General features: G+C 39.6%; 3 protein-coding genes across 7 annotated transcripts; 1 reads left to right on the forward strand and 2 right to left on the reverse strand.

The window, feature by feature from the left end:
- Positions 1-25,276: 25,276 nt before the first annotated feature.
- On the forward strand, positions 25,277-37,101 carry LOC117504966 (butyrophilin subfamily 1 member A1-like). Of its 3 annotated transcripts, XM_034164462.1 has the most exons (14): positions 25,277-25,415; positions 27,176-27,452; positions 27,827-27,891; positions 28,469-28,672; positions 29,009-29,089; positions 31,040-31,195; positions 31,288-31,329; positions 31,818-31,862; positions 31,955-31,972; positions 32,113-32,190; positions 33,739-33,823; positions 34,320-34,437; positions 34,564-34,702; positions 34,794-37,101. In XM_034164462.1, the coding sequence occupies exons 1-14, from the start codon at positions 25,346-25,348 to the stop codon at positions 34,940-34,942; spliced, it is 1,527 nt and encodes a 508-aa protein (XP_034020353.1). In that variant the 5' UTR covers positions 25,277-25,345; the 3' UTR covers positions 34,943-37,101. The 3 variants fall into 3 exon arrangements, with proteins under 3 accessions (XP_034020353.1, XP_034020354.1, XP_034020355.1); XM_034164463.1 differs by lacking the exon at positions 31,818-31,862; XM_034164464.1 differs by lacking the exons at positions 31,818-31,862; positions 31,955-31,972.
- Positions 36,183-41,729, reverse strand: LOC117504965 (zinc finger protein 397-like). 3 transcript variants are annotated; one of them, XM_034164460.1, is made up of 7 exons: positions 41,443-41,729; positions 40,524-40,590; positions 39,951-40,075; positions 39,606-39,832; positions 38,779-38,882; positions 38,240-38,678; positions 36,183-38,149 (listed from the first exon to the last, which is right to left on the reverse strand). In XM_034164460.1, exons 1-7 carry the CDS (start codon positions 41,663-41,665, stop codon positions 37,439-37,441), a joined length of 1,896 nt encoding a protein of 631 aa, XP_034020351.1. In that variant the 5' UTR covers positions 41,666-41,729; the 3' UTR covers positions 36,183-37,438. The 3 variants fall into 3 exon arrangements, with proteins under 3 accessions (XP_034020351.1, XP_034020349.1, XP_034020352.1); XM_034164458.1 differs by having other exon boundaries at positions 36,183-38,678; XM_034164461.1 differs by having other exon boundaries at positions 36,183-38,678; positions 40,534-40,590; positions 41,443-41,460.
- Positions 41,730-47,768: 6,039 nt separating this feature from the next.
- LOC117505419 (zinc finger protein basonuclin-1) lies at positions 47,769-54,972 on the reverse strand. The gene is made up of 8 exons (XM_034165064.1): positions 54,872-54,972; positions 54,290-54,392; positions 51,496-51,665; positions 51,331-51,396; positions 49,985-50,404; positions 49,346-49,877; positions 48,366-48,555; positions 47,769-48,293 (listed from the first exon to the last, which is right to left on the reverse strand). The coding sequence occupies exons 1-8, from the start codon at positions 54,896-54,898 to the stop codon at positions 47,804-47,806; spliced, it is 1,998 nt and encodes a 665-aa protein (XP_034020955.1). The 5' UTR covers positions 54,899-54,972; the 3' UTR covers positions 47,769-47,803.
- Between the last annotated feature and the right edge of the window lie 5,976 nt (positions 54,973-60,948).

Below are 60,948 nucleotides of genomic sequence, written 5' to 3' on the forward strand. Positions count from 1 at the left end.
ATTAAACGTGTGAGTGTGGTGAGGGATTTTATTTAGTAATTTCAAAGTAAGTACATAATATAATTGTAAATACATGGATGATGCAAGAAAGTGAAAACATGTATTTTCATTGTGGTCTATTTAAAAATCAAATGACAAAATAGAAGTAAAAATTAGTGTGTATATGATAACAAGAACCTAAACAATTTCTAAATGCATTATGACAGTAAATTAGATATGTTGTCAGATAAGTTGATGACACATGGGTTAAAATCAAGCAACAGGAAGTTGAGGACTTTACAGAACACATCAACTCGGTGGACGCCAATATCAAGTTCACACGTGAGGATGCCAGAAACAACCATTTAGCCTTCTTGGACTGTGATGTTACGATTGGAGAGAACAGGCAGCTCCAGACAGGGGTTTACAGAAAACCAACTCACACTGACCAATATCTGCTCTTTGGCTCAAACCACCCCCTTGAACACAAGCTCGGAGTGATCAGGACGCTTCAACACAGAGCCCTACAGGTGCCCACAACTGCAGAGGGAAGGGCTAAAGAACAACAACTTGTCCGGAAAGCCCTCACAGTATGTGGGTACCCACGATGGTCCCTGGACAAAGTGAAGAAGTCCCAGAGAACAAAGAGACCAGATAGACAGGAGACGGAGACAAGAAGAAGAGGAGTGTCTCTCCCTTATTTAGCAGGAGTAGGGGAAAAACTACAGAGGATCTTCAGACAGCACAAAATCCCAGTTTACTTTAAACTGGTTAACACCTTGAGACAGAAATTAGTTCACCCTAAGGACAGGATCCCTAGTTACAAACAGAGCAATGTAGTGTATTCTATCAGATGTCAGGAAAACTGTAACGAACACTACATAGGTGAGACTAAGCAACCTTTACACAAAAGGCTATACCAGCACTGCAGAGAGGTCGCCAGTGGACCTCAGTCTGCAGTTCATCTCCACCTTAAAGACACTAACCACACGTTTGAGGACAAGGAAGTTAAAATATTAGCCAGAGAGAAGAAATGGTTTGAGAGAGGGGTCAAGAAGGCATTCTTTGTGAAACGTTTGAAACCCAGCCTTAACCGGGGAGGGGGTCTGAGACACGCTTTATCCCCTGTTTACAATGGGGTACTCAGGTCAAAGCAGTTTCAGTCTTTTGTTCATGGTAATGAGTCATTCACTTCATCAGCAGAGTCGTCAAGGGAGCCATCAGGAGAGGGACAGCTGCCCTGTCATTACGAGGGTGCTAACTAGAGCACAATAGGTGCTAATTAGAGCTATTGTTTAGTCACTAGTCTATAGCAGTCTGCCTCTCGGTAGGAGGGGTCTGCTTAGGTTTAAAACTCCAGCTTTTGTGACTTCTTGATTATTCTTCTCTACAAGAGTCAAGACAGAAGTCAGACCACCAGAGCAAGAATTTTAGCTGAGGAAGCTTCTGCGATTTGAAGCAAAATGTCCTCGCGTCAAGCAACCCAGTGCAGTTGAAGATTCAAGCTTCTCTACTATAATTAACAGGAGGTCTAAGGTTATAAAAACATTCTGGAATCACACGCCATTCCAAGTGATTATAAAGCTTTGCTCAATTTATTACCATGATTGAAAAATGGCAGCTACCTATTTTATAAACACTACCAGAGCCTGTGGATCCCCGTGGGCAACGCGCGAGTTACATTTATTTTCATTTGCATAGATACTTTTTCTTATACAATATCCAGACTTTTGTATTTTTGCAGGGCAAATATGAGTAAAATATCACTACAAGTCATGGTAAAAACCACCTAATTTTGCACAGACATGGTTTGATCTATATATACTCAACAAAAATATAAACGCAACACTTTTGGTTTTGCTCCCATTTTGTATGAGATGAACTCAAAGATCTAAAACTTTTTCCACATCCACAATATCACCATTTCCCTCAAATATTGTTCACAAACCAGTCTAAATCTGTGATAGTGAGCACTTCTCCTTTGCTGAGATAATCCATCCCACCTCACAGGTGTGCCATATCAAGATGCTGATTAGACACCATGATTAGTGCACAGGTGTGCCTTAGACTGCCCACAATAAAAGGCCACTCTGAAAGGTGCAGTTTTATCACACAGCACAATGCCACAGATGTCGCAAGATTTGAGGGAGTGTGCAGTTGGCATGCTGACAGCAGGAATGTCAACCAGAGCTGTTGCTCATGTATTGAATGTTCATTTCTCTACCATAAGCCGTCTCCAAAGGCATTTCAGAGAATTTGGCAGTACATCCAACCAGCCTCACAACCGCAGACCACGTGTAACCACACCAGCCCAGGACCTCCACATCCAGCATGTTCACCTCCAAGATCGTCTGAGACCAGCCACTCGGACAGCTGCTGAAACAATCGGTTTGCATAACCAAAGAATTTCTGCACAAACTGTCAGAAACCGTCTCAGGGAAGCTCATCTGCATGCTCGTCGTCCTCATCGGGGTCTCGACCTGACTCCAGTTCGTCGTCGCAACTTCGCACAGCCATTGAAGAGGAGTGGACCAACATTCCACAGGCCACAACTGACAACCTGATCAACTCTATGCAAATGAGATGTGTTGCACTGCATGAGGCAAATGGTGGTCACACCAGATACTGACTGGTATCCCCCCCCAATAAAACAAAACTGCACCTTTCAGAGTGGCCTTTTATTGTGGGCAGTCTAAGGCACACCTGTGCACTAATCATGGTGTCTAATCAGCATCTTGGTATGGCACACCTGTGAGGTGGGATGGATTATCTCAGCAAAGGAGAAGTGCTCACTATCACAGATTTAGACTGGTTTGTGAACAATATTTGAGGGAAATGGTGATATTGTGTATGTGGAAAAAGTTTTAGATCTTTGAGTTCATCTCATACAAAATGGGAGCAAAACCAAAAGTGTTGCGTTTATATTTTTGTTGAGTATATATCTATAGATAGATAGATAGATACTCCAGCTCCCTGTGACCCTTAATTTGACTTATACAGTATTGAAATTGAATGAATGACATCTAATTTTGAATATCTATTTTCTTTATTATTATTAATATTACATCAAACAATGTCTGGGAGCGTTTGGTGTTTTTAATCATAAAATAGACTGTTTCTCGCTATTTTAAACCATTCTGCAGGTGATGTTGGATTAAAGTTACATTTAAAAAGAGTTTGGTTTGGTTGTCCACCATATTGTTTTAGCGATGTTGCACATAATCAGCCACACTGATGACAAAACAGACTGGTTCCCTAAAACGCACCCTTTTTACCCCCACCACCACCCCACCCCCACCACCCCAATTGTTTCTTCACTGAACTAAATGCCTGTTGTCCATAGAAAATCAACTCACCAAACCTGGAGACAGTCATTACTTTTCTCCACTTCATGCATCCAAGTCAAAAATGACACAATTTTGATTTCCGGGGTCCCTCAAATACAGCACAGCTGCACGTTTGAATGCTAAATAAACCTTTTAAGAACTACAACATTCCAAGAAGCATCAAACACACCCACCTTTTCACCAGAGTTTGATTCCAGTCGTCTGTCTCATTGGTCTGCTTTTCTTCTCTATTTGCTTCAAATAAATGAGAATATTGCTGTGAGGTCATTGGTTGATGGGTTGGGCTTTTTTGCATGATGCAAAACCACCAAAGGTTAATTAATCATATTGTGATGTTTCTATGTTTGTACAGCACCACAGGGTGACTGTTGTTGGGTTCACTCAAGGACAAGAGCGTTAAAGGCTCCCCCTTGGTTGGGACACCAGTCCATTGCAGGTTACTTTCTCAACCAAGTACACATTTGCAGCTACATGAACTAAGACGCTGCAGATGAAGGGTCTTGTGTGACCAGAAATCGAACCTAGACCAACATATTTGTCATCCAAACTCTTATCTTGCTGAGCTACCTGCTTATACACACAACAACAACAATAAAAGGTGTTCTCTGCTTTCACCCATCTTGATTACACTTAGACACAATTGAACCACTATGGTGTACTCCAGAGTCGAGGGTTCAACTCCAGGTTTAGAGACAATGCCTTGGCCAGTGGTAGTTAAAGGACTATTTTAACAAATCTTTGGGTTTTGGAGGTGGAAATGAAGCAGTGTCCAAGAAAACATGTCCAAGAGAACATGATCCTATTTGCTGGATCATGTCCAGAGAAAGAGGTCACACAGCCAAAATATCATATTGGTGTCCCCTCACAATACACATGATATGCTTCACTTGAGTAAATGGTACATGGACTGCATTTATATACCGCTTTTCAGTCTACATCAGACACTCAAAGCGCTTTACACATCAATGCCTCACATTCGCACCAATGTCAGGCTGCTGCCATGCATGGCGCCCACTGGACACTGGAAGCAACTAGGGGATTAAAGACCTTTCCCAAGGCCCCTTAGTGATTTTCCAGTCAAGCTGGGATTTGAACTGAGGATCGTCTGGTCTCAAGCCCAACGCTTAACCACTAGACCAGGGGTGGGCAACGAGAGCTGAGACACTGCAGGTTTTCCTTGCAACCAGTCACCTCAGCAGGTGGGTTGCTGATGAACTTCTCCTTTGAAAATAAACACCTGGTCGTCAATGAAATTACCTGCTGAAACACCTGAGCATTAATGAAATCACCTGCTGAGGTGATTGGTAGCAAGGAAAACCTGCAGTGCTTCAGCCCTTCATGGCACATGATTGCCCACCCCTGCACTAGACCATCACCACCCTTAACTTGAGTCTCCCTAAGTAGCTGTTTTGTGGCAAAAGGTAATTCCTGTGGTAACCAAATATCCTCCCAAGAGACCTTCAATCAAATACATCAAGATGTCACCTTAGTTTTCAGTTTGGAGTCCATGTCTCACAACCATACCTTCAGACAGGAAGCACCAATACCTGAAAGACTTGGACATTCAAGTCAACATCACCAAACAAGTCTTCCAAGCATCTTTGAGGGAACTGAAGCCTACAAAATCCAAACATATGGAATTTGTAAAACAACTTTATTGATCCCTAAAAGGGCAATTCAGCTTCACACCCAATTACCTCAAACAAAAATACAGCAAAATGGCACACATCAGAATTAAAACAACTGCACATATACAATTGATTTGTTTATGTAAGCTAAGCTTTGAAACAGTCAGTCATCCGAATTGAAGCAATAAGTGTGTTGGGGCTGCAGCAGCATTTCCGCCATGTGGCTGATCTGAGCTTTTGGGGGGCTGCAGCTTGTGCCGCGTGGCCTCCCAGGAATGGTAGAGCGGAGGCATGTGTCATGTGTGCAAATGAGTTCGTATCAGTCGCTGCCTGTGTGTGCATAAAATCTGGAGTGGCCTTGACAACAGCAGGCTATAAGGGAGGGCAGATAAGAGGGGAGCCGAATGCTTCACCAAGGCTGTTGAAATCCTTCTGGAGGAAAACAAGTTTTGACCTTTGGTAGCTGATAAGGCTGCTCTGTTTTGGGTTAGGGAGGGAGACAGAGAAATTCCATTTGGAGCTCCTCTGGTCGTCAGAATCCAATTTATGAATATTCCCTGCTCTCCAAAATCTTCCTTTGCAAAGCACATATTTGCTCTGAGATGTTTTCCAACTTGCATTTGAGTTCAAAAGTTAATGCATTCTGAGATTGCACCACCTTGCCCACTTCATTAATCACGATGGACAGATGTGGAGTTGTGGTTCTGGTAGCAGTCGTCTTGCCAATTTTCCGGTAGGTCAGGGCAGTGCATAACCCAATCAGCTTCAGCCCTCAGTGGCGGTCCTAGAGTGATTTACTTCCCGGGCGAAACCCCCTGCGTGCGCCCCCCCGCGCACACTAACGTCGCCACCACCTCTGCCCCACCACTCATGAAAACACTAACTTCGTCCAGAACACCCACAATCCCACAAATTAACTCACAACACCTATTTTCAAGAACAAATTTCCAGTTTTAATGACTACTGCAATAACAAACACAAAGACATTGGCACAGTCTAATGTGTCATCATCCATTGGACTTATCTGCAATGATCATCTCAAAAGTTTGCAGGAGGCATCATAATTGTTTGCCCAGTGCTCACTATCCGTGATGTGAAATTCCATCGAGTAGGAGCATTTCTGGGCAACCTTGAGCAGCCTGCAGACTCAAGAAAAGACATCCTCTTTGTGGATTTTGAGGAAAATGTGGCAAACCCAGAGAGTGATGCAAAAAATATTCTCAGATGAGCATTTAGCCCCCTGAGACAGAACCAGATTCAGTCTGTGTGCATAGCAACGCACAAACATTGCACTGGGGGCTATTGCTTTAACTTTGGCCCGCAAACCATTGAGAGCTGAAGCCATGACAGCAGCCATGGCTTCTACGTAAGGAAGACTATCAAATGGCTTCGCCAAAATCCGGTCCACAACATTCAAATTGTCTGCCATTATGTGCAGCTACCTAGCTGGGACTGGCGCGAGGCTAGTGTGAAGTGTGTCCGCCTGTGAGTGCTTTGTGACGGTGGAGGAGCTCAGCAGCACCCGCTGCTCGGTAGAGACAGAAACTGCGATAGAAGTCAGAAAGAGTGATAGAAGTCAGTCTCCAAACACTAGCAGCTACAACAACAAAAAAAACACCAGAAATAGAAGCTTGATTTGTCACTAGTCGTTTTTAACAAAGAAAATGCCGCTAAGAGAATTAGGAAAGTCTTCGGTTTAAAAAATGCTCCCACAGATGTTTACACCAAAAGATCGCTGATTCGCTCATTTCGCTGTCAATCAAAAAGGGATTCAGCCTCAGACAGATCATCCAATCATCATGCAGAAGCTGAGCATCCGGGCCAGCCGAGGCCAGCCCACTGCCCCATAGACCCCCAGATACGCTGAGCGCCCGATGGGCGGGACAAAGCCCAGCATTTATCCAATGACTTGTTTCGTTTCGCTGCAGTCTTTGCTTCGCTATTGAACTCACTGTTTAAAGCACTGTGAAGCTTCGGGAATGAGTGAGAGGAAAGCCACCATGGGGGGGGGGGGGGGGGGGGCGCTCTGCCGTAATGTAACCCCCCCCCCACCCCGTTTTTTTTTTTTTCTTTTTTTTGGACCGTTTTTTTTTTTCCGCACGGTCGTGCTGCCCCCCCCCCCACGATGCCGCCCCAGGCGGCTGCCCGGTCGGCCCGCCTCCAGGACCGCCCCTGTCAGCCCTCCTACCATAAACGCAAATAAGAATAAATCTTCAACATTTTCCACAGAGAGTGGTGCCAAGCATGCAACGCGCCACTTTGTGAACATAGCCCGCAGGATAGGTTCCATCTGGCATGCAAGGTCCCCCAGCCCTGATTTCCTTGTTGTAAAAATGACGTCAATAGCAGTGAGAGACCAGCTGATCAATTCCATGGTTATTCCAAATATAGCATGAAGAATTCACAGTCTGGTGATGTTGGGACTTTTGAAGGTTGGATCAGAGATAGAAAAACAGAGGAGAGGAGAGGAGAGAGGAGGAGATACGACTGCCCTCAAGTCCCAAGCCCAAAAAAGATAGACTTTTAATCAGTGATGCGGTTGTGTGGCCGACCCAGCACTCTGACCTCGCTGTGGAGGATAATGCGACAGGAATAATTTCCATATTGCAAAAATCACAACACATCATGTGACGTTAAATAAACAGTTTTAACATCCACACTGGCATTACTGGGGACAAAGAAGACAGAAGATACAGGACAACGTCCACTGAGAAGGTTTGTGCTTTTTAAAATCATAGCTTACATTTTAAAGAGCAATTTAACATTTATTAATACATACTGAGAAATGACGATCCTTATATATGTGATACATATATATACGTATATAGTTTGGGGGGTTAAAATGAGAATTTCTTGAATCTTAAATCCAGTATTTCACAATACCTAAAACTAGTAACATGCACAAAGGCTTCATGTTAAACCAAATAGATGTGTGTGCTTGTACGTTTTTAACATATTTGTTAATTAAAAGAACGTAATGAAGCTTACATATGTGTCCAAATATTCAGCTTCATGAAGGAAAAAACTTGCTTCGTAGCAGTTATTAATTATGTCCTACACACTCATAATTTTATATAAAAATTTTACAATTATACAAAGTTACAAATGAATAAATTCTACATGAAAAATAAAATGATATGGCTTGTCAATCTTTTTTAAACATAATGTTCTGTTCTATTCATCGATACAACGTCAGCATAGTTTTATTAATAATTATGGGGCTAACAAAAAGTTACGCTCACTATACTCAGAAAATGACTCCGTGGATGGACTCAATTCAATTATGAGCAGGATTTTATGAAATAAATATATGTAGCCCCAACTCAAATAAAGCACATCCATGCAAGATAACTCAGTTTAATTTAGTTGGGACTACACATAGTTATTAGATGGAAAATGTAATCCAGTGAGTATTACTTCAAGTTGCCACGTTTAAATTTTAATAGCACCACTGACATCTGGTACCAATTTTACCTTTTCCAAGCCCAGGCTAATACACACACTCACAGAAATATGTAATCCTAACTTTTAAGATTTATGTAATTTTATTACATGACAAACTCCCATTTCCTTTTTTTTTTTTAGATAATTTTAATACAAACCTACCAAATAAACCTTACATCCTATTTATTTATATGACTATAATATATGAATTACATAAATTTAAAAAAGGGCTTGATTTAAATAAATTATTGCTCCATTTTGGTAAAACTAAGTGTATGATATTTGGGAATAACTCCAGGAATTTAAGCAAAAAACTATTACTACATGATATTGAAATTGTAACAGATACAAACTTTCTTGGTGTTCATATTGATGATAGATTAAGCTGGAAAACACATATTAGCCCAGGACTTCCTCACCCAACATGCATTGACCACTTTATATCACGCATTACTTGTTCCATATATGACATATTGTGTCGAGGTTTGGGGAAATACATACAGAACTAATACTAAACCAGTTTTTCTGTTGCAAAAGAAAGCTATAAGAATTATCAGTAATAAACCATATCGAGAGCCAACAAATTCGTTATTTGCTTGTCTGCAAATTTTAAAATTCTGGGACTTGGTTGATTATATTACAATACAGATTATGTATAAAGTTAAAAATAAGCTTTTGCCTCTACATGTCCAGAATCTGTTTAAAATGAGAGACTCCAGCTACTGTTTGAGAGGAATATTATTATTTGAGAAATTGAAGATCCCTACTACTGTTAAAAGTCATTGTGTTTCCGTCAGGGGTGTTAATATTTGGAATAATTGTCCTGATAATATTAAAATACTTGGTACACTGGTTGGTTTTAAAAAGGCTTTACAAAAAGAATATATTTACCCGTTAAAGGTTGAAGGATTAGGTTTACATTTTGTCACTGTTCACTCTTACTTGTTTGGTTGTGTTTTGAAATTTTGTGATTAAGTTAAATTATTTATGCACTTTTTTCCTTTTCTTTTCTCTCTTTTCTTGCACAGCTATTATGACCATATGTGTAGGTGTGTATGTATGTGTATATATGTATATGTATATATACATTCTTTATTTTTAATGGTATAAGGGGAGGGTGCTTATAAGCTTTGCTTCTGCCTTCACCGTTTCGGCCACATGGGTTTTCATACGTTGTTTCTTTTATGTTTTGTTATTGCCTTTGTTGTTGCTCAGTCTGTGTGCTGGATAAATAAATAAATTCAATTCAATTCAATTTGAAATGCATAATCCTCAGCTTAATAAAATATAATTACTCTAAATCAATAATAATGACAGTATTTATTTAAAATGTGGGCTGGGGACATGCTCTACCGGCATCGCAGGCCGATGGGGTCAGAGTGGAAAGTTGTCAGCTCCCGGTGGAAAGTGCACCCGAGGAGGAGAGCGCTAACACTGTGCCGGCTTTTACAACAACAACAGCTTGGAGCACAGTGGCTAAGCGTGGAGGGCCGCGGCTACTAGCTGCTATGGCGTCTGAGAGATCCAAGACCTGGGTCAATCGACCAAACCAGCGGGATATAAGAAGTGGTGTTGTTGGGACGTGCTCGGGTAATAGTATCCAGACTGTACGGACTAAATCGGTGAGTGTGTTTGCCACAAAGTTTACACCTGACCTAGATGCTGACACTCTGTCTCGCTACTTGGAGGAGAAATTTGGCCGAAAAGCTACTTGCGTAAAGACTGGCTCTGTGCAAAGTTGATATAGTTCATTTAAAGTGACTGCAGAGTGCAATGAAGTTAATGAAATGTATGACCCTGCTTTGTGGCAAGAAGGGGCATTTGTGCGACGCTTTTACGAAATGCGTAAAACTAAGGCTAGTATGAGGGTCGTGTCATATAACACTCGAGGTCTGCGTCTAGGACAAACTGCAGCGGATAAAGCGCGATGTCTCGTTGTTGACCAACTGTTTGAGATCATGGATATTTTGTGTATACAAGAGACTTTTTTGCCCACACAGGAGCTAAACAGACTTAACTCTGTACATGTGGACTTTCATGGGGCAGGAGAGTCCACGACAGACTTGAGCCAGGGAATTGTGCACGGCAGAATACCTGGTGGTGTGGCTATACTGTGGCGCAAGAAATATGACCCTGTTACCACAGTGACTAGGCTGGGTGTTGATTGGTGTATTGGAATCAAAGCTGCCATTAATAATAGTGTGTTCATAGTCCTAAATGTTTACCTGCCATATGAATGTTATGAGAATGAAGCAGAATATTTCCAAAAAGCTGGCTTATAGTATTAAAGAGGTCCATACCCTCAGTGGGAAACTTGAGTGGGCAAAACTCACAGAGTATGATCTACAGAACTACAACCCCTAACAAAAATTATGGAATCACCGGCCTCGGACGATGTTCATTCAGTTGTTTAATTTTGTAGAAAAAAAGCAGATCACAGACATGACACAAAACAAAAGTCATTTCAAATGGCAACTTTCTGGCTTTAAGAAACACTATAAGAAATCAAGAAAAAAAGATTGTGGCAGTCAGTAATGGTTACTTTTTTAGACCAAGCAGAGGAAAAAAATATGGAATCACTCAATTCTGAGGAAAAAATTATGGAATCACCCTGTAAATTTTCATCCCCAAAACTAACACCTGCATCATATCAGATCTGCTCGTTAGTCTGCATCTAAAAAGGAGTGATCACACCTTGGAGAGCTGTTGCACCAAGTGGACTGACATGAATCATGGCTCCAACACGAGAGATGTCAATTGAAACAATTGACAATTATCAAACTCTTAAAAGAGAGTAAATCATCACGCAGTGTTGCAAAAGATGTTGGTTGTTCACAGTCAGCTGTGTCTAAACTCTGGACCAAATACAAACAACATGGGAAGGTTGTTAAAGGCAAACATACTGGTAGACCAAGGAAGACATCAAAGCGTCAAGACAGAAAACTTAAAGCAGTATGTCTCAAAAATCGAAAAATGTACAACAAAACAAATGAGGAACGAATGGGAGGAAACTGGAGTCAACGTCTGTGACCAAACTGTAAGAAACCGCCTAAAGGAAATGGGATTTACATACAGAAAAGCTAAATGAAAGGCATCATTAACACCTAAACAGAAAAAAACAAGGTTACAATGGGCTAAGGAAAAGCAATTGTGGACTGTGGATGACTGGATGAAAGTGATATTCAGTGATGAATCTCGAATCTGCATTGGGCAAGGTGATGATGCTGGAACTTTTGTTTGGTGCCTTTCCAATGAGATTTATAAAGATGACTGCCTGAAGAGAACATGTAAATTTCCACAGTCATTGATGATATGGGGCTGCATGTGATTCCATAATTTTTGCCAGGGGTTGTATTATCATTCTACAGAGAGTAACCTTCAAAAAGTTAAAATTCCAATTGACGTTTTAAACTGTGGTAATATTAATTGTGCAAACCTGAATCATAAAGAAGCTCTTTGTTGCATGTATGATGAAATTGTATGTGAGCTACATAATGCAAGTAAACCATATTGTAACAGAAGGGCCAAGCATCAGTTTGGTAGATCTGGATGGAACGAGCATGTGAGGAAGGCCCATCAGGAAGCCAGAGAGGCCTTTCGTCTCTGGGTCTCTGCTGGTAGGCCAAGGAGGGGCCCTTTATGTGAAATGAAGCAGCAAGCTGGTAGAAAATTTAAATATGCTGTGCGATTCATAAAGAGGAATGAGGAAACCCTGAGTGCTAATTCTCTATCCCAAAAGCTAATGCATAATGATGTGAGAGAGTTTTGGAAGGAAGTGCACAACATGAATGTGTGTAAAATCCCTCTGCCCTCGACAATTGAAGGGGTTGCTGGACTGGATAATATTGGTGAACTCTGGAAAGGACATTATAGTGAATTATTCAGTTGTGTTAAGAGTACAGACTTTGATATTGATTTTGTACCTTGTGAAAATGTGTCTGTCACTGTTGAACAGGTTGCTGTTGCAATTAAGAAACTCACTTTGGGTAAATCATGTGGACTTGATAAGATCACTGCAGAACATCTGAAATATGCAAGCAACAGACTTCACGTTTTGCTCTCACTATGTTTTACCGCAATGCTAATACATGGTACATTGCCCTGTTCTATGTTGTCTGTCCTCCTTGTGCCTGTAATTAAAGATAAAACAGGCAAAATTTCCAGCATTGACAATTATAGGCCAATAGCATTAGCCAGTGTGCTCTCAAAGGTCCTTGAAATAGTACTTTTTGAGCGTTTCCAGAAATATATTGGCAGCACTGATGAGCAATTTGGATTTAAAAATAATCATGGGACTGATCTGTGTATTTTTTCTTTAAAAGAGGCTGTAAGTAAGTACAGGAGGAAGAGCTCCACCATGTTTCTGTGCTTTCTAGATGCCTCTAAAGCCTTTGATCGTGTCAACCATGGCAAACTGTATGAAAAACTAAAACAAAAGGGGGTTCCTCTCTATTTAATCAGGGCTTTGCATTTCTGGTATAGGCATCAGACTATGCGAGTCAGATGGGGAACTGGGATTTCAGATCCTTTTCCTGTGTCAAATGGAGTGAGACAAGGTGGGATTCTGCCCCCAATTCTCTTTAATTTGTATATGGACAATCTTTCTGAAAGACTAAGCCAATGTAAGACAGGTTGCATGGTGGGCGAGAGGCTTCTGAACCACCTACTCTATGCAGATGACCTGGTAATTATGTCACCTTACTCTGCAGGTCTGCAGCAGTTATTAGGGGTCTGCTGTGTTTATGGAGCACAATATGACAACAAGTTTAACTCCAAAAAGAGTGTGGTGATGGTGATGAGGGCCAAAGAGCATGTGAAGACTGTGTTCCCTGCGTTTCATCTTGCAGGAAGGGAGCTTCAGGTTGTTGAGAGGGTCAAATACCTCGGTCACATCATCAGGAGTGACCTCAGAGATGATGATGACATACAAAGGCAGTATTGCAAACTGTACGCACAGGCTAACACTTTAGCACGAAAATTTCGTCGGTGCGCGAACATTGTTAAGATTGCCCTCTTTAAGGCATACTGCACACCGCTCTACACTGCCCACTTGTGGTGCAGGTATAGTAAGAGGAAATTTAAGACTGCAGTGAAGACCTACTGAAGGAGCCTTGATGGACAAGTGCCAGCTTGTTGTTTGTGCAAAATAATGTTACCCTGAATGCTGCAATTAGAAACTTTGCATATTCATTCATAAAGCGCCTTGAGGTCTCAAAGAATGAAATTATAAAGGTTTTGACAATGCCTGGATATAGCAGTGTAGGGTTTACCTCTGAGCTCTGGAGGCACTGGAGGAACTGCTTGTATGGACTATAGACTCATATCATTGTGCTGTCTGTATTGTTTGTGTGTTGTATGTATTTTTAATGTATTTTTAAATGGACCCCTTGGTGTCTGAAATAAAGGGTGATTGATTGATTGATTGATTGATTGATTGATATATTGTTTGAATTGCATAATAATTATTTTACCTATACAAGATAAATGGCATAGGTAACATAATTATTATGCAATTCAAACAATATACTTTATGTATTCGAAAATAAATACTGTCATTATTATTGATTTAGAGTAATTATATTTTATTAATACCAAATACATAAAGCTGAGGATTCAAATGAATAGGATTTATTACAGTAATGAATATGCCTCATGTAAGGTTTATTTGGTAGGTTTGTATTAAAATTATCGAAATTTGTCATGTAATAAAATTACATAAATCTTAAAAGTTAGGGTTAAATATTTCTGTGAGTGCACCTAGGGTTTTCCAAAACACCCTGTAAAATAAATTGTGTCTACCTCCTGCAGTTTTGTTCACATTGTACCTCAAAAGCAATGTCTTCAAATTAGGGGAAATAATGAGGATGTTATTAAAATTCAGTTTTGAGCTCATTAATCCAAAAAAGCAACAGACCTTCCTGCAACCTGCTGCATATGGAAATTAGGACCAGGTGTGATCGAACTTGCATGTATTTTGTCTACCACCTGCTGGACATGTGTGAGATTGCTTGTGATGGAAATTAGGTGCAGGTGTGGTTAAATTTATATGTATTCTAAAATGAGCTTGTCGTTAATTTTCTTTCATTTTCCCAAGCCGAGATTTTGTGGCTACTAAAGCTGCTAGTGATGGTACAATAATGGCATCATCAAAAAGCAAATCTTCAATTTTGTGATTAATTATTAGGCAAAATCTCAAATCAGTCTGTTTCAATCGTTCACACTTGTTGAATTAAACCTCTTATTTCTGTCATTTCTTCTCCTTTCTTCTCCATGTTGCCCTTCCATCTCTTCTCTAGGTCAAAATGTTGACCTCAGCTCATCAGTCTCTTCCTGTGAATGCCTCCTCGGTAAACTCCTCCCATTTCTCTTTGGTTAAGTTTTGCTACAGTTCCCCCATCAATAGCTCCATCTGGTTAGCTTTCTCAGTAACCAACACAATCATCATCCTCCCTCTCTCAATCTTCATCCTCTGCCTGGGATACAAACAATGGAGGCGCCAACGCTCGGCCACCGTGAGTCACTGTGACTTCATCACCTACAACATGGCCGTCCTTGAGATGATCAGAATCCTCAGTTGGGTCCTTAGCTACGCTGTCACCTTAGCTGATTTTGACCTGATGCTGTCTTTGTCCAACTTCATAGCATATTTCGTCTTTCTTGGACAGTGTGTCTTCCCAGTCCTCATCTGCATGGAGAGCTACCTGGCTGCGGTCCACCCTGTCATGTACCTAGGTCTGAAAAAAGGGGGCGGGGTCAGAATCCGAAACATCAGCACTGGTTGTGTTTGGATTACGTGCCTTCTTGGAGCAAATGGATTTTTCATCGAGCCGACAGAGCTCAGCATTATACTAAGTAGCTGCTTGATGTGGGTTCTCTTAGCAGTCACGATCTTCTGCTGCATCTCCGTTGTCCGTGTTCTGATTCGCCCACAGCCAGGCGACAGAAGAGCCAACAGCAAGCATCTACACCAGTCCAAGAAGAAAGCATTCTGTACCATTGTTTCAGTGTTGGGAGTATTTCTTCTGAAGTTTGGTGGCATTTTGACCATAGACATCTTGGTGCAATTCCCATGGCTGAGCACTGGTTTTCGGTGTGCGATACTGTTTTCCACCAGCTGGTTCTTATTACCCAGCAGTCTGTTTTTCCCTCTATCATTTCTATTCCGAGCAGGAAAACTGCCAGGGTGCAAACGTTGAACTTGGATGAAGATCAGGTCAAAATCCAAAATCATAAGGGAAAAGATTGTGGGTTCATGGTCCCAACCTCCAACAAGAGGGATCAGATTAAAGAGAAAATACTGAGTTCTGGGATTAAATATAGAAGAGAGTTTACTGCCCCCCAACTCGATCTCATTGTGATTGCTCAACCAGCCACAGCTCCATCATGGATGAAGCCAGTGTTGGATTTGAATAAATGTTTAGTCTATCGTTCATTACCCTGCGCAGCAGCACTAACAGGAATTTGTTTTCACTGGCGTCTGACGAGGACAAGATAATTCAAAAATGGCTGTAAGGATTTCCTTCAACTTTGGTGGGACTCTTACTTTGAAAGATATCAAGAAGTGACTAGCTTTTGGATTAGTTTGGTCAAGAACAAGGAAAACATGTTCAAAAATCTCACCTGTTGTGTATCTCAACAACCAAGAAGCCTAGATGGCTGATTTAAAGCACATATTATGCAAAAATATTAATATTTTTCATCAATATGTTAATAATTGTGATTGATTGGTGTGAATGGCTTTATAATGATGTCATACATAGCCAAAAACACAATTACAGACATATGTATGAGGGTCTGAGTAGTTAATAGAACATCATATCATCAGCATACAAAGTCTATAAAAATCTACAGTAGAACTTTAATTATTGTACACTTCCTGAATTTACAGCATCGTTACCAAGTTTGTACAATTTTTCAGATCTGTTTGTGTTGAACTATAGCCTGGGAGCTTTTTTTTTTTTTAAACCTTATTTAGTACTGTACTTTTAACCACAGAGTGCATGACATTGTAAGGTTACACACTCTGCTGAAGTTGTTCCTCATGATTTATGTATCTGGCATTTACATACAATTTTTTTAAAGCTAAGTGATATTTCTTTTGGTGTCATGATGTGTTATTTGTTGTATGAATGCACAAATCTGAAATAAAAGTTTATCAAATGTATAGGTTTGAACAGCGGTGGGCACACTTCCGATAACAGATAATTATTGAAGATAATGTTTTCTTTATCGGAATATCTTTTTAGATAACTTTAAAAACCATTATCGGACCAATTATCTTCCGATTAATCTTTGTCCAATAACTTTTAAACCGATAAACAAAGCTGAACAGCGATAAGCATTTTTAAAATTAATTTAGCACTCGCCTGTTAAAAGATTTGTAACAGAAAAGAGCTGTGCTGTTTTGTTTGTTTGTTTGTTTGTTTGTTTGTTTGTTTGTTTTTTCCCTTTAACACCATACCAATAGGCTGCCGATATCACCTAAGTCATCCAGAGGCATACGTTTTTAACTTATGGTTCAAATTTTAACCAAACAAATTTTGGACAAGTTATTTAAAATTACTGTCATGTCTGAAGTTTTATTAAGTGAAAATATCAGATATATGTTTTAGTTTTAAAGTAATGTGCTCATTTTTAAGGTTTTGTGAGCACATCCTGTGACCCGCAATGCATTTTGGGTAGGATGATGTAATCTCAGTACATCACGACAGGAAAAATGCATTTCAGACACTCTGTTCAGGCTCCACGGACAACAGCATTGAAACTCTAGTGCCTAAAACTCTCTTGAATATATTCTCTGCGTTTATAGATGTTGGTTTTATTGGCGTTTGTTAAATTCCACGCATTTTAAATGTAGCAGACAGGGATTACTGTATCTGGAATTTTGTTTTCAAGGCCTCTACTGTCATCTACTGGTCAGTAGTGTTCACTAAGCGTGTGGGAACGAGTAGATAGCAGTGTTCTATTTATTTTGACCCCGGTTATGTCAGATGATTGTCAAATCAACTTTTTGGCTTTGCAAATAGCTTTTTTTGTGTGCAATGAATGTTACAAAACCTCAGAATTAGTGCATTATTCAACATTAAAAGATATATGTTATATTTTAACTTTGTACAAATGACATAATTGACATTAATGGAGTTATTCTATCGGTATTAATGTTATTTATAATCAAAACCATAAGTCAGCATGACTTTATTTTTCAAGACCTGTGCCTGACCGGAGTGTCGTAATTGATAGAATTAGCTTTATGGCTGTTCTCGGTGTGCCTCTGTGTTGAGAGCGCTGTAGTAAACAAGAGCTTCCAGCAGGGGCGGAGTGTAGAAAGAAAAGTGTGGTCTTATTGTTGGGGTCTGTTTTTATTTTTAATATTATAAGCTATTAAATTTGTTCTACTACTAGTTGTAGATGTGTCAGAGGTCATATTGGAATTTATCGGTTATTTGTAACTTCCGATACATTTCTACGTGGTTTATTGTTTTATCTTTATTGAAGATAACTTTTCAGTTATCTGTTATCGAAGTTCATTTTTTGGTTGTCTGTGCCCACCACTGGGTTTGATTCTTTCAAATCTCACATAATCACACAATATTGATCTTAAATTGGCAGAAAGTTCTGAAAGGAACTGTTTCCTGGTTGGCTAAGTGTCGTCAGAACAGCATCTTGTATTTCATGTTGTTGCATGCAAAAATGTTATATTTTAATGACTTTATGTAATCTCTATGGTGCTTTGTCCATGGGACTCAAAAAAGATCGTATGGGTAAGAATTTGAATCTGCTGAAGTTGAAGCCAGGCAGTGGCCTGACCCTCCACTTTGACCTCCCTGTGGACGGAAGAGAGGTGAAAGAAATTTGCCTTCTTGTACTTGAGTGATGAAAGTGTGCTGCAACATGCAAAAAGGTCACACACACGGGTTAATACGTTTGAAGCCGATAGCAGTGAATGCCAGTGAGTCTGGAGACACAAGAGGATCACAAACCAATGCTGCTCAGGTGGGTGATCCACACATTTTATTATTTATCTCAAATCACTACCCTTAATTGGAGTAGCGGGTATAGGAAATGGATGGATGTCAAAATCAAATAAACATGCTAAAACACTTGTTTATTGAAGTTTATTTTAGGTTTTACATGGCTGATACGTTTATTTACGGGGGAAAAACCCACCCACCAATTTTTATTTTTTTAAATTAACAGAGTTTTATGCTTGTGTCCATTAGTTGGAACCAATTCATTGTGGCTCTTTAAAGTGAGTGTAGTAATAAATAACAATGGACAATCAGTATGAACAAATTTGATAATACACATATTATACGAAAATATGACTATTTTTCATCAATATATTAATAGTTGTGATTGATTGGTGTGATAATTTTATTATGATTTCATACATAGCCAAAAAGATAACTACAGACATATGTATGAGGGTCTGAGTAGTTAATAGAACATCATATCATCAGCATACAAACAAAGTCTATAAAAATCTACAGCAGAACTTTAATTATTGTACACTTCCTGAATTTACAGCATTGTTACCAAGTTTGTACAGATTTCAGATCTGGATCAGAAATGGATGGATGTCAAAATCAAATCAACATGCTAAAACGCATGTTTATTGAAATTTATTTTAGGTTTTACATGGCTGATACGTTTATTTACAGGGGGGAAAAATCCACCCACCAAAATGTTTTTTTTTTTAATTAACAGACTTTCGTTTTTATGCTCGTGTCCATTAGTTTGAACCCATTCATTGTGGCTCTTTAAAGTAGGTGTAGTAATAAATAACAATGGACAATCAGTATGACCAAATTTGACAATACAGTTTATGACAATTAGAAGTTACTGAACATCTACTTACTAAAGTAAAAATTTAAGAAGTTTGTCATTTTATCCAGAATAACCATGAACCTGTGGTTGTCTGCTTAGACTATATGGATGTTTTATGTTATGTCAATGGTAATGTGGCTTACAGCGCCCCCTGTCACAACTTCAAAATTCTTTGGATTGGTTTTTGGAAGATCAGTAAAGCAATTCAGTCTTTTTGAGAATTACTGAGCAGCATATGAACACACACTTGATGAATTTTCACTTTGCTTTCGTATTTTTTTTTTCCTATTCCTCTTTAGGTCTTCATTTAAATGAAGATGTCTGTCAACTCCTCAAACTTCTCCTCCGATCTCTTGAACTTTTGCATCAACTTCAAACTGAACACCATCCTCGTCACTTCCTTCTCCTTCACTTACCTCCTCTTCCTCCTCCCGCTGTCTGCCCTCGTCTTCTACGTAGGATACCAGCGATTGAAGCAGCGATGCTCCGCGACAAGTCACTCAGACGTCTTCACCTACAACATGGTTGCCATGGAACTGATTGGCATCTCAGGGTGCGTTTTGTTACTAGGTGGAAATTACGCCAACTGCCTGACTGTGATGGGTGTGGGACTCTCCATTTTGTCTTGCACCACATCAGGACAAATGTGTTTTCACTGTCTCACCTGCGTTGACCGCTACCTGGCGGTCGTTCACCCCATCACCTACCTGAGCCTGAGGCAGGGGTCCGGGCGCCGATTCAGAAACATCAGCGTTGGCTGTGCTTGGTTGTTTAGCATTTTATGGCCAATCGTAGAGTTTGTAAGCAGCAATGAATTTGATACAGTCTTGTATTTCTGTCTCCTTGCTGTCAGCTTCGCTGTCACCTTTTTCTGCAGCGTTTCTGTTCTCTACGTGCTTTGCCGCTCAGGACCCGGCAAAATGGGCAGCAACAAGGTGCGGGTGGACCCATCAAAGCAGAGGGCGTTTTATACAGTCATTGCCATATCAGGATTACTTCTGAGCAGGTTTGTGAGTTGTCTAGTTTGCAACCTGATTGTCACCTATGACTGCATTTTAACAGTGTTTATCATACTCTGGTTCAATCTGCCCAGCAGTCTGGTTTTACCGCTGTTATTTCTACACAGAGCAGGAAAACTATCAGTTTGCAAACAAATCTGAATCAGTTTGGGGACTGGATTCACCACTAACCTGATGCATGCAGAAAACAAATAGCTGAAAAACTACTTGGGGCCCAGCTTACATCTGGTGCAAAGTACAATGCAAATGCCATCACCAGCTACAAATACAGACGCCAATTGCAAACTCAGAACCCACACTGCTTAAAGGGCAACTCTAACTTGTGTGGGCCTTGGTATAGTTTACAAAAGTAAAATAAACCAGAGTGCGTCTGAAAAATGCACGGCAGATTCACAGCCATTTTTAATCCATAATCATTACGTAACGTCAATAACCGACTTGTAGCTCCTGAAAGTCACTCCGCCTCTTTCCAGGTACAGTCCACTTGATGCATACGCCAGTACACAGTCAACCCACGTTGCTTTTTGTCAATAAATTAAATTTGGCTTTCAAGTCAGATTACTGTATTTTATGATCAACACATGCCCTCTACTCTCTTTGTAACCTGTGGTGTATGCAGAAAAATAAATGATGATAATAAATAAGTCAATAACATACAAATAATGAATGTTTGAGTCCAATGTTAAGAATATATCATGAGGTGAAAGATCTTTCACCTCAAGAAATATTCTTGCCATTGCATGAATGAAAAAAAAATTATTTGTTTTCTATAACACCTAACAATCCTGACAATGTAGTGTTTTCCTCAGTCCTGCAAAAAAAAATTATTTCAGCTAGAGACATCCCTGCAAATACTGCAAATGCCTCAAGACAGCTTACGGCGTACTCTGTTTTTTGTGTTAGAAGAATGAGCACCGTCAATAAAACAAACCCCAGTCATGTTTGTTTTTAAGCTAAGCACCGTCGTCGCTAGTGTGATTGCACGGTGGTCGTGGCGTGCAATGGTACAAAACATATAGAACAAAATTGCATGGTGAGTGGAACAACATGATAAATTGGAGGAATGATCCATATCACATGACATACAAACCACCAATTGAATGTCAAAGATGTATGTAGGCATTATATAAATAATAACAAACCCTGAAAGCCGCATCGCTGATTTTACTCCTGCTGTGTTTGCATACAGAGGCGTGTAGAATTATTGTTCAGCTGTGTGGCATTCATTTGTCCACAGCAAACGACAGTTCTCCTTCAGACGCACCGGCTCTTGATTTTAGCATGGCAGTCCACGGTAAATAAATCGATCGACTTGCCGTGATCACGGATAGGCTTCTTCAGCCAGATTCTCCGCTGTCCCTCATGTAGCAGCCTAGCTTAGTATGCCACGATGTGCCGGCATAAACCAAACACGGCCGGTTCCACGCTTTCGGGAGAGGCAACACACTTTGTTAGAGTTCTCCTGGTCCCACCAATGGAAAGGATAGAATCCAAGGTTAGATCTGTTTTTTTGTTTTGTTTTTGAAGACCTCTCACTTTCTCCCTTAAAATCTTATGTTTGGGAAAACTATCCACCTATAATAAGCATCACAAGTGGTGTTGCTGCATCCTCCCAAAAAACACCTGTTCACCATTTGGACATATTCACCATCAAGGTCCACAAAAAAACACTAACAAAACAAAAACACAGATTTCGAGCCGCCAAAAATGACCAATTTTCCCCATTTGTTTCATGGTGCCTCATGATGTCACTGAAGTCCATCTTTCTCACAGAGTCACATTTATGGGTATTTATCAGTGACAGATGAAGATCAGGCGAATTTCCTCATCGGTGCCAAAAATAAAAACACAACACAGCAATATTTTCATAACCATTTAGAATAATCCGCCTATCTGACATTTCATTTACCAGAAATATGCATTTTTAGTACTTTAGATTAGATAGAACTTTATTAATCCCTTGGGAAGACTCCCTCGGGGAAATAAAGGTTCCAGCAGCATTGTACAGCAGCACACAGGGAAAGAAGCACACAAAGCATCAATAGTGAAAGTTAAAAAACAGTTTGCACATACAAACATACAAACCAGACATATTGATTGCTACTGGTTTACTGGTTACTACTGTTCTCCTTCCCATCCTCTGTCTTCCTGTTACTCCTCCCTCCTGATTCAGGAGTTGTACAGTCTGATGGCCTGAGTGGACAAAGGAGTTTTTCAGTCTGTTGGTCCTGCACTTGGGAAGGAGCAGTCTGTGGCTGAAGAGTCTTGCACTGAGTTGTGCACCCAAAGGCATGTTGGTTGTAAAATAAGGTGTCGTCATGCACAGTGTGCACCAAAAGCCTGTTCTCAAGGTGTAAGTTACAAAGTGCAGCTGGACACATCCTGAATGCACTTGCATGATGCGTTTGCAACTGCAAGCTATAAACAAGATAGGGCCCTTCATAAATGATGGGCAGTTTGGCTATTTTTTTTTTTTTTTTTTGCACTATAAGGGTCAAATTTCTTAATAGATGACTTGCACAGTAAATGTAAGACAATATCATGCCATTAGTCGGAATAAACAGTTATAATAGTGATTGTGCCGGTAGTAATATTTACTCATCAACTTGCCTGCAAATGCAGCACAAAATCAGGAGCAGTCGATTACAATGTACCTGGACGTTAAACTCTGAACCTGCTTTGCATATTACGTAAATCTTTTTTACATTTGTCAATGTTGTGTGTGACACATTAATACTGTAGACATGTTACTGATTACACAACCTCTGAATTAACAAGTGTGAATCTATGACTCCAAGACAGTTTAGTTTTATGTTTGGTAACATTTTGTTGATCTGAGATTACCTTGTGTGACGTAGATGTTAAAAAGGTAACTTTAAATATGCAATATAAAAGATGGCTTTGATTTAACTGTTATGCAGTGTAGTCAGTTTTATAGTCGGGTGATTCTTAGACTACGGGCACTTATTATGTCCTTTCATCATATTGTATGAAAAACAGAAACAAGTGGAAATTTCACACTTTTATAGTTATCTTTACAATGAAATTGTGTTAAGAAATTTGTTCTAGTAGTCTATGATGACTTTTTCACCTTTTTTCAGCATCATTATATGCAAATATTGCCGTTTTGTGCTTGTCCCACACCCAGACTTTTGATCTTCAATGATAAAAATGAATGGTAAAGAAACGTTTTTCTAATGTTTTAAAATATCTCTGAATAAAATATCAGTAAAATAATCAAAACATAATTGGGGTATTCAATGTCATACAACTGTTGTGATTTTTTTAAACAAAATGTAGTTGTCCCACACTATTGCCGTAATTTCCACCACAACACTAATGTCCCTTTAAACAGTTTCTATGAAAGATTGTTTGGGTAGTTTCTATGGAGATAAACAGTGACATCAGAGCACATGTATATAGCGCCAAATCACAACAAACAGTTGCCCCAAGGCGCTTTATATTGTAAGGCAATGGTGTGGTGGAAATTACATTTACAAGGCCAATAGTGCCCGTAGTTAAAGAATCACCCAGTCATGTGAACATTTGGTAACCTTTATCAATTAATCACCTTGTTTGTGATGCAGTTGTAGTAACATTTGTAAAACTTAGATTTTTGATATGGTGGGACTGCATCATAAAGTATGTTGCCTAATTGTTGATGTTTTTATTAAACGGTCATGATTGACTGCACAAACGAGCGTAATTTTATTGACAAATAAGATACTAGCCATTGATTAATTCAAAAAATGATTTGTAAAATGTTCAGTTGTGTTGTCTATACTAAATACTTCAAAAATAAAGTAAAAACAAACAAAGTGATTCGGGTTTGTGTGTGACACGCCAAAGTAATCTGGCAACTCCGCACTCGCCGGCGTGGTCATGTGATGTACAAAGACTCCTGTGCACCGTGCACTTCAAACAGGATGCAAAGTCTCTTTTTCTCTTTCAGCGTGTAGTAAAGATGCTAGCCAAATAATGAAGACAAGGCAGAACCTTTGGCAAAAACATTTGAGTTCATAGTTCTGATAACCTGACTCTGAATGCAAAAGCTTGTGGAGACAAAAATTTGCAATATATTAGATTTCTTAGAGGTTTTTTATTTTATTTTATTTTTTTTTCAAAATTGCAATAATAATAATAATGAAAAAACTTTTCATGTTGTCATTATGGGGTGTTGTGAGTAGAATTTTGAGGGAAAAATAAATTTACTCCATTTTGGAATGCTGTAACATAACAAAATGTGGGACAAGGGAAGCGCTGTGAATACTTTCCGGATGCACGGTACATAGATGAAATTAGAGGGTTATTCAGTCCTAATCTGAGTGGCTTTCTCAAAGAGAGGATGACCACAGATCCTGTGCTGTGCTTGAAGGAATTTATTAAGAAAGCTCAAGCAAATAAGGAACTGGTAGGAGCAGTCTATTTTGATACTGAAAAGGCGTATGATATGTTGTGGTGGGATGGACTTCTTATCAGGTTGGAAGCCAAGGGAATAGGTGAGAGAATGTTTAACTGGATTCTGGATTTTTTGAAGAAGAAGAAGAACAGAACCATTGAAGTAAGAGTTGAAGTAGCTCACTCCAAGATTTATCCAATCGACAACGGAGTTCCACAAGGGAGTGTGTGCAGCCCGTTACTGCTTAACATCATGATTAATGATGCTTTCTGAGGTAGATGCTAGTCTTGGAAGTCTGGCCTGCAAATCTGTTTGCAGGCCAGACCTGATCAATGATTCTTCAAAGCTTATTGAAACTACAACAGCAGAATATTTCAGTATGTTTCATGTAGGTTCCATCTCATTCTGAAAATGAGGGCAACAAAGCAGATCAGCTGGCAAATCAGAAATACAGATCAACGTTCTACTAAGTTAATCTGAAGTCAAAACAATCATCAAGGCAGAAATTAGCAAAGCATGGGACAAAAGCTTTTCCTTTTCCTCATGTAGCCTACGTCAGACTCCATTAATGCTTCACACCCAAACAGTTGGTGGCGGTATTACACCCTGTCGGCTTACAAACCGCCAATAACGCGACAGAAGAAGATGTGACGCTGGTGGTTTGAGTTTTTTCCCCTCCGAACTCACGGATTAACTTTAAGAATGAAGTTACGTGCGTTCGTCTTCGTCTGGTGTTATTTACTGTGGAGGGTTCCGAGCACAGAGGCGTCAGGTATGTCTAAAAAGTTATGTTCTCCAGCTGCCGTGTTCGCCAAACTCCATTCAAAAATACGGCAATTTAAAGTTGTGACGTTTGGCGCAGGCGTCCGCATCAATTTAGCACCAAATCTATTATTTCTTGAGCCATCAGTGTCTGTTTTTAAGCTCGGGATATATTACATACATTTGCAGTTAGCCGATTGCCAGTTTGAAGTCTTCAGCTTTCAGTGGTTTTATTTAGTTGAGGTTTTACCAAAATATGCTTGAATGCGTGGATCGTTCACCACCCGAATTAGTCAGGAGATTATATTTAATATGACCAAGCTTAAAGTTTTTTTTTGTTTGTTTCGTAACAGACAGGTTAAAGAGAAAGGTGTTTAAAATGCCAGTTTTGTTAAGGGAAGTTGGCACGCACGTTTCAAAGCGAAAGTATAAAGTGAGTTTCAGATTAAATTTTTAAATTTAGAAAAAAAATCTATTCGGCGCCGTTTCAGGTGACATTTCAAAGTTTTAAAAAAATCCTTCGAGATGTTGTTATCTCATACTTAATTACAGTATAACTTGTCCATTTACGACTTTGTATACTATGGCAATTGCGTCTTATTTTGAAAATTCTAAATCTTTGAATTAGATTTCCGTCATTAAACTAATACCACTTCAACTCAGTCGAAACTTCATATTTCCTTTTGGAGGTCACAAACGTCTCAAGTTTCTGAAGGATAAGAGAAGTGGTTTAGTCAGACAGAAAGTTGATTGTTTGTGTCTAACAGTATAAGTGTGGAAAAAAACATACTGTTGCAACTGTCTAAAACCCTCCCGTTTACGACACAAATGCAAGAATCTGTGTTTTAGTCGCGTCCACAGCATCCTGGTTAGAGTCCCAGGATTATACGAAGTCCGTCGTACTTGCGTCCCCATAGACTTCTGCACAATTTCAAGCCACAGCTAAGTGAGTCAAAGGCAGCCCTATATAGTCGTTTGTGTACTTTCATGACACAGTATGTTGGGAATGAATATAATAATGCTTGGGTAGTGGCAAGGCTGTTTTGGAAGGTTTTTATACATTAGTAATTGTTGACCTAGTGTAGCATGTGTGCATATAGTATTGTGGTGACGAAAAACTATGCATTCAAACATTGTGTGCATAGACCATCATATGCATGACGTTACCGTTACTTTGTTTAGTGGGAAGTAAACAGTGCGAAAAATAGATAAAAATGAGCGGCCGAACAATGCTGAGGTCAAGACGGTCATTACGTATCAAGACCAAGGCATTTCCCCCCACCTAGCCCCCCCCCAAAAGGCACGGAAATTGGCAGAGACCTCCAACACCATCAAGAGTCAACTTGCATTAAGGTTTGGGTTTGTCCCCTATTATTTTATTTCTCATGTATTTCCTTAAACTGGCCTAGTTGTACCAACCCTTGAAGGAACTACAACAAACGTTATGAGTCATACTACTAAAATTTAGCATTACTTCTTATGTCTGTCAGTCTGTAGACCAGCCAACCCATCAGGTTCTTTTACAGAGTTCGACCAAACATGGTTTATCAATGAAGGTTGACCCTGAAAGTGTAGTCCAAAATAAATAATATTGACAAATTTCAAAGAATTTGATTTTTAACCCTATTTGGACAAAATGTGCCATAATTGCCCTTGTGAGGTAAGTCATTTGGGTGAAGATCAAGGTCATTGGGGTCAAATGTCAGATTGCAATAGCAGTTGCTGTCTTCAGGCGCAACGGTTTTATTATGTAGCATCTTTGATTTCTAGATAAGACCACACAGACATCACTTGAGCCCATCATTTCAGTCCCTGGAAAGGATGTCACCCTCCCGTGTCGGCTTGACGTTCCCCTCAACATTTCACAAGTTTTGGTTATGGAGTGGCAGAAGATTGACGTGGATCCTCCATCAACTGTGTATGTTTACCGCCGTGGTGAAGAGCTGCTGAAGGAGAAAGCAAAGACTTATCATGGGAGGACCAAGTTATTGACAGATGGTTCTTTGATGCTGTCCAGTGTCCAGTTGCCGGACAATGGCACCTACAGGTACGGGACTGTGCTTAAAGGCTATTCCCCCAACATTTTGCTCAAAAGCTTTTATGTTTTTGACAAATGCTATGATTTGAAATATCATTAAAATGGAATATTGTCCTGGGTATTTATGGTGTATTATTTATGGGTATTATTTATGACACACTGATGAAGACCTAGTCGAAACGCGTCTGTGCTCCTGATCCTGTCGTCTTGCCGTGAGTCATTAAAACTTTTATTAAGAAGGACACTTGGGTGTTGCTGGCTATATTTTTATATTGACTTAGTTTTTGAGCCCTGCACCTCCACTCCTGGTCCCTGTGACTGCTTGTTTTTTTCTCTGCTCTGGGTATTTATGGTCTCATTTTTGTGTTCTTTGTGATGTTTAGGTGTGACGTTCTTAGAGGGCATAGACGGGAAGAAATGAAGAACTCATTTGTCGCTCTCTTTGTTGGTAAGTGGAAAATTTAACTAATCCTTATCCTAAACATGCCACACTCAGCCTCAGACCTACTCAGTGCACATCAGAGATCACCTCCTATGATGCCACTGTCGTCAGTTGTGCTCTGTTTTCACTCCCTCTCATGTTTAGTTAGGCTAGCCAATGCCCCAGTCGACCACCCAATTTTTTTGGGACCTAATGTGGATTTGGACTCTTTAATCTGACTGCTCATGACACCAATTTGCCTTGAAATATCACACCAGCAGCTAATGCTCCAGGAGCGCATCTACCAATATAAGCAACAGGTTGGTCTTGGTTGGTGTCCCATGCTAGGCTATATTCAAGGTTCTTAAAATGGAACATTGTCTCCACCTAGTGGAGATTTACCATTCATGTAGATACAGTGTTTTTTTTTTTTACTAATAGCTCTAGTCTTCAAGAGTGGAGGTGTGGTGGAGTATAGGACACCAACCACCACAAGGTGGCATTGATTGGAGGGTGTGTCATTACATATTTTTCCAATAATGATGCATGTTCATCGTTCATCAATATATAATTAAAAAATATATATATATAATGCTCATTCCAGCAGAGTCATCCGACGTGGTTATCACGGTTTCCCTAACGTCAGATTCTAAGACATTCCTCTGCGAGTCCAGAGGTTGGAACCCAAAACCAACAGTCACTGTACTGAACGGCCGACGAGGCGTCCTTCCCGCTGAGAGGAACGTGTATGTTGAACGTGACAACCGCTATGCTGTCCAAGCACGCCTGGATGTGGCAGCTGCTAGAGGTACATTTACTAAAATGAAAACGTTTGAGTGAGGAGGAAGAAGTCCAACAGCAAAAGAAGAATGTAGCACCACCATGTGGTCATTCACTGTACTGGCCTTGGGGGGGGTGAATTATTTTTACCCAATAGCACTTTCAGTGAAAAACAATATTAATGCTAGCTTGGTTTTTAACTTTCAAACCCCCAGTAAGCATGTTTAACGCCACACGTCCCTCTATAGATACTATCTGTGGTGTATATTCACGTCTCTTATTAAAAAGAAAATAAAGTCCATAGTGCAGATGTAATTTCAGTTGAAGAGTATTTTTTTCCCTCCAATTTTTATGTTCTACACAGGAACCCTAAACGAAAATATAACCGTGATCTGTAGGGTGGCAGTACCGGGTCTAGCCAAAGAAAACATCATCCGTTTCCATGGTAAGACACTTAAAACTGTTTTATTCCTCAGGAAGTTTTTTTTTTTTTAATCATTCTGCAGAGTCATTAACAAAAAGAAGTCATTTTTATATCATCTTTTCATGTAAAAGCCGTATTTCATAGAGTGAACTTTTAAAAATCAGATGCGTCTTACGCAGTACATGTATCTTTGAAGTTATGCAGAAAGTCGGGACAGTTTAACTTCTGTGGGCTTATTTAATGCATTTTTGACATAAAATTAAACCAGAGTAGATCTATAATGGAATCATTGATGACTGAAGGTGAAGCTTTGAAATTACTACATTTGTCTAGCCTCATGATTTTGCAAAGTTAAAAACACGGTGGAAAGTCACATTTGATCACAACACACACATTAAAAGCATTTAGCATTGTATCATTTGGCAAATACCAATATTAATTGGAAAAGATGTAGTTTTCTGAATTACAAGTGTGGTTATGAGCAAAACAGGGTTGAGGCTACAATGTCAAGGAAGTGGAGGAATGTTTTTGGTTCTCTAAGGTTTATTAAAAATCTGTCAATCTATAACTTTTTTTTTTACATCAAGTATTAAAGTATGAAATGAAATTTAGACTCTTGGGTATTGGATTGGAGAACATATGACTTAAATGTGTAATACACATCAGCCATGATGGAATTAGCAAAATTGTTCATAAGTCGTCTAGAATTAACTAAAAGAAAAATAAAGCAAAACACTCCTAATACCAAAAGATTAAAAAAACAAATCACTACCTTTCAAAATAAATTCAGTCCAAACAGATGTACATGAAAATAACACAAAACACCCAAAGTTGCGCCTAAATGAGGCAGACTTTTATTCAAGGTTGGTGTTAAAATGTTGCTTGCTGCCTGCACTGTAATATGTAATATGGTGTTACGTTTCAGACATATCCCTGGGTGTGGCGAACCAAAGACAACCGATTTAGATCAGAGCCCTGTGCATCCCTGTGAACCCTCTCCTTATGCCTGACGCCTTTCTCTCCCATCATGTTTCAAAAGTTTTTGCAGTGCGCACCCCATTTATGTTTTGATCATGGATCAAACAGAAGAACATTTGGCAGAATGGTCCGTAAATGTCCGGGCACGTCCCATTGGGAGGAGGCCCCGGGGAAGACCCAGGACACGCTGGAGGGATTACATCTCTCGGCTGGCTTGGGAACGCCTTGGGGTTCCCCCGGAGGGGCTGGAGGAGGTGTGTGCGGATCAGGAGGTCTGGGCAGCTTTGCTTGAGCTGCTGCCCCCCGCGACCCGACTCCGGATAAAGCGGAAGAAAATGGATGGATGGATGGATGGATGGTCCGTAAATATGACCAACTTTACAACACTGAGTCGGAACAAGACCCACAATTCATGGAGGGAAATCTCACGTACTGTTGGTTTGGAGGTTGATGATTGTATCAAGAAGTGAAGCTCGTTGAGGGACAAATTAATCCAGAAAAAGCAGCTGTTGCTGTTGTAAATTGTATAAAGACATGACAGAGAACTTTCAAAGGTTCACGCGCACATTGACATTGTATGGCCACAGAGTTATGGAGTTGTAGAAGTGTAAATCAGGGTTTAAGATTTTAAGGTACCACTCTGCAGCGGACTTATAAAAAGTGTGACTCGACCAAATGTAATCTTTTTAATGCACATAATGCCAGGTGCTTATTTAAGGTAGGCGTTTTATTTTTTTAGACAAAGTTTTGACGCAGCCATTAAATGAGGCAGGCATTTAATCAAGGAAATAATTTTTTTTTGAAAATGTCAGAGCCTTTTTTTTTTAATTAAATATCCATTGCATTCCATTTGTAATTTTCAATGCAAAATCCTCATTAAGATATTTTACAAATGCAACTGTTTATAAGCGCTTCCTAAATGTATTAATTGTTCACCAAAATTTAAAAAAAAATTCCATTTTCTTTTTTGTTTTTGTTGTCTTTCTTTTGCAGATGAATCAAAGCCGGAGGACGTGGGGTTTGTTATTTGGCCACCGTGGAGCATCGTCACAGTCATATTTTTTGTTCTTATCATTATCATCAACATCATCCTTCTTGCGGCTTTTGTGTTTAATGCCAGGCTTCGCTCATCACTATGGCGTTGGAAAGGTTTGTCCTGTGTTTCATGAAGTATCACATGATTACATTTGAAGACATTCAGAATTTAATCTTGATCTTCTGTGTTTTGGCTCCTGGTGCAGATTTGGCCATCGCATGGATCAGAAATAAGAGCTGCATTCGTGGTAATCTTGAAAATTGTCTTTTTAAATTTCAAAGCAAAGTGTTTTCATATAAATTTTCATTTATTTTGAGGTTCAGATACTGTTTCACAGCACAATTATGTGACCTAAGAAAATATCGCTTTCTAACAGTTTCCTTTTCAGGATTTCAAAGCAGCTCCTGCAGGCAAAAAGTGAAATGTGTAAAGCTGCTGCTGACAACATTTTCCTGAATGTGCATCATTATTATAAAAGCATTTGACCTTCAAAGCAGCACAATAAAGCCCTTTATTGTGAAAGTCATACAGACATTGTGAGTGCCACGTTCCTGACCACCTGGCCGATCACAAAACAGTTAGAGAAACGTTTGGTTACACGAGTGTGAGCAGTAAAATATTCTGTTATTTTCACCCAAAACAGACCATTAAAGAAAAGTGAACGCCCCACATTTTAATGGTGTGCAGAAACAGCAACAAAATTTCAAACTAAAACAATATTATCCTCCTAATCAGATACGGAATTAAACACCATTGTGTCCTCAGAGAGAATACTTCAAAGTAAGTCCTCAAGTCCGAGAAAACTCAAATGAAATGGGCACAAATTTTAAACTGTGAATATGATTTGTTTGTTGGTTTTGTTTGTTTTTCAGATAGTGACTCATACACAGGTGAGAGCCTTCACCACACTTTTCTGGATCTGCTTTTAGTGGATCCACTTAAAGCACACTGGTGGAAATGTGGGCTGGTTCCTTTGTTGCTTTAAAGAAAAGATTTGATCATGTGACAGTACGTCCTGTATGTTTTTCAGAACATGGAGACATCAACCAGATGAGGACCTCAGGAGCTTCTGAAGACACGGCAAAAGCACACTCCATGAGTGGTCAAGGTCAGTTCAGTCAACTCGTCAGTTCCTTAAAATGTTTTCAAATTCTCCATCATATCCAGAAACTGTTTAAAGTAGAATTTATTACCTGGTTTTCACATTTCCAACAGACCTTGAACTTATGCACCAGATGTGAGGGGGGAAAAAACAAAAACAAAACCAATCTTAAAATAGTGATATTTCTTCAAATTTAGTTTATTCTATGTCACTTTTAAAATTCCACCAACTATAAAATGTTTCATGTCAAGTCCACGGATTTTCCAACATGGTCATTCCAAAAAATGTTTTATATATATAAATCTGTGTGTGTGTGTGTGTGTGTGTGTGTATGTATGTACACCATATTTGTTCATTTGAGCAACCACCCACCCCCTTTTTTGGAAGAAAGCTGGTGAAATACTCACCTGAAATTAAATTTTATATTTAAAGTTTATTAAACACTCACCTAAAATAAATTCCGTGACCCCCAGCATATTGTAAAAAGAAAAAAATGAGCTTTCAGTGTTTCTCTCCACTTCTGTGTCAGACTTGTGATGACGTCATCCGTTTGTCCTGTGTGAAAGACTCTTGTGCAAGAAACAGGAAGTGTCTTGTGACAATGTGGTTACCTTTGTATAAGTATACAGTCACACAGTGAAGGAACTACTATCAGTTTGTGTTTGATTTTGCCTGACAAATGTCATTTTTCAAACCAGCAAAATGAGTTCCTCATCAGCTGATGTCAGCAAAGTTTGTCAGAAAGTTTTGTGCATGTTCAAAACTTTAAGGGGAGTTCAGATGGAGATCTTTCCTGCTGCCTTTGTGAGTGTGAAAAAGTGGGACACAGTGAGCAACATGCAGCATTTCTGGACCAAATACGGAGAAAACTGACTTCACATGTTGTCAGCGACTGTCTCGATGTGCAAAATATTTCAGTGAATTAAATTGTCCGTGTGGCTAATATTGAAAACTGATGGGCACATTACATTCCCCATCTCTTTTTTGTTTTTGTTGTTTTTGTTGCACCAGACATCAGCTGAAGGAACACATTTATTAAATGACTAAAGGTTTAAACAAACAGGTGATTTATTCTTTGTGAGAAAATCAAACATTTTATTGAAAAGGGCAACTGGACACAATATTTGGCAACGTGTGTGTGTGTGTGTCTATATATATATATATATATATATATATATATATATATATATATATATATATATACACACGATGCCTTTTCCAATATTTTGGAAAATAAATTATCAAACAAATTCAGTGTTTTGTTTTTTTCTTTTTTGATTTATAATATGAAGATGAAGTTCTGCTTTCTTTGAGCCATGATTGTGTTTTTTCCATAAAAGGAGCAGAACTTGCAGGTGCAGTGACAACAGTCCACGGTGGATAAAAATGTGACCAGGAAACAAAAAAAAAAAAAAATCTAGCTAGTAACATTGTCATCATTAACCAATTGTCATGGCAAAAATCCAAATATGAAGACGGAACTGAAGACCGATGCAACAACGAGGCACTTCCACAGTGAGCCATCTTTACTTTTCTATTCTTTCTTTTAAACAGGAGTTGCCGTCTCCAACAGGCTTGCACAGAAACACTGTCAGAACATGGAGAAGTACAAAAGTGACATCATCGACGTAGGAAAGCAGTACGTACTACAAAACCTACATAAAAACATACTCATCCTTGGGATTTTATAGGTTTTCTAATTTTCTTCTGACTCTATATCTCCTTCCCACATTCTTTTGGGTCCAGCATTCCTCAGAGTGCTATTTTTCTCTTGGTGCAAGGTTGCGTACCATGCGGCACAATGATTAAGTCTAGTTGCCATCCGAGGCTGTGGTCATTTTCATGTCCAGTTCCCATGTTAAGTCGAAAACATACATGAGCTATGTCCACCCGTGGGCGTGTTAGTATTGCATAAGGTGTGGGCAGGCACAGTGTTGGTGCATTGCTATGATGAAACAGCAAAAAGTGACAGACCACCAAAACGCTGCCATCAGGCACCATGCTTAGCGTGAAAAAGTCTGTCACCTCGGTTGAACTTGGGGATGAGTTTTTTGTCAGAACATTTAATGGCCAGCTAAGGTAGCGTTTAGCTTTAACTACTGAAGTCATGAACTCACCACATTTGTCTTCTCCAGGTTGAACGTTCACCCCGCTTTGGTCGCCGCCATCATCTCCAGACAGTCCGAGGCTGGAGGCAAACTGAGAGCCGATGGATACGGACAGCAAGATCCTAACTGTTTTGGTCTCATGCAGGTTTGTGCCAGGCTAATGAATAATCTCTACAGCATGACATAAATTAAATAAAAATATCAAAACCAGAAATTTAAAGGTTGGCTTTGGCTTGAGTTTGTTGGCTAATGACGCGTTTGTGGCTTGCAGATCAATAAGCTTTATCACCCGGTGAAAGGTGGACCATTCGGCAGGGATCACATCGACCAAGGAGTCACCTTCCTCATCCAGTTCATGAAGAAGATGAAGGTGAAGAGACCGCAGTGGAATGCAGAGGAGCAGCTGAAAGGTACAGAGTCATGACGGATTGATGTCCAGCTTCATTTTACAAATATTCTTGTAAATTCTGCTTGGAGTGTCTTCACTTGTTGTGTTTCCAGGAGCATTGGCGTGCTACGTTGCAGGGGACGAAACAGTTCTTAGTTTGCCGGAAGACAACAAAGATGCAGACCACATGACCCCTTACGGGGACTTTTCCAACGACGTGCTCGCCAGAGCGCAGTGGTTCAGCCGCAACGGTTATCAATAAGTGCCTCATTTCAAGTTTGTTTTCTGCTGCCTTGCTGCAGAGGTTATCGGCAGCAGTTGTTTACACGTGTGTTATTTACTCTTGACAATGTAGATTTCAGTGTTACGTCCAAGTTTCAAGTCATCACGAACCCTAAATTTCAAAGTTAATGTTAAACAAAGTTGCAGCTGTCACACCTTGGTGCTTTAGCCAGAGTATGGAGACGTATTAAAAATATGCCAGATACATCTAACAAGTTATGGGTAAGTTTTGTATGAGCACGCTGGTATACGTTGTAGTACGGCGAGTTCAACAAAAAAAATTGGGCATGCACAACATTTTCAATGCATGCCAGAATACGTGTCATATGTCCTGCACAAGTTGTAGGTTAGTTAAGCGATTTTTGACAAGTTATTCATAAGTCGAAATACGTCCATTGATTAGCTGAACAGCTGAGAGCTGCAGTCCTCATGTGAACAGTTCAGACTGTTACAAATATTAAAACCATTCGCACACGGAATAACTCTAAAGCCTTAATCTTTCCTGTTACACCATTTCAGTCAGATTCATCATCACAGCCTGACGAAAACATATTCACATGAAGTGTCCTGATTTTGGAAAACGATGTCTGAAAATACTTTAGTTCCTTGTCGAAGAAATGTAGCATTTCAAAAGAAGTCCCTCTGTTTTGTCTGCTCCCGGTGCGTTTCTCAGCCTGAACCAGAGAACGTCGGCGCTTTTTAAAAGTTGCGCCTCATTCATTCACGTCAGTGTTTACCACAGGCATCAGTCAACTCTTCAGCAGTCTGCACACGATGAAAAGTAAATTCAATGATCCACCAAGACAAAAATAAAATGCACTTTAAAAAAATGTTGTTTGGCCTCCGTGTGGAGGGGCAAGGCCGTGCATGTCATGCTCCGCCTACCAGACTAAAGGATTCTGTTGACCTACTTTTTATTTCAGTCACATGAATATAAAAAAAAAAAAAAAAAAAGCTTACATTTTTTCTTCACATTTTGAAATAAGTTATGAAAATGCTGAAGAAAAGCAGTGCAATAAATCTGAAAACAGATCATGTTCCGTGAGTCACACTAATTTAATCCCCCTATTCAGTTTTTACAGGGAAACTTGAAGTTATGAAATGTGTAACTTGAAGTTATGAAATGTCTAAAGTTACTGGATCACTGGAAAAATGAGTTTATATTGTGTTTTCAGCTTGAAAAACAGGTGAATAATTATCAGTATGGGAATGTGTCAGTATAGGAATTAAGTGAATCCTGCAAGTACATCATTTTATACTAAATACTCGTACTTCACATTTTCATAATTATCCAAGTATTTATTCAGAGAGCACTCTTGTTACGCTTTTACATGACTGTTTTCAGTATTGCCTTTAGCACTTAAATTATTCTTTGGAGGAGAAAAAGTACTTTATAAACTGTGAAATGTTTTAAGAGAGCAAAGTTGTAAATATTTTGTGTCTAGTCATGCAAAAGCTAAGAAAAACTGTTTCATACATGCTGGCAGCCTTTGTAAAACATTATGCATCACATAGTCGACATGTTTAACATTCTTAGAGTCTGTTGTGTCCCAAATATCGGGAGTTTTTGCACATTTTAAGAGATTTCTTTAGTCATCCGTTCTTAAATTGGTGCGGATTAACTGTTATGGGGGATGAAGTTACAAGAAATTATAAATGTACAGGTGTAGAATTATGTGAATAAACGTCTGAAATGTCCTTTGTGACTGAAAAAAAATTGCAGTTAAAGTTGTAGAAGTTTAAAACTGTAGTATTGACTGAGGTAGATCAACTTTTTGTGAGTGTGAACACTTTAATGTGCTCATTTGTTTATGAAAACTGAACATGATGTATTATTTTATATCTTACTGTCATTTATTTCACTGCTGTGTGGCAGCTCAGTATCATTTCTAAGATGTAAGTGTACCCCCCCCCCCCCCCCATACACACACACACACAGTGAAAATCATGTTTTAAATTGTAATTTACGCCAAAGAGATGAATCACATCTTCATGAGGTGAATTAAAGAAAAACTGTGTTTAACTTCATGACCCACGTCATTTGTATCGTCTCTGATGTGACGACTTGCTGAGTTTATGCTTGCGTGAATTCCGCTGCGGTAGCCCACAGGCACAAAACACCTCACTGTACAACACAAACTGTACGTATCTAGAACCATTAACGGGCCCACTGAGATTTTTTTTTAAACAGGCTTCACACCATTTAGTAACTTTTTTCTTTAAATGAAAACAGCTCTACAACATGCTTTTATTTGACTTCATTTACAGATGCACATTTTATTTGGCTAAAGTATGTTCCATATTGTCACATTCTTTTAAACCATGAGGCCACTCAGATTTTTGGTTCATTTTACAAAACTTTTAAAAAGAAAAAATTCTGGAACGTTAAAATAAGACGTTCTGTGGACACAGATCTATTTTGGTTATTATTAATAATACCATTATATAACTATTAGAAGTGGTAATGATTTGAGTTTCAGTCCGGTGTCGTCGTATCTTCTGCCACCTGATGGCTCTTCATGTGCGTTTTCAGTCGGTGGCTCTGAGTAAAGGCTTTGTCGCACACGGGGCACTGGTACGGCCTCTCACCATTATGGGTCCTCATATGGACTGTCAGGTAGGTTTTACGAGCGCACGCTTTCCCACAAACCCCACACACGTACGGTTTTTGGCCCGAGTGGATCCTGAGGTGATTGTCCAGGTGAGTTTTCCGTTTGAAGGACCAGCCGCACTCTGGACAGCGGTACGGTGTCTCTCCAGTGTGAATGCGCATATGAATGGTTAGAGGCCCCCTTGTGGTGAACCCCTTGCCGCACTCGCCGCAGTGGTACGGTTTCTCCTTGGTGTGTGTCCTCATGTGGATCTCCAGCTGGTTGCTGGTCACAAACATTTTGCAGCAGACGTCACAGAGGTAGGTCCGCTCTCGGACAGTATGAATCTTCTCGTGTTCCTGCAGTGTGGAGATGAGTTTGAAACGTTTGCCACAGGCTGGACAGCTGTGAGGTCTCTCCCCAGAATGGACCAGTTTGTGGCGGGACAGCGATTTCCGGTCACTCAGAGATTTGCCACACAGGCTGCAGCAGTATGTTTTCCTGCCCGAGTGCATCCGCAGATGTTCTTCAAGTTGTCCCTTCAGATCAAAAACTTCACAGCATGTGGAGCGTCTGTGTGGTTTTCCTGCCTCGTGAAGCCTCTGGTGATCTTCCAGTGATGACTTAAGCGGAAACGACTCACTACAAACGTCACATTTGTGTGATTCTTCCGCACGTTTTTTGAAGCTCTGAACACTTAGAGACTCTTCACAAATGTGACGACTCCGAAGATGATCCTTCAACGCCTCAACAGGCTCTGAGCTCTCTCCACTAACACTTCCTGGATCATCGACTTGAGTCCAAGGGTGTTTGATAAGTTCATTTCCCGACTTTTGCAGAAAACCACAGACTTTACGGTCAAATGCGGCATTACTCTTGGGAACATTTAGAGTCCTGACGAACAGTTCTGGATTTCTCCCCGTAATCATTTTGCATTTTTGCTTCCTTGCTTGTTGTTCGTCTTGGCACTTGTCTGGTTTCCAGTTGCCATCAGTGCCACTCACCTCATCAAAGCCAGTGTCTCTGCTCTCAGCCGCACCATCATCAGCTTCCATGTCTTCAGATGATTCGGCACAGTTGGACAAAACATCTGTTCTGCTGCCATCTAAAGGCAGACCTGGAGTACTGCAGGAACCAGAAACAAAATTGAAACTGCGCATGAGATGATGTTCTGGACAAACACTTCCTATCTTCCTCATTTTATGTACCATTACTTTCGAATTACCTGCTCTGTTCGGGGTCATCGCTTGTCACTAACATGTCAAAGGTGGACAGACAATCTTCACTTTTGTTATCTTTTCTGGGAAGCCACATCTGTTCTTCACTGGCCTACAGAAAGAAAACATTTAATAATTTTAAAAAGGAATTTTATTACTGCATCCAAGACAGAAAACTATTATTCAGTGAGATTTTTCCTTGTCCCCCACCTGCTGGCGAAGCAGGGTATTGTTTTCACTCGTGTGTGTGCATCTGTGAACATATAACTCAAAGACTGCTGCACGGACGTCCTTCAAACATGGTGGGAATGTTAGTTGGTTTGATAACTAGGAGTGATTACATTTTGGAGTAGCTTAATCAAAGTCAAAGAAAACATATCTAAAAAACATTTATTTATTTTGTAAATCTCAATAGCCAAGAAGCCTAGATGGATCCTCTACAGCATATATTAATTAGCAAAATATTTGTGATTGTTTGGTGTGAACTACCATAATCAAGTCCTACAGAGATGTATATTTACTTGTACGTTTATATCGTGGTGTGTAGAACATGCCTTTAATTTTATCGATATAACAACTGCATATTTGTTTGTTTATTCTGATCATCTTCTGCTTTAGAGGTTGATAATCTCCCAAGGTGCCTCCACCAAACAGCCTCACAAAGGTGCTTTCAAGACCTATCATCACCGTACTCTATTTTGATAGACGTGGAGGCATAATGCGGAAAAAACAATGTTCCACAACAATCATCATTAAATCTGCTTCAAGCAGCCAAATCTGCAGTGTTGTACGCAACCAGATGTTAAAAATCTACCACATAAATCAGACAAAGTACCTTCAGTTTAATGTAGAGGGGAGACGTCATCAACCCAGCGGACCAGAGGGAGCGGTGGATCTCCTCTGGTGATAGCGTCTTCAGTTTCAAAGGGTGTAGCGTTTTATTTCCATCTGTTGTGAAGACATCAAAGCGTTTGTCTCCATCCATCTGAGGGAAGGAAGACCTCAACAGGTCCAGAAACTCTGCCTCCTGCAGACCCCGAGGACACTGAACCTCCTTCCATTCTGAAAATGGCAACAAACTATGAGAATGTTTTTTTTTTTTTGAGGCTCCAGAGCTTCCAGAATGTAAAAAAAAAAAAAAAAAAGGGGGGGGGGGGGAACTGGACTGAGTTTTGTTTACCGCTGTGTGACGTCTCATCGCTATGAGAGTGGTCCAGGATGCAAATTCTGAAAGCAACACAGTTCTCTAGTTCACCAACATGAGGTTCGTCAAGCTTCATCCTCTGACCACAGAAGGAAATAAACCTTTAAAATAAATAAAAGTCACATCTTAGCTTTGGCACTTCAGCTTTAGGATGAATTGTTTAGCCTATAAAAAATGCCAGAAAAAAAATTGTTCTTTAGAACAAAATTCAATGGTTTGAGGTATCCACTCAAAAACTGATTCATAAATATCTTGGAATTAAATTTGTGATTGAGCTGCTTATGATATATTTAAAGCAGGTTGAAATCTCTTCAAACCTCTCAGAACCTAAAGATGATCACTTTAAAAAAAACAGGACTGGTCTGTTCTAAACACATTCAAAATTGATTTTTAAACCAAATTAGAATCAAAATCCTCATATTTTACAAATTGGAACAAAATTCGCAAAGACAAAACAACAACAAAAAAAATGCACAGATTTCTAAAATACCGATCTAAAACCTGAGCATTTTCAACACGGCTTTGTGTGAAAACACTTTTAATAAGAACCTTGAGTCACTTTTATTATTCAAGTCCTCCAGATGATCACAGACTTCTTCCTCAGCGTCCTCCAAACCTGCACAGAAGACAAACGCAGAGCAGAAACAATTGTTTGGTAAACTCTTGGTCAATTCAGAGTTCTGGTTTTTATTTTGTAAAAACTATTTCAAACACATAAGACTCGGACGCACAAAACAACATTGCAGACTTCTTTACCATGCATAATGATGCATAATAAAATTTGATTTGTGACACGCTGGAATCAGTTTCTTACATTTATTTCTACTAAAAATGAGCCAGTTTATGGAGCCCCAGACATGACATGGTTAAAAAATAAAAAATAAAAAAAATAATTTTGGCCACCAAATACAAATTCATGGCCACGAACTAAGTATGTCATGCACAGAAATTAGTATTTTGTGGCCACAAAGTAGTATTTTGTGCGCATGAAATACTAGGCCACAAAATAAATTTTCTGTGTAGCCATGATTTCTTTTTTTTTTTTTTTACAGTGTCATGTCTGGGGCTCCATACCGGTTAGCTTTTCCAGCTTTGGTAGGATTTATAATAATTTTAAAAAGTGATTCAGCGAGTATTAAATATGAAAATGTTACTTTGCGAATCCAATTCTAGATAATTTAAGCCCCTTTCTGAGGTGACTTTCTAATCATACTTTTTAGTTAAACTGATGTGTAATACATAAAATTTTGTGGTGTTGTTAATTTGGATATGACTGACATTTATTTTTATGCTGACCTATTTGTGAAATAATGCAAAAATAAAATAATCAAAAAATTAATATAGCAACAAATGATGTTCCTACAGTTTTCATATTAGTGCATCTCGAGTTATTTTATGTGAATAGTTTTCTATATGTCTATTTTTTTTTTTTTTCAGTGGTACAGAGGTTTTAAATCTTGGATTTTACCTGTTTTTCGGGTGCGGGCCTCCAGCTGTCTCCTCTGCCGGTCGATCTCCTCTCTGAAGCCCGAAGCCTCCTTCTCGTAACCGGCTACGGTTCTTTCCACAACCGCTAAAATTTCCCGGGTGGCCGCAGCGAGCGTTTCAGCGACAAAAGATCTCAGCGCGTCACCTTTAGACATGTTCGTGAAAGTCGGCGCTGTGTCGCAGCCCGCTGGTTTCACGTCCATAATCAAAACGTGAAATTTTAAGTAACATTCAGCGGAACTCTGTTAGCAGCTAACAGCACTAGCAAAGCAAGCAGACTTCCGGGTTCCGGCGCGTCATAAAGGTCTTCAGAGCAGAAACACACCTCGAAGTGTTTTTATTTGTTTTCTCTCTCTTGTCGCTATTTTTAATGTTAATGGTGTGAATTTTATTGTGGCCTTGTCTTTTGCTCGGTTGTTTGTTAATGCATTTATTTAAATAAAGTTTTGACAAAATCCCTCGATATGTTCCAATGATGAAGAATCCCTTTACTTTTGTTATTGTACAAATAAATGTATTTTTCTTTTCTGTCTCTATAATGTGATACTGTAAATTTTATTGTGGCCTTGTATTTTGTTCGTTTACTGTCTGATATTGTATTTGAAATAAAGTTTTGGGGAAAAAAACACCTCAAAATGTTCTGTTAAAGTTCCGCTGATTTATTACACTGGTATTTACGTTACTTTATTAATGACTAAATGTTAAAGAAAGACAGTCAGCGCTTCTGCACTGCAGAAAAGGTGGAAATACAAAATACTAAATTTCAGGCGTTCGTCCTTTCTCAATGTGTAACCAACAGGCGCTTAAAACAAAAAACAAACAAAAAAAAAAACAACAAACAGGCGCTAACTAAACAGTACATATAACAAACAGGCGGTAAACCAACCACCACCAGCAACAAACAGGCAGGAAACAAAACACTAACCAACAGGTGGCAAACCAAACAGTATCAATAACAAACAGACAGTAAACCAAACACCAACAAACAGGCGGTAACTAAACAGTACATATAACAAACAGGCGGTAAACCAACCACCACCAGCAACAAACAGGCAGGAAACAAAACACTAACCAACAGACGGTAACTAAACAGTATCAATAACAAACAGACAGTAAACCAAACACCAACAAACAGGCGGTAACTAAACAGTACATATAACAAACAGGCGGTAAACCAACCACCACCAGCAACAAACAGGCAGGAAACAAAACACCAACCAACAGGTGGCAAACCAAACAGTATCAATAACAAACAGACAGTAAACCAAACACCAACAAACAGGCGGTAACTAAACAGTACCAATAACAAACAGGCAGTAAACCAACCACCACCAGCAACAAACAGGCAGGAAACAAAACACTAACCAACAGGTGGCAAACCAAACAGTATCAATAACAAACAGACAGTAAACCAAACACCAACAACAGGCGGTAACTAAACAGTACCAATAACAAACAGGCAGTAAACCAACCACCACCAGCAACAAACAGGCAGGAAACAAAACACTAACCAACAGGTGGCAAACCAAACAGTATCAATAACAAACAGACAGTAAACCAAACACCAACAAACAGGCGGTAACTAAACAGTACATATAACAAACAGGCGGTAAACCAACCACCACCAGCAACAAACAGGCAGGAAACAAAACACTAACCAACAGGCGGTAACTAAACAGTATCAATAACAAACAGACAGTAAACCAAACACCAACAAACAGGCGGTAACTAAACAGTACATATAACAAACAGGCGGTAAACCAACCACCACCAGCAACAAACAGGCAGGAAACAAAACACCAACCAACAGGTGGCAAACCAAACAGTATCAATAACAAACAGACAGTAAACCAAACACCAACAAACAGGCGGTAACTAAACAGTACATATAACAAACAGGCGGTAAACCAACAACCACCAGCAACAAACAGGCAGGAAACAAAACACCAACCAACAGGTGGCAAACCAAACAGTATCAATAACAAACAGACAGTAAACCAAACACCAACAAACAGGCGGTAACTAAACAGTACCAATAACAAACAGGCAGTAAACAAACCACCACCAGCAACAAACAGGCAGGAAACAAAACACTAACCAACAGGTGGCAAACCAAACAGTATCAATAACAAACAGACAGTAAACCAAACACCAACAAACAGGCGGTAACTAAACAGTACCAATAACAAACAGGCAGTAAACCAACCACCACCAGCAACAAACAGGCAGGAAACAAAACACTAACCAACAGGTGGCAAACCAAACAGTATCAATAACAAACAGACAGTAAACCAAACACCAACAAACAGGCGGTAACTAAACAGTACCAATAACAAACAGGCAGTAAACCAACCACCACCAGCAACAAACAGGCAGGAAACAAAACACTAACCAACAGGTGGCAAACCAAACAGTATCAATAACAAACAGACAGTAAACCAAACACCAACAAACAGGCGGTAACTAAACAGTACCAATAACAAACAGGCAGGAAACAAAACACTAACCAATAGGTGGCAAACCAAACAGTATCAATAACAGACAGTAAACCAAACACCAACAAACAGGCGGTAAACCAAACAGTACCAATAACAAACAGGCGGTAAACCAAACAGTACCAATAACAAACAGGCGGTAAACCAACCACCACCAGCAACAAACAGGCAGGAAACAAAACACCAACCAACAGGTGGCAAACCAAACAGTATCAATAACAAACAGACAGTAAACCAAACACCAACAAACAGGCGGTAACTAAACAGTACCAATAACAAACAGGCAGTAAACCAACCACCACCAGCAACAAACAGGCAGGAAACAAAACACTAACCAACAGGTGGCAAACCAAACAGTATCAATAACAGACAGTAAACCAAACACCAACAAACAGGCAGTAACTAAACAGTACCAATAACAAACAGGCAGTAAACCAACCACCACCAGCAACAAACAGGCAGGAAACAAAACACTAACCAACAGGTGGCAAACCAAACAGTATCAATAACAAACAGACAGTAAACCAAACACCAACAAACAGGCGGTAACTAAACAGTACCAATAACAAACAGGTGGTAAACCAACCACCACCAGCAACAAACAGGCAGGAAACAAAACACTAACCAACAGGTGGCAAACCAAACAGTATCAATAACAAAGACAGTAAACCAAACACCAACAAACAGGCGGTAAACTAAACAGTACCAATAACAAACAGGCGGTAAACCAAACAGTACCAATAACAAACAGGCGGTAAACCAACCACCACCAGCAACAAACAGGCAGGAAACAAAACACTAACCAACAGGTGGCAAACCAAACAGTATCAATAACAAACAGACAGTAAACCAAACACCAACAAACAGGCGGTAACTAAACAGTACCAATAACAAACAGGCAGGAAACAAAACACTAACCAACAGGTGGCAAACCAAACAGTATCAATAACAAACAGGCGGTAAACCAACCACCACCAGCAACAAACAGGCAGGAAACAAAACACTAACCAACAGGTGGCAAACCAAACAGTATCAATAACAAACAGACAGTAAACCAAACACCAACAAACAGGCGGTAACTAAACAGTACCAATAACAAACAGGCAGTAAACCAACCACCACCAGCAACAAACAGGCAGGAAACAAAACACTAACCAATAGGTGGCAAACCAAACAGTATCAATAACAGACAGTAAACCAAACACCAACAAACAAGCTGTAACTAAACAGTACCAATAACAAACAGGCGGTAAACCAAACAGTACCAATAACAAACAGGCAGTAAACCAACCACCACCAGCAACAAACAGGCAGGAAACAAAACACTAACCAACAGGTGGCAAACCAAACAGTATCAATAACAAACAGACAGTAAACCAAACACCAACAAACAGGCGGTAACTAAACAGTACCAATAACAAACAGGCAGTAAACCAACCACCACCAGCAACAAACAGGCAGGAAACAAAACACTAACCAACAGGTGGCAAACCAAACAGTATCAATAACAGACAGACAGTAAACCAAACACCAACAAACAGGCGGTAACTAAACAGTACCAATAACAAACAGGTGGTAAACCAACCACCACCAGCAACAAACAGGCAGGAAACAAAACACTAACCAACAGGTGGCAAACCAAACAGTATCAATAACAAAGACAGTAAACCAAACACCAACAAACAGGCGGTAAACTAAACAGTATCAATAACAAACAGGCGGTAAACCAAACAGTATCAATAACAAACAGGCGGTAAACCAACCACCACCAGCAACAAACAGGCAGGAAACAAAACACTAACCAACAGGTGGCAAACCAAACAGTATCAATAACAAACAGACAGTAAACCAAACACCAACAAACAGGCGGTAACTAAACAGTACCAATAAACAGGCAGGAAACAAAACACTAACCAACAGGTGGCAAACCAAACAGTATCAATAACAAACAGGCGGTAAACCAACCACCACCAGCAACAAACAGGCAGGAAACAAAACACTAACCAACAGGTGGCAAACCAAACAGTATCAATAACAAACAGACAGTAAACCAAACACCAACAAACAGGCGGTAACTAAACAGTACCAATAACAAACAGGCAGTAAACCAACCACCACCAGCAACAAACAGGCAGGAAACAAAACACTAACCAATAGGTGGCAAACCAAACAGTATCAATAACAGACAGTAAACCAAACACCAACAAACAAGCTGTAACTAAACAGTACCAATAACAAACAGGCGGTAAATCAAACAGTACCAATAACAAACAGGCAGTAAACCAACCACCACCAGCAACAAACAGGCAGGAAACAAAACACTAACCAACAGGTGGCAAACCAAACAGTATCAATAACAAACAGACAGTAAACCAAACACCAACAAACAGGCGGTAACTAAACAGTACCAATAACAAACAGGTGGTAAACCAACCACCACCAGCAACAAACAGGCAGGAAACAAAACACTAACCAACAGGTGGCAAACCAAACAGTATCAATAACAAACAGACAGTAAACCAAACACCAACAAACAGGCGGTAAACTAAACAGTACCAATAACAAACAGGCGGTAAACCAAACAGTACCAATAACAAACAGGCAGTAAACCAACCACCACCAGCAACAAACAGGCAGGAAACAAAACACTCACCAACAGGTGGCAAACCAAACAGTATCAATAACAGACAGACAGTAAACCAAACACCAACAAACAGGCGGTAAACCAAACAGTACCAATAACAAACAGGCGGTAAACCAAACAGTACCAATAACAAACAGGCAGTAAACCAACCACCACCAGCAACAAACAGGCAGGAAACAAAACACTAACCAACAGGTGGCAAACCAAACAGTATCAATAACAGACAGTAAACCAAACACCAACAAACAGGCGGTAAACCAAACAGTACCAATAACAAACAGGTGGTAAACCAAAAAGTACCAATAACAAACAGGTGGTAAACCAAACACCAACAAACAGGCAGTAAACTAAACAGTACCAATAACAAACAGGCGGTAAACCAAACAGTACCAATAACAAACAGGCAGTAAATCAAACACCAACAATAAGCAGATGATAAACCAAACAGCAACAACAGGCGGTAAACCAAAGAGCAAAACAAAAACAAAAAGAAACCCAATCAAGAAGGATAAACACGTGTTATATAAAACATGATTTATTATATTACTTTTACGTACATTTCACGACATAAACAACATAAGTATTATTACACGTGATACTGCATTTGACAATTGTAAGTTTGTCAGAAATACGATGAAATAATTTGAGATATTTAATCAAGCAAACAAGCAAACATGCTACTGGATTTACTATATTGTTCCAAATATAAGGCGGCCCTGATTATAAGACAGTCACTCTTTTCAAGACATATTTTTGGGAAAAGACAGAATTTTCGTCTTTTAATACTAAGGAAAATGCTTTTATCTGAAAATAATAATACAAAAGGCACATTTCATGGACAGCCCCCCCACCCCCCACTCCATACTACATAATGATACCACTCCTGTTGAACTATAGGTATGTTTCTTTCTGATTGTTAGCATTTTTTAGATGGTGTTTTAGAGTTTGCCATCATTTAACATTAATCTCTCGCACCATATTTCATGGCTGCTTGGGAACACCCACCTGCCAAGATTGGTTAGTTTGCATCCAGGAGCCATGTAGGTATATATTGTGGGTAATGTTCAGACATGGACAGACAGTGGTCTCATCTATATTCCTGACCAATACTTTAAACCATGAGACAAGCAGTGAGACCTGACCAAAAAAAAAAAAAAAAAAATTTTTTTCCTTAAAGTAACTGTGGACAACATGTACTTTCTTCATGACTCCACCTCCATGTTTTGTCTGTCTATTTTGACTGGCATGCTGGACTTCCTGGGCTTCTTCTTCAACACGGTGTCACCTGACTCACATCGGGGCTGCTGGTTGGTTAGCGGGTTGCTACCATGAGCTTCCTCTAGTTTTTCTTCTATGACAAAATAATCAGAGGGACTGGAAGACTCGGACAGGCTGATGTGGGTTGCTAAGGTGATGGACGCGGGGCCAGGTGGTGTTTTATTGGTGCGAAGCCTGCATTCAGTTTCGTCCTGAGAGAAGTTTGCGCCAATTTCCGACAACAGTGGAGAAGGTGGGGCTTGGTGTTGTAGGCCAGAAGTGTGGGTGGAGTCTTGCACTGGAGAGTTCAGGGGGCCACGGGGAGATGAGGGAGACCACATCTCATGCTGGCAGACATATTGAAGGTTTGCATGATGACTTAAATGGCTGTCGCCACAGTGACACCGATGCCGTGTGATTGTGATGTCATCTTCCTGTTTCCCATCCCTGCACACATCCATGTGTGTCTGAGTGTCAGGCTGCGTGTCGCTATGTGCATCCATATGGACATGTGTGTGTCTGTGTGCCTGTTTGTAAGTGTGTGCATCTTTGCTGGTGCCAGTGTGCAGCCGCGGGTTTGGGTTGGCACTGTGTCGGTTTCGGCTGCGCAGCGAGCTGAACACCATGGTGCAGCCGGCCACTGTGCAGCGGTGTTTGATCTTCAGGTGAACGGCATTGTAGTGGATTTTCAGTGTTCCTGCAAGAAACACAAAACTGACATGTAAACAGCTGTGTATTTGTCACTTCTGAGCTGGAACTTATTGCCCATGCCAAAAACAAATCCTTTATATATAAAAGTCAGATGTACATATCCACCTCGAACATGCATATGCAATATAATGTTATGTAATACATGATGCTGTCAATGGTATTAATAAAATACAATTAAAATATTGTGGGGGTATGTTTAAATACCTATGGACTCAAGAGCATATCAAAGCACCATGGGTTGGGTGTTGCCTAACAACAGTACTGTTAAAGGTGAAGCAATCAAGCTGTCTACGATATCTCCCACACTACAATATAAAATTAATCAGTAAGGACTTAAAAACCACAATTCCACATTTTGTAAAAAAAAAAAAAAAAGATAATTGTACAAAACAATTCAATAAACTACACAGAGTCCAGGCCACTAGAGACAGTAATGAGCTGGTTTTGAAATGGTTGTATACCAATTGTTCCAATATCACTGTGTCACAAGCAACAAAACTCTTGAAATCCCAGCCAATGGACATACGTCTGGGATTTTGTTGAAAAGTGGTCCCATATAAACTTGGAATTTCCTCAGTTGTCCAACAAATCATCTTCTTCTGGTGTTCATTGAAATGAAGATGTGAAAATGTTGGCTTTTAGATGCAACTAGTCGTCTGTGACTGTGTCAATCATGCTGTTTGGCGTGTAACACAGTTTCTGAGTGAAGCCTATTGATACCAACCGATGCGGTGCACTGACAAGGCGGAATTAAGAGTAAGACAACAAAGTTGTACCTTTGTCGTAGAAGCTTTTCCCGCAAACCCCGCAACAGACCCTCCCCTTCCGACCTCCTGCGGGAGAGGGGAGAGAGCAGATGGAAGACGGGAGACGATGGACTGAGGGAGAGGAGGAGGAAGAGAGAGGGTATTGTGCAGATGGAGAGGAAGTGGTGGAAAGAGGACAAAGGAAGGAGGAGGAGAAGGATGGAAGGGGATAGGAGGAGCTGGAGGTGGCGAGGGACATCTGGGATGCACTGGGAGGAGAAGGATTAAGAGCAGTAGAAGGGAGGAGAAGTGTGGCATTCAGGGAAGGAAACAGTGATGATGAGGTCTCCTCTTTGGTCATCCTTTGAGGAGAAAAGCCTTGGCTATTGTGGAGTTGGTGGTTGTGCTGCCACAGTGTCTGGCCTGGGTTTGGCTCATCAGGGTCGGGCTTGATTTTAAAAGCCGGTTTTCCATTATTCGGCTCCTGCCTGCGTCTGTCACCATCTTTGATCCCACTGTGCTTTTGTAGATGGTGCATTTGTTTAGCGGGAGATATGTGATCCTGAGCACAAGAAAACAAAGTGTCAGACCAGATGATACTTCTGTTGTCGTCACTCTTTTGTCAATATATCCCTACTGGACCTATGTCTGGAACTTTAATCAAATTACCTTGATGGGACAATCTAAATCCAAACACTGGAAAAGGGAGTTTGGGAAGTCAAAAGGGAAAAGCAAAGACATTCCTCGTTGACAATTTCCAAAGTGTTGGGTGGTGCTGCTGTGGTCACCTGGACTGTTCTTCTCAAACTGACAGATGCTGGCCACTTGATGTGAATCCCTTCCTGCATTCCTGACCATTCCCAACATTCCCCTGTTCCATTCAATGAATTGGCTGATGTCTAAGCGGCAGCTCTTTGGTCCAGAGTTGAGCTCTGTTATAGGAAGGTGGTTGGTGTTGTCCAGGTTCTGCAGAGACATCAACTCAACAATGGGCCGGGTCTCGCCAAAGCGAAGGAACTGTTTGAGAATGAGAAACTCTTCCTCAGAAGTCACCATCCACCAGCATTCCAACACTTTCCCACCAGGATGCTAGAAATAGAAAGAAATGTGAATGCATTCATTGTTATCGTTTGTCTAGACCAGTTTTTTCAAACTGTTTCCAGACAGGCCAAAAGGGTAGTTTCATTTTGTCCAACCCATTGATTTCTATTTAATCCACTAGATGGCGGATACAGCCCATGAGCTGTTGGCAGCCGTCATCTTGTTTAGCGCTATTACACGTGTTTTCAGATTTCTTTCAACTTGGTCCAGAAATGATTGAATAATCTTTCTTTGACTCTGGCTGGCGCACCGTTTCATTTATTTATTTTATGTGAAATTTTCGTGGAGAAGCGCTCCGTAAAAGCGGCGCCACAGGTGGGTTAAGAGCAGTCCTTAATACTAATATTTTTATTATGATAAGAGCGTGCGAAGCTTCTACTTTCACCCTGATTATTTCCCATCTTTAACTTAACTTCATAATGAAATTAATTAAGGATTGACTGATACTCTTCTGTATTTGTTTTGATAAATACTGTCTGTACAAATGTGGGACTGAGTTTGAATAAATGTAACACCACAGTAATAGCGCGGATAATGTCAATTTATGGAGAAACTCTTGAAAACATTGATCATGGCCATCAATTTCTATTTATACCTGGTTGTCAGATGCTAACCAAGATGGTGGCGCTCTGGCAACAGCCAGTGAATGAGTGGATCATCCTGGTCCTCTATCTAGTGATTCAATAGAAATCGATGGTCCAACCACATCAGTAGGTGATGTCACCTCCCCTTTACTCTAAAATACTGTCAAACTGTGAAATCAGCTGGTGAAATAAAAACCTGAACCCTTTGGACCCTTGCTGGAACCAGTTTAAGGCCACTGGTCTAAATGGTTGTAGCAGATCAATCCAACCTATTTATCAGAAATTAGAATCGCTGGAAAACATTAGACAGACATGAAAGTGTGCGTTTACTTGCAACATGTATCCTCGGACGTAATCCCCCAAACTCCAGCCCAACGTGTGTAGTATGTGGCTGACCTACAGAATATAAAAAGTGCCAGATGATTAGAGTTGTTTGCTTTTTTTTTTTCTTTTTTTTTGTGACAGACATTTTTCCATTGACAATCCAGTTGGCACCTGTTCTGGAGTCAGGATGCTGTAGAGTCGGTCCAGCAGTATCTTGAGCCGAATGGGGATGGCCTGAGCCCCGTACAGGACCAGGGAGCTTAGGTCAAACACCAGGCCAGGCAGGGCCACCTCCACGGGGCTGCAGCTCGATGGAGGTTGGACCTGGAGCTTGTCAAGAGCTATGAAAATTGATATTTCTCATCATTTGTCGCCACTCGTGGATACATCCAATAAGTTAAAGTAGCAGAAATGTTAATAGCCTTATCTTTATTATGTGTTGACTTCATGTTTAAAATTTTGAAGAGGGCACTTTATATTATATGTTTAAAACAATGTAAATTGTTACATAAAACTGATAATTATACCTGCTTCAGTCATGTTCAGGCTTGGCATTGCCAATGATAATTTTGTCCATGCAGTCCACAGAAATGAGTAAACCTGTAAACTCGGTAGCCCATAAACATCTACAGCATTGTCAATGTGGAGCTAATAATCACAAATAATCAAGACAGTACAGTAACATTATCTACAAAAATCACAATCCATGTGTAACCTGACATTACTGTGTGAACAAACACTGTGAAGCTATTTTGTTTTCTCGCAAATAAGCTGAAGTGTGACATTCTTCAAGTTAAATGCTAACTAAGCCAAGCTAGCAAGGTTGGTGCGCTTAGCTAGTTATATAGCTTGGTCACTACTCAAACAATAACAATAAATTTCAAGAACATATTTGTGAATTTCACTCCTTAGCTAATTGATCGCTACATTGTGTTGTTTTTAGAAGCATTTATAATCCAATCCAATATAATTTTATTTATTAAGTTAGCTTGTTTGCCCTGATGTAAAATTTAATGTCAAAGTTCACCGAAACAGAACTTAGGTGCAGATGTGACCACATCACAAGGCACAAACAAGAAAATAATAATAATAATAAATGAATGGACTAGCAGGTGGCACGGTGGATTAGTGGTTAGCACTGTTGCCTCACAGCGAGAAGGTCAAGGGTTCAATTCCCATGGCCTTTCTGTGTGGAGTTTGCATGTTCTCCCTGTGTTTGCGTGGGTTTCCTCCGGGTGCTCCGGTTTCCACCTACGTCCAAAGACATGCGGGTTAGGTGGATTGGAATCTTTAAATTATCCTTAGGCGTGCATGTGGGTGTGTCTGTGTTTGTTTGTCTGTTTGTGGCCCTGCGACAGACTGGCATCCTGTCCTGCGTGTACCCCGGGATAGGCTCCAACCCCCCGATGGATGGAAGGATGGAATAGCACAAATGGTTAAAAGGTAGGCAAATACAGTTTGGAAGGCAAAATGATTTGAAGTTTTAAAACTACTTTGTGAAACATAACATGACATATGCAAGCAAATACAGAATATAAAATAAAAATATAAAAAGACAACTGAGCACTGACTAACAGAACCCAGAAACTAAGATAAGCAAGCGTATCGTTAGCCCAGTTATCACGACTATAATGTAAGTACCAACTCAAAATGACTCTTGTCAAACAGACCACGATGTAGAATCTGAACGGTAAACGTCTGGCATCTGTGTGTCGAAGGAACAGATGTGTTTGTTTTCTACGGGAAAAATGACTCGACAGCTGCGTGTTCTCGCCAGATGCTTGCCGAGATGAGATGACAACGACACCTGACTCTGTGTCACCACATAGTGACTGTACACATCTGTACCTGTGCCGTTTGTGCCAAATTACAGCGTTTTTAAGACATTTGTGACATGTTTGTGTTTACGGACACCTGCAGCCTTTTTGTGAGGACTGGAAGTTTGGTGGCATAGTTCTTGCAAGTCCTGTCTCAACTTGTGTGTCTTCAATGTGATGCTAATCACAAATGGCTAACATCACAACCGTGAAGTCAAGCTATTTACTCAATTCATGATTTGGTGTCTGATAAATATTTCTCAGTAACCACTCATTAACATAACTGTATCTGACTGCAAATTACTATACCTGCTGAGTAGCTAGGCTAGCTGGTGGCAAAGGGAACAATATAGGCTAGCTATGTAGCTTAATCACCAGATGTTAACAGTTAAAGTTAACAGTTGCTTGTTGAGTGCAGACTATATCGAACTTTTTTTTTTTTTTGGCCTTGAGTGGGGGGACACTAGTTTTATTTTTGGTCAGGCTAGGTCAAATACGTTTCCCTCAACTTAATCTTATACTTTTGTTATTCTTGCAGGGCCTTTAAAAAAAGCGTTATCCTGGTGGACATACATTTTTTTGTTGGTCTGAATTTTACTAAAAGCTTGTTTTGCGGTCACCATCCCAGTTAGACAAGCTAGCGAACACTGGTTGCCATCGGGCTAAACAAGCTAGCTCAGGGGGGTGTTGGGGGGAATATTTGTACTAAATGCTATTGTTTATATCCTCTGGGCGAGGTTTTTCTAAACATGGATTTTGTGACCTGGCTAGCTAACACGATTGCTGCTGCCATTTTGGACGCCATTTGCTTTTGTTGCCTCAAAGGTCAGCATTGTTGAGGTGGACTGTGATTGGGTGACAGTGTAAATTCCCAGGTCAAAGTTAATTCAAACTGAATTCAATGTGCAAATTAGTCAAGCAAATATTTTTGCATCGCTAGTGACTGACTTCAAGTAAAATCTGTTGAAATTATCTCAAAATCTGGATACTTTGCTGCTGAAAAGTGTTGCCGGGTGTTGGGTAAAGGCAGGAAAAGGTTACAAGTGTTGTGTAGTTTCGTTTTTATAATCCAATATTTAGTTTTCAATGAAATTTACAAGTATGAAAAGTTGATTTTGTCAAAATAACAATCCTATCGTTTGTCTTACCGTGTGCCACCCAGCTGTGACCACAGAGGTCACATGACCTGAGCTGGCGACGTCCTGGTTTGAAGCATTCGCAGCTGCAGTCGGATGCCGTACACCTGATCAGCTGAAGGACAAGCATCAACATGCTGACAAATATTTTAGGAGATGACAATCTACAGCTAAAATTTATAATAATAATAAAAAATTTAACCTGGCAGTTATTGTGGGGTAAATAATTTCTATGCACTATTCCCTGATCTCTGGATTTATTAATGTAGCCTTTAAAATTACTGATGCCTGCTCTCATTTTTTTTTTTTTTTTTTTTTTTAATTGTCCTCCCAGACTATTAATTTGTGGTCTTCAAATAATATGCTATAGGATTCTGGTGGTTCTATCTTGATTTATTAACCAGTGTTCTCCAATCATATGAAATTGTGAGTTCAAATGAGTAGATTTTAACATTTGTTTTCTCAAATTACTCATTTGGATTATTGATGATTTTGAGAGCACAATTATATTTCTATATAAACTGTGTCAATTACCAACTGAACCAGACATGTATAATCCAGACTGTATGGTATCGTGTCACATCCTCTCGGTACCTGCTCAGTATCAGGACTCGTCCTCATCTCTTAATCCTGTAGTCGGAACAGAAACAGTACATCAAGCTGACTGGTCAAATTAAACCATCCCTCTTTCTAATTGGTCAAACACTGGGTGAGTTTTAAGTGGTACAAATATTTGTAACATTCAGTTTGTGTACTTTTAAATTTTTGCAATAACTATGCGTTTTAGGAGCACCTGCCAATTTTATATCAGTAAATAACTGTTATGTGAAATCATATAGAAAACAAGAAGAAACAAATGAGATACTTTATATTTACTTTGGCGTTTACAATCAATTTATTATTAGTGGTAATTGACAGATATCTTTGTTGGCATGTACGAGAAAAAAAATAAGTCTCTAATTGGACATTAGAGACTTGATTTCTGTTGAAAAACTAATAAACGGGGGGAAAAAAAATCAAAATATAGCATAATCAAAATTATAGACTTTCTCACATGCCAATCTACACAATAAGTGAAGTTTATATTAAACAGTGTTTGATAGTTTTCATTGTGTTTTCATGTATACAATTAGATCAGTTTGACTTCTCATCTGCTCATACAAATATCTAGAACTGATGATCAAAACGTGCAACATTATTATAATTTCTTTTCAGTAAAATGAAACAAATGACCAAAATTTATTTAAAAGATGTGGGGAAAATATAAACATACATAAAATATAGAATGCATAAAATATTATAAGCATGTTCACTCACACTGAGAAAATAATGTATTAATAATATAATGCAAATGTATAACAATCTGTTAAAAAAATATTCACAACAAATTGTATTTATTATGTTGGTGGGAATGAAAAACTGCATTTAGTTAAAGGTTTTTCATAATAAAATCATGTGTAAGCTTTAACATCAAGATAAGAATGTTTAAAATAGACATTTATTTCTATTCTGTAATAAAAATAGTAACGTACTGACCTGTGAGTGAGTTTTTCCTGCTGGATTTTGCTGTTATTTAGCTTTTCTTTGCGTCTTCCTTCTTCCAGGCTCTCGTCCACCTCATCACTATAAAAGTCTCCTCTTCCATCCTCCGACTCCTTCTGTCTTCGCCGCTCTATAACTCCTCCCACTTTCTGTAATGTATGCAGCGGATTTAATGGAGATGAATCTGAATTGATGCCTGATTTTCTGTATGTACAGTGTGTTCTGCCTTTATACTTCAGTCTTGGATGATCTGTTCCGTTTAAAGCAGGATCAGCTTCAGGTCTCACATCAGACGCTTTGCAAAACACCAGCAGTGAGAAGGTCAAAGGTCACAGGTAGAGGAACAGAATAAATCCGATGCTCATTGGCGAGCATGAATCCAGCAAGGACCAAAATCTACATCAAACAGATGGTGTGGAAACTCAGTCATGTGACAAATTTCATAGAAACTTCAGTTTGTAAGAAAATTCTAAAAAATAAAAAGTCTACATTGTTAAAAATAATTATCGACAAAGAGGCTGAACATGTTAAAAGAATAAAATATGTCAGTAAAGAAAAAAAGAAAAACATGACTGTATTATAGGATGTTAATGGGGGGGGATTGAAGGTCAAACACAAAATGTGTATTTTTGAACCAATTATTTTTGATTCCATGTAAATTTGTTTTGTGGTGCACGACAGTATCATTTCTTTGCTTTCACCATGATGGCAAGCCAGTTTTACAGCAGGCAACACGTTAATTTGTTGAGTTAGCTGGATTGGCGAGTCATTGCAGCAACCGAGCTAGGCTAGCTAGCGCACTCACTACCCAAATATCAAGTTAATTAATTTCACTTCTTTCTGAATTACCCTCTAACACCAGCACATGATATGTATATACACTACTAAATGAGAAAAACTAAAAACACACAAATCTGGTCTTATTTTGAATGTTTTGTACTACTACCATGTTGATAGCTAAAACGTATTTTGTTAGCATTATTTATGTTGAGCGTTATTCCTATTAGAAATTTTTGAGATAATTTTTCAAAACAGCTTTTCTTTCAAATTAATAAGCTGTCCAAAATGGGTAGACTCAGAAACGCGATTACTGAGAGAGTTTAGTATCATGGGATATTAAAAACGTGACAAATACGGTCTACTTTTGTGTCAAAACTGTCTCTAATCATAATGGATCATTCTTATGGTGTTTATACTCTGGTCGATTTGATCAAATTAGTCAACGTGACACAACAAGCTAGCATGATAGCGGCAATGACTGCATGCAAGTATCAAATCACGACAAAGTTGAACTCAACTTGAAATACTTAAGAGTACTGAAGTAAATAAACTGATCCTCCCTAAGCAAATACAAGTGAATCAAATTATATTACTGCCAAAATGCTAACATGAAGCTAGGGTTAAAGCTAGCGGTAATTTCACCAATGTTTTAAAGTGTGTTTCTGTGCATTATAGAAAAAGTTACATTGTGATGTTTCACCAGGCGGCTGTTTGAAACAACACTAACTGATAAAATACAATCAACATTCTGTCCTTGGCGAGGCCGCCAGTCCACGTGTCCCCCAGGAAATGGCTTCCCTCCAAGAGGAAAGACGCCCCCTGTGGGTCAGATTGAATCAGAGGGACAGTGGGACACCTGCTACCACAGAAACACAAGGTTAAATTAATTACAATGACTGGAGCATGTTCAGCCCTTCAAAACAACCACAAAAAGAAAGATATATATATAATAACAAAGTTAAACAAAGAATCACGGCACATTTAAACATTGTAAATCATTTTCTTCCTCAAGCAGCTCCAACATCATACTGCTTTATACAGTTTTATGCTTCAACAATAAATTGAGTTGTAATGTGTAATAACTGCAGTGCTTTTCATTTTAATATTCATGGTAATATTGATTTAAGGCCTTTTGAATATTTATTCCTTTATTCTATCCATCTACCTCCAACTTCTTTCCTCTGCACTTCCATTCTCATCACTCCGATAGACTTCATCCTGTGAATCTTTCAAACCTGCACTCTTAATTACTCCTTCAAAATAAAAGCACTTTCACTTGGCTGAAAGTTTGACTTTTTTTTAATCCTCTGTACAACCACTATCTTTGTACACCCCCCCCCCCCCCCCCGCCCCCCAGGACTAAACCAAACCAACTGTTTTAGGTTTCTTAGATGACCCCAAAACACAATCAGGATGTTCCCAAAAATAAAACTGGTCTTAAGCCAGTTATTCAAGATGGCCACCAAAATAGTTTTTTTTTTTTTTTTTTTAATAAAACACCTTTAAACAACATATAAACAACTTAAATATCACAGAGATCCAATGCGAAGACCATTGCAGGTCACAGCAAACTCATTTGTGCCTAAACTAAATTCACTCATGGGTTTAAGATTCAAAATGGCGTCCAAAATGGCCGTCAATATAACCTTATCATTAAAATACAAAGTAGGAACAAACAATAGACTTAATAATAACATAAATCATTGGTGTTTAAGTGAAAATCCCTATTTTGGTGGCTTGGATGCCATCTTGGATAACTGGCTTGAGTGCAAAGATAGTGGTTGTAGCTCCCCTAGTACTGGAAGGGCGAGACGATTTCAGAGCTGAAACGACCTGAAAAGTTTGTTGCACTGTGGATGTGACGTGCATGCTCGTGCACGGTGAAGGTAGGGCTGTTGGACAGACAGACAATCTGCTGGGACCCGGTGGACTTCTTTTTGGGTTTTGATGTTGTCCTAATTAGAATATCAGACGATAATGCTCAGTGTGCATGTGTGAGATGACTGGCGTTTGTTGACACGCTTCCATACGAGATCCTCCTGGGGGCGCCGTACTTGCACCACCTCCTTGCTGTCCTGGTCCCGTAGTCTTGGCTCCGTTTACGCTAAACTCTCTGAATCAGGTTGCACAGTTAGTTTGAAAGGAAACGAAAGTCAAGCAGCAGGAATCACGCATGATTCCATTAAGATTGCCACTAAAACATTGAGGTCATCACTTTTGTCTTTCATCACAGGAAAAATAAACAGCAGTTCAATGATGGTGGTTTCAAAAATTCCTGCTGATGTGTAACAAAAATGTAATTTCACTTGATTTTAATCCATTTTGACTTAATCTGTGGAGTCACTCAACTGAGTTGAAAGTCATTTTACTCTGGTTTGTGCTCTCGATTATGTACTAGTGCTGTGCACGAGTGTAATAAATGCCATCATCACCAACACACTAGTCTTTCAGGGACCCATGATCCTTTGCGAAGGTGGGGGGGGGGGGTCCGGTTCAACATGCCCATTGTAAATAACAAAAATGGCGTCACCCCTCATTACGTACGAGGGGAAAAAAAAAGCGAACCAACATAAAATGTGGTCACTGAAGGCATTCAAAAATAAGCTTATGTTTATATACATTTATTTTATTTTTAATTCAAATCCCACAACAAATCACACCCAGATTATGTGTCGATATTCCTGTTCCACAAGGTCTGTAAGGAAGCAACAAATCTCCCTACGGCACCATGGGAATGGAACCCCACCCCCACCAGTGCAAAGGATCATGGGACCCTGAAGTCAAGTCATATAATGAGGACAAATGCTTTTAAATCTGGTGAACTTTAACACGCCAGATCAACGACAAAAATACGGCAAAAATGTGACAGTCATGAAAAGTGATTTATTATAGTAGTTTGATGATACAGTCACGAAAATGTAATATTTCATGACGGTATCACAAATTTATTTTGTGATGGAGCACAAAATTTGGGGGGGGGGGGGGGGGGGGGGTTATGAAAAGATTCAGATTCTTTATTGTCATTGTAACAAGTACAACACATGGTAAAAGATTGTATATAAAAAAGAGAAAAGTATGTACAAAACTGTGGATATTTCCGTGGCAGTGGATACTGCACACTAGAGCCCGATTGATATGGATTTTTTGAGGCAGATGCTGATAACGATATTTGGGTGAAAAAATGCCAATAATCAAAAAATTGGCTGATTTGCCGATAAATCAGCCGATATTTTTTTTAAATGAATGTTCTTTTTTGGACCCTTAACAAAAAGGTATGAGCTAAAAGCTGAAGCTTTGTCCTCATATTAACTTTATAACAGAGAAGAATTTTCAAGTTCAAAAAATGCAATCAAGAATTCAACCTTTGTGAAATTAGGAAATACATATCCTTAAAAAGAGTTGTGAAATACATCTGATCTTGTACCTCTTGTTGCTGCAACTTAGTTATAGGTTCAGGATAAGGATATAGATCCTGATAAACTTACTTGTGCTTTTGTCAGCCGATCAGTGCAGCGTGACGGTGAACTACAGGGGCCGGTGATGAAGACATTTAAGCAGGGGTGTAAGCAGCTCTCAGTTGAATGGAGTCAGAGCTCCATCTACTGGACAAACGGTGCAAGGACATTTTACATTTCCGACACAAACATTATTTCAGTAACTGTTCTGTTTATAAGAAATTATCGGCGTTCTATCGGCAAAATTTCGGCCGATAGTGAGTACTTTGAAAAGGGCTTATATCGACCGATAATATTGTCCGGACGATATATCAGTCGGGCTCTAGTTCTGAGTTTTCTTTATACAACTAAGTTTTCATGAAGCCTGCTTTGTGAAACAGGGCTCAGGATGTAAGATGTCCTGAAACACGAATCTAAATAAGCCAGTCAATTTTGTCCAACTGTTTCCTAAAAACCATAAATGTTTGATCATGAAAATAAACATTTGCAGCTCTAACCAGAATTGGGGACAAGTCCGTTAATTTCTAAAGTGTATCAAAGAGCCATTAAAACTCTGTTCATGTGTCATTTGGTTTCAGTGGCGCACTAAGCTTCACGGACAGCACAGCTGAGTTTGCCGTTTCACTTTGATGAGTTTATTCACCAGAAAATGTCCAGTGTTAACGGCCAGAGTCTGTCCCTCCCACAAAAGACAGATTAAAATATAATTCTCTTTTAGAACTTCCCGTCCTGACTGACAGATCTGAAGCAGAGCTGGAATTGGTGAGGCCTCGGTCAGCCTAAGACCGGAACGCATCTGCAAACGGCAGCTCGACAACTCAACACACCTCCCAGGGGGATTCTACCGTTTTGCCCCCATGTATGACTGACAGCGGCAATCCCAGTTGGAGGCGC

Source organism: Thalassophryne amazonica, chromosome 23 (genome assembly GCF_902500255.1).
Source record: "Thalassophryne amazonica chromosome 23, fThaAma1.1, whole genome shotgun sequence".
NCBI classification, from domain to species: domain Eukaryota; kingdom Metazoa; phylum Chordata; class Actinopteri; order Batrachoidiformes; family Batrachoididae; genus Thalassophryne; species Thalassophryne amazonica.

Excerpts from the sequence above, each read along its gene's own strand:
- LOC117504966 (XM_034164462.1), top strand. The coding sequence starts at position 25,346 with ATGAAGTTACGTGCGTTCGTCTTCGTCTGGTGTTATTTACTGTGGAGG. Across the intron at positions 31,330-31,817 it reads AAATAAGAGCTGCATTCGTG|ATACGGAATTAAACACCATT; the intron begins GTAATCTTGAAA and ends CCTCCTAATCAG. Across the intron at positions 34,703-34,793 it reads TGCAGAGGAGCAGCTGAAAG|GAGCATTGGCGTGCTACGTT; the intron begins GTACAGAGTCAT and ends TTGTGTTTCCAG.
- LOC117504965 (XM_034164458.1), bottom strand. The coding sequence starts at position 41,665 with ATGGACGTGAAACCAGCGGGCTGCGACACAGCGCCGACTTTCACGAAC. Across the intron at positions 39,833-39,950 it reads CGATGAGACGTCACACAGCG|AATGGAAGGAGGTTCAGTGT; the intron begins GTAAACAAAACT and ends TGCCATTTTCAG. Across the intron at positions 38,883-39,605 it reads CCCTCTACATTAAACTGAAG|GCCAGTGAAGAACAGATGTG; the intron begins GTACTTTGTCTG and ends TTCTTTCTGTAG.
- LOC117505419 (XM_034165064.1), bottom strand. The coding sequence starts at position 54,898 with ATGAGGACGAGTCCTGATACTGAGCAG. Across the intron at positions 50,405-51,330 it reads TCCGAGGATACATGTTGCAA|CATCCTGGTGGGAAAGTGTT; the intron begins GTAAACGCACAC and ends TTCTATTTCTAG. Across the intron at positions 48,556-49,345 it reads GAAAAGCTTCTACGACAAAG|GAACACTGAAAATCCACTAC; the intron begins GTACAACTTTGT and ends TGTTTCTTGCAG.